The sequence below is a fragment of the Mycena indigotica genome, assembly GCF_014461135.1.
Source record: "Mycena indigotica strain 171206Taipei chromosome Unknown Mind.scaff0002, whole genome shotgun sequence".
In the NCBI taxonomy this organism is placed as follows: Eukaryota; Fungi; Basidiomycota; class Agaricomycetes; order Agaricales; family Mycenaceae; genus Mycena; species Mycena indigotica.
The window spans coordinates 975,898-1,046,169 of NW_023503001.1; the positions used below are offsets into that span (position 1 = coordinate 975,898).

Sequence of the window (70,272 nt, forward strand, 5' to 3'; positions counted from 1 at the left end):
GCTCCATGGGGAAAATTTGCTTTTTTAGAAATTTTGTCATAGTTGTCACACTCTTCTAACAGTGGGACATAAGTGCTAAAACCCGTTCAAGTCTTTGTTGGTGAAATTTTCCTGTGAGGGACGATATGTTACGATATGTTACAGATGTCACACAGTATGACTTTGAGAATCTAAATGGCTTGTGTCATACTATTCACCTTTATTCACCCCCTACATACTGGACTTCTTGGACTTGGGAAATATTCATCCCTCTTTCCAACAATTATTCACCACTGAGGCAGGGCTGAAAAGACTGGCTGTTATCAGTGCCAACCCGGCAAGTTGCCACTGATAATATACAGCTAAACAGGTGGTGACCAAACCCGACCATCATTTGGTATGACCCATCATTTGGTATGACCATCATTTGGTGCGTCGAGAGGGGGGGGGTCGAAGCAAATCACCTATCAGGGATCAAGAGATCACTACCTAAATTGGGAGTGATGGACGTGCCATGTGGTGTAAAGTCGTAGCCAGTGGGTTGGCTAGTGCCATGGCTGTATATTGCCGTCCTGTTGGCTACTGCCATCGCCATTATGATAATGCTTAGCGTGGCGGCTCATCTCTGAGATGCACACCCAGTCACAGCTGTCCCTGCTCGCAAGGAGCGTTTCTAGTCTGTGCTGACGCACAGTTCCACTAAAAATAAAGCGAGAGGGGAAAGAAATAAGAAGGTAAGAAAAATGCGCTCATTCATCTTCGCCGGCAGGTGCTTGAGGATCCTAAGCGGGACGTAGCAGTACTGGGAGGAGAGGGCTTCGCAGAGGTACCAACGGGTGGTGTTGACGCCTGAAGTGTCGGTGCCGAAGTGCCTTAGAGTGGGGTTTAGCGGGAAGGATGGGAAAGAGAAGGACATCAAGGGAGACATATGATGGCCCGAATTTTGCATATACACCAATCCCTTCAAGATGTTTGCATGATGAGATATCCCATTCGCGGTGTTCTGCAGTTCCTCAGTTTCCATAGCATGCCAAGGAAAAGAAAGAAGACCTTTAATCTTGATGAATATCCACGGCTTGATCAATGCCCCTCTTGCAACCATAACCCCATCCACGCCACTCGCCGCGATGGTGTCCCAGTAGGCTGTTCCAGAAAAACAGTTGCCATTGCCGGAGATCCGGATCATAACTGGAAGAGAAAGTAGAAGGAATGTACAATCTTTCTCTGTAGATGAGGTACCTACCAGCAAGTCAGCAAGAGCGAGTGTAAGGGCAACCCTGGAGACTCCGACAAAAGCCTAGCAGGGGAGGATCCAAAGCGTGAATAGAAGCTACGGGAAATACACGGAGGGACCGACCTAGCAGGGGAGGATCCAAAGAGAAGAAACTCTAAGGGTCTGCCTGCTAGGGCGCCAACTATATACTGGTCGTCCGTAACTGCCGACGTAGAGCGCAGAAGGCCTGAGCGGTGTCGCAGGCTCTATCCCAAGGTGATCGTTGGGAGGGTCTTGACGGATCAGTGATTGTGCGGGCGAAGGAGGCCGAGGACGAGGGTCGGGGTAGGTCGGAGCATCCGAGGGAGCGCCCGGTTGGATGCGCCTCGGATGCGCTCGGATGGTCCGAAGGAGGCCGAAGCGGGTGTTCCCCTGACAGCGAGAGCCACAGGGAAGAGGAGGAGGGAGAGAGGGAGGAGGTGTGTACTCGGCTTTTATCGGCGCGGTGCCAGGCTGATGTGTGGGCTTCTCGATTATAGCGATTCAAGCGCGGAGGAAGACAAAATGGAGATGGTGAAAAAAAAACAGGAAGGAAAAGAAGCGAGTGACGTGACAGCATGGTGACGCAGGATGACGCAATATACTTTACATCGATGGGGATCAGATCGTTTTTCGTATCAGGCTTCAATCAGACTCGCGACTCAAGTGTTACTTAGAGGGCCTGAGTGGAGCTTCCGAATCCAATCCGAATCCGTTCGAAGGCCAAGGCTCATGGACTTAACCGATTTTAGATATGAATATGACACAGCGAACAAAAAATACAAACAGGCCAGCGACTTGCGAGAGACTCAGACTCGTGAAAAAATGTGCAAAACAACATCAGGAAAATGACAAGATCTTAGAGGGGTCTTAGAGAAGATCTTATTTCATCTTATTTGTCTTAGGAACTTATATAAGATCTTAGACCATCTTATGCATCTTATACATCTTTTGAAAGATCTTATATAAGTTCCATAAGCTCTTATGTGTCTTTGCTAAGTGTCTTCTAAGATGAATTAGACATTCTCTAATAGACAATATGTCTTATATGTCTTATCCAAGATCTTATAAAAGGTTCCTAAGCTCTTATGAATCTTGTAAGGGCAACCCTGGAGACTCCGACGAAAGCCTAGCAGGGGAGGATCCAAAGGCGTGAATAAAAGCTACGGAAATACACGGAGGGACCGACCTAGCAGGGGAGGATCCAAAGAGAAGAAACTCTAAGGGTCCGCCTGCTAGGGCGCCAACTATATACTGGTTGTCCGTAACTGCCGACGTAGAGCGCAGAAGGCCTGAGCGGCGTCGCAGGCTCTGTCCCAAGGTGATCGTTGGGAGGGTCTTGACGGATCGGTGATTGTGCGGGCGAAGGAGGCCGTGGGACGATGGTCGGGGTGGGTCGGAGCGTCCGAGGGGGCGCCGGTCGGATGCGCCTCGGATGCGTTCGGAGGGTCCGAAGGAGGCCGGCGGGGGTTCCCCTGACATCACCCCCCTTTGAATGCGGCGTCCCGACGCATAATACGGAAGGGCAGCGAGTCGAAGGTTGCTGAGGCGATGTGCCGTGGTTTACCCGGGTATCTCCGATAGAAGTCCGCAATCTTGTCTGGCGCAAAGACACGGTCGAACCGAACCCACGAGTCGTGTGAAGCATCGTAGCCTTTCCACCTGACGAAATAGTTAAGACGCTTATACCTTATCCTGGCATCCAAGATTTCCTCGACTTCCCATTCGGGAACTCCGTCCTCTAGTTCGGGGGGCGGTTCGTCGTAGCCGGGTCGTCCATCGAAGGGGTCGTCCTGAGCGGGCTCGAGCTTAACAACGGGGAAGACGGGGTGGAGCTTGGAGTAACGCGGGGGAGGTCTAGCTTGTAGGCACCTTTGCTAACCTCTGCGAGCACCTTGAACGGTCCAAGGCGCTTGTGGGAGAACTTCTCGGAGGGCCGAGTCGTTCTAATGTCAGAGGCGTCCAACCAAACCTTATCACCAACTTGAATATTCGGAGCGTCCGAACGTTTCCGATCGTAGTACCGTTTATACTCGTCTTTGGCTTTAACGCGCGGCCTTTGCCTCGGAGACGCCGTTTGCTATCCGATCTCGAAACTCGTTCACCGACTCCAGCTCTGAGCGGGCGCCTGGCTCGAAACCCATTCGGGGGAGCCGACCAGTGTCAGTCATAAAGGGTACCTGTTGAGTGGAGGAGTGAACGTGGTTGTTATAGGCGAACTCAGCGGCAGGGATAAGCTCGTCCCAGTCGTCTTGTTGGTAGTTGGTGAAGATCCGGATGTACTGCTCGAGCTCTTGGTTAACGCGCTCGGTTTGTCCGTCGGTTTGCGGGTGGTAAGCCGTGGAGGTAGCCGGTTTGACGCCAATTAAGCGCCAGAGTTTCGCGTGAAGTCAGCGATGAACTGCGAACCACGGTCCGAAATGTACTTCTCGGGGGTTCCGTGGTGCCTCCAGACATTCCGATAGTACAAGCGGGCAGCTCCGACCGCGTCTATTGTCGTATGGCACTCAGTGAAGTGGGCGCGCTTTCCGAGGGCGTCGACCACTACCATAACCGCGTCATACCCATGGGCCTCGGGCAGCTCGACAATGAAGTCTACAGTGACAGTGTGCCAACGTTCGGGCGGGACTTCGGTCGGATGGAGCTCTCCATGCGGAAGCCTTCGGAGGGCCTTCGTGCGGCAGCATAAGTCGCAGGTCGCGACGTAGCGTCCGATATGGCGAGACATCTGCGGCCACCAGTAGTTGCGCGAAACCAACTCTAAGGTCTTGAACCGCCCGGCGTGTCCGGCGACTCGCGTATCGTGGCAGAGCTCGATGATGCGCCTCCTTAGGTCCTTGTCTTTAGGGACTACAACCTTGCCGCGGAAGTACAGGAGGTCGCCGGAGACGGCCCACTCGTCCGAACGTGATGAGCGGGGGCCCCGAACTTGACCTCGGACCTTCAAGAGTTGCCGGGCCGCAAGCGCGACGGGCTCCTCTAGGTCAGGCTCACCGGATAGCGCTTCCTTGATGTCGCGGACAAGTTCGGAGCCAGGCCCAGAGACGGTGACGGCCTCAAGCGCGCGAACGTGGAACAGTTCGGGGCGTAAGAGGGTGACATCCGAGTTGTCGTCGGAGATACCGTGGTCGGGCCGGCGAGAGAGAGCATCGGGACGGCCCATTTGGCGACCTGGGACGTGGTGCAGCGTAAAGTCAAACCTGGAAAGGTACAACGACCATCGGGCTTGCCGACGGTTAAGGTGCTGTGCCTTTCGGAAATACTCCAAATTCTTATGGTCAGTCCAGATCTCGACCGGATGCGCGGCGCCCTCGAGGAAATGCCGATACTCCTCGAGTGCGCGGATGATCGCGAGCATCTCCTTGTCGTGAATCTCGTAGTTGCGCTGGACATCATTTAAGCTTTTGGAATAGAACGCTACAGGGTGCCACTTCCCGTCCGGGGCGGATTGTTGTGAAAGAACCGCCCCGTCGCATAATCTGAGCTGTCTGCTTCAAGTCGGAAAGGCCGGGAGTCGTCCGGGATCGCTAAGACGGGCTCTGAGACGACCGCGTCTTTGATAGCTTGAAAGGCGGCGGCTTCGGCGTCTCCCCAGGCCCATTTCTGGTCTTTCTTGGTGAGCGCGAAGAGGGGTTGCGCTAGGGCCGAGAAATCCCGAATGAACCTGCGGTAGAAATTAGCAAACCCCAGGAACTGCTGGACGTCCTTCTTGTTCTCGGGCGGAGGCCATGCGGAGACTCCGGCAACCTTAACGGGATCCATTTCGACGTGGTTGTGAGAGATGATAACCCCCAGGTACTCGATTGACGATTTCTCGAAGTCGCACTTCTCCTTGCGAAGGTACAGCTTGTGCATTCGGAGTCGCCGAAGGACTTCGCGGACGATCTCGCGGTGCTTACGGAGGTCCGAATGCGCGATAAGGATATCGTCGAGGTAGATCATGACGTCTCCTGAGAGAATGAGATCCTGGAAAATGTCATTCATCATCGTTTGGAAAGTCGCGGGGAGTTCGTCAGGCCAAAATACATCACCAAAGGTTCGAACAACCCTCGGTTGGTCCGAAAGGCCGCCTTCCACTCGTCTCCTTCTTTAATCCGGACGTTATTAAAGCCCCAGCGAACGTCGAGTTTGGTGAAGTAACGGGCGCCCTTAAGCCTGTTGATAAGGTCATTAATCAACGGGAGGGGGTACCGGTTCTTAATCGTCATTGCGTTGAGGGCGCGGTAGTCCTGGACAAACCGAAGTCCTCCGTCCTTTTTCTTAACGAAGAAGACGGGGGAAGCCATCGGAGATTTCGAAGGGCGGATACGGCCTGTGGCAAGTCCCTCCTCGATGAACTCGTCAAGTTCGCGCTGTTCAAGGGGGAGATCGGATACACCTTGCAATTAGCGGGCTTCGCGTCGGGAACGAGTTCGATAGCGTGGTCCCAAGCCCTCCGCTCTGGTAACGTGTCGAAGGACTCCTTGTCAAAGACGTCTTGGAACTCCTTGGCCCAGTCCGGAATCTCCGAAGGCGGGGGGGCCGAGTTACGGGCGAAGGCCTCTGCGAGGCGTTGGGACACGGTGCTCCCAGCACGAATCTCCTCGATTGGGCGGAAGGAGGTGTAGAAGATGCGGTCGCCGTCTTCAAGATGCTCGTCGTCGGCAAGGTCTGGTGAGCCCTCCGGAGGGTCCGAAGGAGCTCCGAGTTCGTCGTCGGCATCGTCTGGGCCAGCGATATCGATAGCGCAAACGGTGGGGAAGGCGCCCGCAAGCAAGCGCGATTTAAGGAGTCGGAGGCGGCGAACCTCAGCGCTCGGTCCGTTCCTCGTCGCGGCAGGTGGAGCAGCTTCGGGGGCAGCGGCTCATTTTCACCTCCTTTGTTTCCCAGTTGATCTCGGGGTTATGCTTTTTGAGCCAGGAGTACCCGAGTATCAAGTCCTGTTTCCCAAGGTGGGTTACAGCCAGCTGAACGCGCGTCGGAGTGTCCGTTGTATCGTAGGACCAGGTCCGCGATTTGGCGAATAGACCCAGCATCATTGGGGGTGCCGTCGACATTGTAGACCGGTATGGGTACTGAGAGATTTCGGACTGGCACGTTGTTTCGGTTGACGTATTCTGTGTCGATAAAGTCCGAAGTGGCTCCGCAGTCGACCAGACCTGAGAGGGAGAGCTTGAGCGCGTTCGCAGTGGACTCAAGCTCAAGAGGAAGGTGGAGCGAGTTAACCCCGGGAGCGGCAGAGATGGTATAGCTGCCAGGTAGCTTTTTCTCCCAGGCAAGTCGGCGAATCCGAACGGGGGCTTCGGAGGGGGCAGGGGGTGCGTCTTTCGTTTCAGGCTCGTTGTAAGGCAAGGGAGTTGATTCATCATACAAACAAGTGAAACGATTTATGGACGCGAACGAGGGCACACCAGTCACTCGTCGGGGGGACAAAATCCTCTGCCGGAGCCTCCGAATGCGCCTCTGCTAAGGCCGCGGTGTCGGACAACCGCGCAAGTAGCTCTCCCAGCATCTCATCGCCAAGTTGCTGGACCACCTCGTCGAGGATGTCCATATGGCGAACATCGGCGGGGAGCGGACAGTCCCGAGCCAAGTGATTGGGGTCGCCGCATCTGAAGCAGGCTCGACGAGGGGCGCCCGAGCCCTAGTACGATCCAACTCCATAGGGACGGGAGCCGGAGGTACCGGGACGGGGCGCGGGCCGCGGGTGGCGCAGGTGCGGCCACCGGGCGGATGGGGAAAGGAGTTGCCGAACGAGTGATGGGGAAGGCGCCGCGGAGCTCCCGGCGGTCCGCGGGGTAGCCGTTCCCTTAATGAGCTTCGCTCGCACCAGGGCCTCATATTGTCGGAAAGCCCGAGTGCGCCAGCCCAGATAGTCACGGAGGTCTGGGGGTCGTTCAAGACGTGATGCCGTTGTTGATCAGGGGGTCAAGTCCGTGGCGGTACTTGGTTACCTTAACCAACGCGTCTTCGAAGCCAGCGAGGTCCATCAAGTCCTCGAAGTCGTCGGTATATCCGTAGACATCCCGCGTTCCCATGTGATAACCCGCGCTTTCCAACTTAGCGAGCGCGAGGTCCTGTTCGTTCTCCTCGACGAACCGAAGGCGAAACTCGGAGAGGAACTGGCTCCACCGAGGGAAGGGGAAGGGGTTTTTGCTCCCATGACGCTCTGCCCATTGCTGAGCAGGTCCCTCCGCCATATAGGACATGGCGTAGCGGACGGCCTTTTCTTCGCTCGGCTCTCCGTTAACTACGAAGGCCTCCGGGGCAAGCCGAGCGTAGGTTTTGACCGCGTATAGGAAGGCGCGGCCGCGTTTGCGATCTCCGTTAAACGCAAACGGGGGGTTTGGTCGTAAGACCAGTTTTGAGGCGACAGTAATGTCACCAAATAACGCATCCGCGTCGGGGGCATTCGGAGATGCCGAAGGCGGTTCGGGAGCTGCCGGAGGTGGTGCGGCAGCGGAAGCCTGGGAAGCAAGGTGGGTGAGGAGATTGGTGAGGTTGTCTAGTTTTGCCTCAAGTGCGTCCATGCGCGCGTCAGCGTCCGGAGCAGCTCCGGTAGACATAGCGGGCGTAAAGACGACAAGAGCAGAGGAGGAGGGGTCAAGTGGCAGGGGCGGTGACGAGGGGGGTACGGACTCGTACTCCGAGCCTGAGTCAGCACCAAACCTGGCAATCTTGACCGGTTAATCCCGTAGAGAGTTTCTTCTGCTGTAAGGGCAACCCTGGAGACTCCGACGAAAGCCTAGCAGGGGAGGATCCAAAGGCGTGAATAAAAGCTACGGAAATACACGGAGGGACCGACCTAGCAGGGGAGGATCCAAAGAGAAGAAACTCTAAGGGTCCGCCTGCTAGGGCGCCAACTATATACTGGTTGTCCGTAACTGCCGACGTAGAGCGCAGAAGGCCTGAGCGGCGTCGCAGGCTCTGTCCCAAGGTGATCGTTGGGAGGGTCTTGACGGATCGGTGATTGTGCGGGCGAAGGAGGCCGTGGACGATGGTCGGGGTGGGTCGGAGCGTCCGAGGGGGCGCCGGTCGGATGCGCCTCGGATGCGTTCGGAGGGTCCGAAGGAGGCCGAAGCGGGGGTTCCCCTGACAAATCTTTGTTAAGTTCTTTTCTAAGATGAACCAGAGTCAGCCTTGATCATTTTTGCTGACATTTCCAAAGTTCATAAGTACAAATATTTCAGTAGTCAAAAGGCTGTTTCATGAGCATGATAGTCTGCATATTTACTAATATAGAATGATTGAAAGGCATCTAATGAGTCAGATGCATCAAAGTTGTCCTCTGGCACAAAGCCTTGCCCAAAGACTGGTATCAAATGTGCTGCCCTGTAAATTGCATCAATGTGAATGACAGCAAGGTCTGCTTCCCGCCTTCGGTGACGATCAGGAGTCACGATCCACATGCCAGTGTCTTCATCAGGTTCATCCCCATATAGTGAAAACCAATGCACTAGAGCACATGGATACAATGTGTCATGGTGTTTGAATTGGAAAAAAAGAAGAACCTGACCAATGTGGAATCCGAGCATCCCAGGAGCATCCCGGTCATGGACCACAAATGCGCAATCATAGCGTGGTGGACCTTTGAACCATGATCGTGCAGAGCGAATCCGCTCCCGTCGCATTCCACCGATTCCGCATATATCACTTGGAGCATAGAAGATGGATTGGGCGGAGTTGTAGGTGTAAATCTTGCCATCAATTGATGGTAGATCACTGGCATCAACCTCCCCATCATAGTCAGGATAGAGCTGGCCAAACAGGAAGTGCTGAACTAGTTCAGGAAAACGTGGTTGGCCAAGGTAGCTGGCCAACCCTGCCAAATCCCGAGGAACACGTCGAACTGACATAATTATAAAAACCGCTAAACTCTAAAGAGAGAGCTTACTGTAGCGCTTTGCCAACTTGACCTCCCCATCAAATCGAGGACCCTCCACTACTTCATCATCATCTAGGTCAGGCAGAGCTTCCCTGACAGGATTATTGGCCGCCAGGTCAAGAGGAGGTAGAAGGGGGATCAACGCGCCAGCAAGTCACATACTCCCATCGAAAGGTATGCTTCATTTCTGTGTCGTAGCATCTGCTGATCATTAACGAGGGACTTATGCTAAATCCCCTCATCTTGCAGACGCTTGCAGCGTATTGTAAGCTTAGCAAGTATGACGATGGCGGAATAGGGCCCCGGGAAGATATTCCTGGTATCGAAGGGGAAGGATTGTTTCCAGGTGGGGCATTGGCGATGTCTCTGCAGGCGGTGAGCTCCTCAGTGGTGGCTTGCATCTGCTAACTGTGTCTCAGATACAACGTGCGCTCTCACTTTATGTGACGGGCAAGCGAATTCCTCCCCTTGGCTCTCGCCAAAATAACGGCCTACCGAAATTCGACAAGGAGACATGGGGCGACCGGGTGGTGAGGGGGGTCATGCAGGGCATTAGTCGGATTCATGCCGTGGTGGATCTGCTTACACCAGCGCATTGGGCGGACATCTTGGAGGGGGCACAGAGCGCAGCGGTGACTTCTCGCTCCCGCAAAGTCGCCGAGGCAGAACCTGAAGGAACGCAGGATGTGGAGATGAGTCTCGCCCCGATTGGCCTGGTCGAGGATGATGACTCTGATGATGAGGGTGAAGTCGCACAAGCCAGGTCGTCATCGTAAATCTAGTCTACTATGAATACAATTATGCTTTCTGTCAATTTCAATGGGTCTCTTTGAGTGCTTATGGGGTCTTTTGTCTGTCTTATTTGCATCTTAGAACAACTTATCTTTGGTCTTAGAACAACTTATTCTCCGTCTTAGAACAACTTATTCATCTTATTTGACTTACATTAGAATTGGACCTAGCTAACATAAGACCCATAAGATCTTATGAGTCTTATGCATCTTATGATGTCTTATTGAAACTTATTTGTCTTTTATAAGTGGAATAAGTTGCATTAGACCTTTTGACATTTTCCTGATGAACTTCAATTCAACATAATTTGTGAGACATTTGTACAAACACGGATCACGATTCACAGTAACATTTGGCACGATATTCTATCAATCTGGGGAGTCTAAGGTTTCACGCCAGTCCGAAGTCGGCCTTGTATCCGTTGTCATCGTAGTCTTTGCAGCGCCATGAAATGTTGTGGCGTCGACCGGTGGCAGCCTGATCAACTTCATCTGGAAACTGAAAATTGATTTCCATCTCATAAAGGGCTGCCTGATAATGGGGTCAGCCGAGTAGCACGATAATAAGTAATGCCTACAATTCCAAGCATTTCAACCTGTTCATCGGGGCTGACTTCGGGGTCGTAGAGCATAGATTTGTACTGAATACTCCCAATGTCGTATATCTCTTGGAGGGTGTCATCCAAAGAGCTGTTGCTCGCGTCGCGGGAGAGAGTTGATACAGTTATGACACTCTCCTCCTTATCTCCCAACGCGACTTTGATTTTTGGGAGGGTCGGTGCTCTTCTGGTCTTCCGGATGAGCCAGTACTTAGATGCCGGGTCATAATGAGCATCTATACCAAATTTCTCATAGTAGTCTTTGACAACAGGGTCGTCGAGACAGACATAGAAGGTCCCTTGAAACAATTGGTTCAAGTGGAGATATTGCCCCAGACTGAGACGCACCACTATCGATACATATGTTGCTGCCGGGAGTGTCGATACGACGGCCATCGATCAATTTGAAAGGGCTCTGAACTACCCAATGCGCATCCCCTTGAACTGGAATGTTGCTATGCCAGCGATGATTATTACGGCTTGTGTTAAGCCCTTGCGGCATTTCGCCGAACACCAGCGATCTAGTCCAAGTTATCAGTCGATCAACGATGGTATGCATACATACCCTTCGTCCGGTGTCAGATAAAGGGTCATTTCGGGTTTATTCTGTGCACTGTGAGTACAAGTTTGTATGCGGTCACCTGTGGACTCGCCAGATAGGGCCGGACATGAAACAAAAAAGTCTGTGGATCTGTAAGATAGGGGCAGTGCAGTTTTCGGAGGCCTACATTGCCCTTTTCCCTGTGATGTTTCATCCTAGAGCCAGATTTGCTGGTCAAGTTTAAATTCATGGTGTCATGGTCATACGCACCGTCTTCCCAGGCCTATGATACCGGCGTATGGGGAATCATCGAAAAAATGTGGGTCAACCTCGTTGGCTACACCTATCGTGACGGGAATATACAGCATAGAAGATGCATTCGGAGACTGGTTCCGTCCAAGCGGAACCATAAGACGGTCCGCGTATTCATGGAACTCTAATGCACATGTCAGATCGCGTAAGGAATGCAGAAGAGCAAATGGCCAAGGTAATACCTGCTGAAGATTTGTCGAAATAGACCACCGAATAAGGTTTAGTGCCGCGGGTGACCTTTACATGACGCGGTCCAAGGAGGAACCCGAAAGCAGTGAGACCCCGGTGCATGGCGCCGAGTGTTGTAGTCTTCCGCATACACGCGTCGGAGGCGGACCAGCTGCGCATATCAGAATTTATCTCTCCTTGGATAAGAAGCCTCGTACAATGCATTGGAACCTACACGCAATAAGCCTCAATTGAGAATGAAATCGATCGCGCTCACCCAGATCAGCTTCGAACCTGACGGTATTGTCCTGGCTTCCGCCATCCGGGCCGAACTGCTGCATTGTGGGTCAGCTCAGGCCAATTTGACGAGCGATGGCTACGTACAAGCATCGTATATGGATGGCCCGCTAGTTGGCACATATCCGAGTCAGCAGGATGTTCGTTCACTGTTCTGCAAAGGCCTACTCACCGTCAACATGGATGCCGAGCGTCTCCTTCATCACCTCTCTGTTCTGGGGGGTACGATCATGGGGAGGCACAGGAAATTCTCTACTAGATCGCGAGCGGAACCCGGTCTTCCATTCGGGTATCGTAGGGGCAGAATGCTTCGGGTCCTTGAACGATGGACCGGCAGCCTGAACGTCAACCTTCACGTCGAGCGTGCCTTGAGACTGGACAGATTCTGTCGAAGCCTGGGTAAGATGCATGGCGCCCAAGGCATCGACTGCGTCAGCTTGCTGGACATCATCGTAGGCCTCAAGGAAGTCTTTGGCTTTGACACGCATCCGGGACACCTAGGGCAGTCAGTCGGCCAGGCGCACATATGTTCCAGCACAAACCACGCACCTCGGCAACAAGATCGACATATCGTTCCGAATCGGTCTTCAGCTCCAGCGAAAACCAGTGTTTCTTCAGCTGGGCGTCGTTGGGTTTCAGGTTGCTAGTTGCTGGTACGCTTTCGGCGGTAGCTTACATCTTGCTGGAGTTTGGTGAGTGGTAAGAACGATAGAGAAGGCTGAAAATGCCCCTCAGTATTTATACCGCGCGGAATCCGATCATCAGCAAAAAACGGAGAACCAGTCAAGGGCTTACCTGGTCTTGAAAACGGCAAAATCGACAAAATCGACCGCAAGATCCCGCCGGGCTGTCGGAGCGTCAACGGGCCTTAAAAACGACCTTCAAATTGTAGGCGCGGGAAATGATCAGTTCGACTCACACGGCCAACATTAGTTGCGCGCAATCACGAACGCTTCAATTGTCCAGCCTGCAGGCAGATCCACACGTCGTGTGCAGAACAACAAACACGTTTCCCAAGGGGCACAAGGGTAATGAATTGAAATTTTGACACCGCATCGAAACAACTGCTACCTTATTGTCAGTTTGAATAAGACCACAATAAGCACAGCCCGTGAATTGGAAATATCCGAGGTGACGAGAGGTGACGCGTACCAGGGCCCAGTGGTCAATCAAGGTGGGGGCGCAAGAGTGTACGCGTGGCAGTCACACAAATGACAGCACTTCTAATTGATGGAAGTCACATTAGTCAGCGTCCACACTCTTCTCAGCAACCGCCATCTTCCAGAATCCAAACACGATGGTCCCTCGAAGAACTCCCCGGCTTTCGCTCGCGGATCTCCCCGACGAGCTCATTCACTCCATACTCGATCAATTGCTTGCGGAAGTCTACCCATTTGCGCCCCATAGCGGCCTTGAAGACTGCCGTCGCGAATGCGGTCTGTCGCTGGCAAGCACCTCTCGCACCCTTCGTGCATGCTGCCTTCCTTGGCTCTTCAAGCGAGCTTACAACTGGCGTCGACAGGGACGTGGAGTATGGCCCACTGGTCTCTGGTGCTACTTCGTGTATGTACTAAAGCTCCCTTACAAAACAGCGCGAGCTGAGCGTCCTGATAGCGAGCTTCATCTTCGCAGCTACTCGATTCGAAATCCCATGCTTATCCCAACATCCTTGGAAGACTTGGGGTTTGCTCTGTGCCATATGTCGAAGCTTACCCACCTTATCATATCGTTGGAGTCAGCCATCACTTCGGAATTTCTCCAGCGAATTGCCACCGTGTCAACGCTCTCTATCCTCGAGTTTCATGGGACTCCTTGGCATGAAATCACGGCACGGGCAAGCTCCTTCGCGAATATCTCAACTCTGGTAGTTCGCATAGCAGGGCCGCACGGGGCGTATCGGCTAGCACAAGAGCCAGGCGTGGCCGCCGAACAAGTCATCATTCATGAGGTGCTTTTAGCACCGCTTGCTCCCCTTCTTGCGGAATCTGACTATCTCTGGTGACTTTCTGACACCGCAGTTTGCCGAATTAATCTGGAAGAGATTGACGCATCTTACCATTACCGATCATCGCCCCTCATTCTCCTTATCTGCTTTCCTTCTCTGTGTGCCTCTGGTGACGACTCTGGGGCTGTGTTTTACCTTGAACCATAGCCTCGATAATCCCCCCGACTCCACCACATTAGGAGAGCTGTCGGAGCCGGCCTTGCGATTTCTCGGAGGCTTATCGTCGCTCACCTTATCCAATTTGAACCCCAATCAAGCGGGCCGCATTCTTGCATCTCTGCATTCATTACGGTCGCTGTCCCTTCTCACTCTACGCGACGGCTATACAAGTCAGAACGAACGGGTCTCGTGGTTTTCCCCCGTCCACCATCCCGACATCTTTTGCCTTGTTGGCCCTGAGGCAATTCAACTGCTCAGCCAGCTGCCCAACCTCACTAAGCTTCATCACCTCGGAATCACGCTCTATGAGACCGGCTTGACGCCCGACTTGCAACAGTTTTTGAATCAGAATACTCCGGGACTGAGTTCGTTGCAACTTCGAGTCAAACCAAGACTCGGGTCTGGACATCTATTTATTGATTTCGAGAGGGTGAGTGGCCCAAGTTTGTGTGTACCGAAAGCGTTTATCTTACGATGTCCATTTCAGACGCGCCTTCTGCAAAACCTTGCTCATCTGCGTAACTTAACTGTTCTGACGATCATTTTGGAGTACAATCTCATTGAAGCCAATCCGGGTCCTCCTGCACACTCCGCCTTCCAAATTTTCCGCGAAGTACCTTCCCTGCAGACCGTAATCTACAAATTTGCTGGATGTTTTGACCCCAGTACATTGGATCCTATTGTCCATACGTGGCATAGGGAGATGCTCAAACACCCGCGCCCGCCAAGGGTAATCAAGGAGTTTCGGTACCCTCCAACTCGGAGACGTTAGGCAGCCGGTCTACTAGAGATTGGAAACTGTACCGTGACCTCATGTCAGCTATAGCTACCAGTACGAATCCATTGATTATGGTCCCATCATATCATGGAATCCAGCACTTACCAACTTCCGTCCGGTCTGAAGCTCATCTTCTCATGGGGAGAAGAGACGCCTGGGCCCTGTCTGGCTTGCACACGTTGAGGGTCCAGATCCTCAATCTCGGTGATCATTTGGACAACAGTCGATAGCATGTGGCCCATGGCGTTCTTGTCAGCGAAGAAATGGAAGGTGTCGAGCGTTAGTCCACCGAGACAACAAGCGCTTCCCCGCCGCCATGCGAAGTTGTGGCAAGAGCTGTGGGTCCCGATCCTTCTCCCCGATCTATTGTTGTCCATCGTTGTCTAAATAAACGGACGGAGATCGCTCGAGAAGCCGATGAGGGGCGTGGCCAGACAGACCCAGGGATTCGGATCGATTTGTGGGTGCGTGCCAAGCGGTGCTTGTACTTGCCATTTTCGTCCATCTGTTGTTGTTTTCGGACGGCGATAATTACGAATAACTGACCTCAAGGACAAGGCCGCGCCTCGTGTCTGCAGGGTCAGCTTCACAGCTTCATTCAAACGTCAAACTCAACCGTTGTTGCTTGTGGGAGTCAACAGTCAATTAGCACCCTCGAATCAGACTCCGTGGGCTTCCTGAGCGTTATTTGTTCCCTGCCTCTATTCGTAAGCGACTGCGGCGGAAGAGTTATCGACGAACCTGAGCTCCACCCTGACGTTGGCAGCTCATAAACGAGATAAACAACCAAATGAGTGAATCGGATCTTTCCGATTCGATGCCGCGAGTGGACACACAACTCTTGAGAGGATACAAATGATCGTATTGCCCTCGAATTTACAAGAGTCGCTGCTCAAACGTTCACCCACAACTGCGAATTGCCTCTTCCTTTCGAAACTATCAACCCAGACCTGTTCGCGAATGACAAACGAGACTCACACCACTTCAACGCATGCGAGCCCCAATCGGTGCAGTTGGCTGCGTCCCGAGCAGCCCGACGTCCATATCGCCGACGACAAGTCGGCCGTCTCGTGGGTAGTCTCAGCACCGCTCGTCGAGTCGAAAGGCATGCACCTCAACACAAGGAAAGACTCTGGCTCCAGCGCAGGGCCGTCCTCTTCACCTAGTATCGATAGCGGTGAGATGATATTCGTGGCGTCCACACATGGCTAGTCGAGCTGACCAGCGCAATCACAGGGAGCGACATGGCCTACAAAAACGACGATCTGCTGCGCGACCTCTTTGAGTATGACTCGACTGAGACAACGATGGACGAAGAAACGGGAGTAGGTCCAGGCTGTTCCGCGTCAGCACTCAAACAGCATTATGTTGTCACTCACAGGTTCACAGTGACACCGTCCGCCCAATCGTTGTGCGACGGCGCGAGACGGACTCAGGGGGCGGCTGGAACGTCATGTCTGCGACGACTTGCTGCCACGTCATCAGTCAGGGAAGAGGAGAAAAAAAAGAATGGCGCACCTCTACGGCAGAGCTGTTGAACGTCCTACAGTCTGCACAGAGGCCCCGTCAGCGGGGGGTAGATGCCCTTGGTGCTGTTGTTCACCAGGCGGGTACGCGCTCTGGTTTGGATTCGGCCCCATCGGGTGATTCGCGAAACTGAATGTGCCGCCGCCCACGTTAGAGGCAGGAGCGCCAAGAATGCCGCCAGCGTTGTTAAGGCGGCGGGCGCGCCGACGGCGCGTGACGCAGAGGCAGGCAAAGAGGAGGAGGACAACGAGGACGGCTGCTGCATGCATATGTGAGACTTCAAGTTGTTTAGAAAGTGTGAACAAACACGACGCACCCAGGACCGCACCCACGATTCTGGCTGCCCCGCTCCCTGTCCTCCGGCCCGGTGATGGACTACCGCGGCGCCGGCGTATGCAGCTACCAGCGGAAGGCGGAAAGAAAGGCGTTCGCGTTCATGCGGCGTGGTGGTCAAGTCCAAGAAAAACTTCCGGAGGCTGTGTGGGAACCCGCCTCGGCCCCGCATGCCGGATCTTTATCACTGCTTCTTTTTTATCAACCACCACCACTCCGCTGCTTGTTGCAGCCCTCTCTGTCGTGCGTCTCAAGTGCCAGCCGGACATGTACTCAACTCGAAGCGTGCAGCAGAGTTCCGCGGCAGCCACTCCCGGGCTCGAGCTCGCTGTTGGCCGCACTGGGATTCTCTGGGGCCACGCCCGGGCCGGCGTCCGTCTTGCGCGCGTTCCGATAGTGAGGCTCTCGGCGCCGCCCACCTCCTGCATGTCTTGCGCGGAGCAACATAGCCGTCGCCCGGTCCCCTGATGTTGCTCAATGCTTCCACGCGGGCTGATTCCACCCCACGCTTGCAGAAGACGCTCTCGTGGGTCCATTTCGTCTCTCGGTGTGCTCGGCAACGCAAGGTGCGTGTTTTGCCATGTTTCTTTGTGCTTTCTTGCTGACTTACCGAAAGCGCACCCAGCACCCGGTACCCCGACGCGATCCACACTCTCCATTCCCGCCATTTCCAACTGCTCCCCGCCGATTCTGGGCTTATATCCCGCAGAAATTGGCCCTAGTGCGCGATCCGAACGCAGATCGCCGCGAAACTTGACCTCGTCAATAAACTGCCCCTTCGTAGCGATCCACGGGCCGGATGCCCGGAAACCGCCCTCGGCCACGTTGAGGAAGGTGCGGGGACTTGTCCCAGCGTAAGTATTCGGCGCATCCCAGGCCTCCGCTAGCCTGAGGCCCACCCTGGGCCGCGTTCTCCCCGAAACTCGACAGCGCTGGGCGGCCCAGGCACTGAGCCCGTCTGTGAGTTCATTCCCATGAAAGCAATCTCACCGCGCTGATTCAATCGTTTCGCCGTCAGATTTGACGCCGATCGCAATCACGCTGGTGGCCACTTGCATGTGCGTTGCACGAGCTGTCGCCAGTTCGCGCGCCGAACAGCCGTCGCAGCGCCGTTACGACGCAAGGATGTCGGGTTAGGCCTAATTGCACAAGGTCGGTGAGGCTCAATTCCGGTCCGTTCGGGCTAAATTTCTCAGCACAGGCCGAGCGAACGTGGCCGTCTAGCCGCTGACGTTTTCAAGAGAGGCGGGCCAACGGCTGGCCCTGCGCTCGCAGATCTCTGCTGTCACCTCAGGCTACCCCTACCTGGTACCTGTTAGGCTTAATCGGAACCACGGAACCCTGGGCCTAAGAGGTACCAAATGCATGGTATCACCCATGGGGGTGGTACTATCCACAAATTGTGGATGGTACCATGGGTGTCACACAACCCATGACCATGGTGCCATCCATGCGGCCTTGGGTGCATCCATGGCTGTGTGGATGGCACCATGGTGCTTTGCCTGCCATGCTCTTGCCTTGGCTTTTGGGTTGTCAGCTTAGCACTAGAAAAATGAGATATTTTTGCTCTTCAAGACAGGCCAAGTCTCATGAGATTTGCTGGGCAGACTATGGAGTTTTGAATATTTTTTCATTTTTCTGGCTTTTCATTAGTTGGCAGTTCAGGCATGATAGATGGGCAGTAGGCAGCCTAGAGTACATGGAAAGTGATGTACAGTATGTGTGGAGTATGGACTACATGCCCCCCAACCAGTTGGCCATGCTCTCACCCCTTGGACTTTGCAGAGTATTGGGCGCTGGGGAGCCGATCGGCCATCACTGATGGCATCAAGCCGACCGGCATGTTCGATTTGGATGCATCCATGCTGCCAGGCAGATGGGGCCATGGATGCATCCATGGCTGGGCTTGATACCATGCATGGATGCATCCATGGGTGGTATTGTCCCAGCATGGATGCATCCATGGGTGGTATCAATACCACTGTGGTCGCATCCATCTGGTCGCGTGGATCGTACCACGGTCACGGGGTGGACGCAACCACGGTCACGCGTGGGTGCATCCACGCGCCTTGGGAGCATCCATGCATGGGACGCGTGGTATCACCCACGAGTCGGCATGGACGCATCCATGGGCGCATGGATGGATGGTACCACGCGCTCCCTCCCGACGTGCATGGATGCTACCACAGGCGCGTGGTAGCATCCATGCCCGCCTTCCCGCCCTGTGGTACCATCCACTGGCCCCGCCCTCCCGCCATGGTACCATCCATGCCCGCCCTCCCGCCTCCATAGTACCATCCATGCCCGCCCTCCCGCCTCCATGGATGCATCCATGATCCGCTCTGCGGTCACATGCATCGCGTCGCGTCGCGTCCGTGTCTGGCTTGGCCCATCGTAAAGGCCTGCATGCACACGGCCATCAACGCATCGCGCGGGCATGTCTAGCTTTGGTCATCACACATATTCTTCTCAGCACATTGAACTTAAGTCGTTGGCCTCGGCAGACGCGGTCACGTGACCTATCAAACACACGCTAAAAAAAAAAAGCAGGTGCGTCTGGCTTAGTGAATCCCTGTTGAACGCTACAAGAATACATCGTCCATATCATCCACATCATCTTCACCATCATTCTCCTCCTCATGTACCCGATTATCTGCCACTTCTAATGTGCTCAAGATTGGGATCAACATTGGATCGTCATCCTCGCCCTCTTCTCCTTCGCTCCACACGTCTGATAAGTTATCCTCCTCGGTGTCCCTCCATGCCGGGAAGCTCCGTAGAACCCGGGCCTCCGAAATTGATTGCTGAGGTGCCGACAGCCGCGCGGCACCCGGAGGTGGCGATAAACTGGTGAGCGCGTCTCCCCAGACGACATGGAGGTTCAAAACCTTCTCGCGTCGGCGTTCGAGTTGGTATTTGAGGGGTGGATCATCGCAGCTGGCGAGGGCCGTTTTGACAGCGCGCCATTCGACCTCCAGATGGGCCAACAGATGGCCATGCTCCCGCCGTAGGCGATGAAGCTCTTCCACGGAACGCTGCTTTTGCAGCATCGCTCGGATCGAAGCACGGAGCTCCGCATCAAGCAACGCGCGAGGCACATCACCCTCGGCATCATCAAGCCCCACATCGAGCCAGATGATGTCGTCAATATCCAGCTCGAATATTTTTTCCGCGTTGAGTTTAACGGGGGCAATGGCGTTGGGTGGCGCCTTCTTCTCTCGAATCAGTTTGCTGATAATTTTCTGAGCCTCGTTGTATTGTTTGATAAGTTTCTTGATAGTTGGCTCCCGTTTTACGCTCCTGGAGATGTTGTTCCAGCATCTCCCTCCCAACATCATAGTGGGCGCGCTGTATGATATCGCTTGCGCGCTGAAGCGATCATGCATCAAGTTCGACTTCCTCTCCCGGTACAAACATCGGCTAGTTTGGGCCGTGTCCGTGTTCCACGCGTTTGCCCATATCTGGGCGTGCCAATTGATCTATCATCCCCAGAAGTGCATTGGGTTTGGTGGCTCTAACGGCGGAGGGCAGCGAGCGAGTCTGGTTCAAGCTCAGCCGGCTGGTTGCGTATCTCCGTGTGTGTGGTGTATGTATTTATGTCTCGCTTTCCACTCAGCATATTGATTTGGTTTCAGTATCACCAACGGCACGCCGTCATTGACATGCAGGCTGGACGGGACGCTGAAGAGGTGATCAACGGCATCGCGGACTGGCTTCGGCGTCGGTCGTTCTTATACCAGCGCCAGTTCCAAGAAGCAACAGCAGTTCTTTCTGCGAGCACCCTCTCAGAAGATGAACTCCAAAAGGAATGGGACCTTCAAGTCGCCTATCAAACTCGGCCCGTTACAAGTTCGTTTCTCCCATTGATTATAGATAATACTGACTTTGAATCACAGGGCGCTCCAAGACCGCTATCAGAACAGCGATCGACTCAGTCTTTGCTGCCGACCGCGTGATCCTCCAGCTGGAGAAACGCCTGGAAACATCCACGCAGCAGCTGGCTCAGCGCAACCTATCTGCCGAGGAGAAACTGGCGCTTACCAACAAAATTGAGACTCTAACTGCTGCAAAGCAGAAAGAGGTCCTTCTTCGCGACAGACTCAATCGCCAACTGGGCACAACGAACGCAAAAGCCCTCAAGATCATGAAGCATCGAGATTATTACTCGGCTCGCTACCAAGCCCGAACCACGAAGGACCAGTTGGTCCGCAAATTAACCCAGCGCAAGATGGAGTTTGATCCAATCGAGCGGTCTGTGCGCCGCTCCACCAGTGGTACGTCCTTGGTTTTAGTGGCCAGACAGCGCTTACCTTTGTCCAGAAGAAAAGAAGAATGAACACGCGTCTTCAGCCATCAAAAAACGGGAGCCAACTATCAAGAAACTTATCAAACAATACAACGCGATGCGTTGATGGCCGTGTGCATGCAGGCCTTTACGATGGGCCAAGCCAGACACGGACGCGACGCGACGCGATGCATGTGACCGCGGAGCGGATCATGGATGCATCCATGGAGGCGGGAGGGCGGGCATGGATGGTACCATGGAGGCGGGAGGGCGGGCATGGATGGTACCATGGCGGGAGGGCGGGGCCAGTGTGGTAGCATCCATGCACGTCGGGAGGGAGCGCGTGGTACCATCCATGCGCGCCATGGATGCGTCCATGCCGACTCGTGGGTGATACCACGCGTCCCATGCATGGATGCTCCCAAGGCGCGTGGATGCACCCACGCGTGACCGTGGTTGCGTCCACCCCGTGACCGTGGTACGATCCACGCGACCAGATGGATGCGACCACAGTGGTATTGATACCACCCATGGATGCATCCATGCTGGGACAATACCACCCATGGATGCATCCATGCATGGTATCAAGCCCAGCCATGGATGCATCCATGGCCCCATCTGCCTGGCAGCATGGATGCATCCAAATCGAACATGCCGGTCGGCTTGATGCCATCAGTGATGGCCGATCGGCTCCCCAGCGCCCAATACTCTGCAAAGTCCAAGGGGTGAGAGCATGGCCAACTGGTTGGGGGCATGTAGTCCATACTCCACACATACTGTACATCACTTTCCATGTACTCTAGGCTGCCTACTGCCCATCTATCATGCCTGAACTGCCAACTAATGAAAAGCCAGAAAAATGAAAAAATATTCAAAACTCCATAGTCTGCCCAGCAAATCTCATGAGACTTGGCCTGTCTTGAAGAGCAAAAATATCTCATTTTTCTAGTGCTAAGCTGACAACCCAAAAGCCAAGGCAAGAGCATGGCAGGCAAAGCACCATGGTGCCATCCACACAGCCATGGATGCACCCAAGGCCGCATGGATGGCACCATGGTCATGGGTTGTGTGACACCCATGGTACCATCCACAATTTGTGGATAGTACCACCCCCATGGGTGATACCATGCATTTGGTACCTCTTAGGCCCAGGGTTCCGTGGTTCCGATTAAGCCTAACAGGTACCAGGTAGGGGTAGCCTGAGGTGCTGCTGTGCGAAAACTCGGGGCCGATCGGCGGAGTTCTCATGCGCCGCGTTCTCCACGTCTGGGGAGACTGAAGGCAACTGTTTCGGCGCCTCTCCGCGGTCTGCAACAGTCTATGGACACCATCGTCGTTGTTGTCGGTGTTGTCTGCGAGATCGGTGAGCGCCGACCGCATTTGTTCCCCGTTCTGGCTGAAATGTTCAACGCACGTAGCGCCACCCCGACCCTCGCGTTCCTGAAGTTTTCAAAGGGAAACAGGGAAGAGAGTGGGTCTGCTCGCAGCGGACGCTGTTGCGCAAAACCCGGGGATGGCGGGCCCAATTTTCGTTCGTTCCGACTGATACCCACAGGGCGGGGAAGACCAATCTGCCCCTCCAATTTCTCAAAATTCCAGGCGGAATGGGCCAGCGCCTGGCTCTTGCGCGGCCCGACCGGCGTTTTCCGAAGACAGCTTCGTCCCGCCCGCCTCGGGCGCGTTTGACCTGACAAGGAGGCCGCGGGCAGCGACGCTATATGCGCCCATCTCCAGCGAGTCACAAGCGAAACGTTCCAGTCGTCGTCCGGCATCGCGGGTGAGTGAACTCAGTCTTCAGAAAAAACCGCATGAAGCTGTGTGGGAACCCGCCCCGGCCTTCGGCACCGCATGCCGAATTCTTGTCAGTGCTTCTTTTTTATCAACCACCACCTCCGCCTTCCAAATCCCTCAAGACAGCCGCACTCAACGGCAAAGCCATATCCCAGACGGCAACTGGCGCCCCTCCTACCGATGCCGTTCCCCCTCCCGCTGCCCTCAAGCTTTGTGGCCAACGGCCCTGGCTTGCTTCTCGCGCTCTTCAATACACACTCTGGCTAGTAATAAAGCAGCTGAACCTACCTCTGGCGCCAACTGGGGCTGTGCCGGGCGACTTCCCCTTGCTTCCGCTGCTCTCTATACGGCCCCGCCGGTTTACTCAAGGCACTCTAACGCCAACTCTGGTCAGCAACGCGATAAAGAGGAAGACAAACTCACAACTGGCGCACTTGTGGGCGCCACTTCCGCCCCCGCCCACCGTATCGCGACGGTGGATCGGCGGTTGCCCTTCGTGTGGCCTTAACTTGCGCGGCGATCTATCGGTTAGATCTGGGTCGGCACCAGGCGCGACACCGGCCCAATGTTGGCAGTTTCGGCCACGATTGGTCCCGAGGTGTCGCGTACATGTGCCTGGGACACATGTTTCGACGCGTTTCGGCGGTCTGCGCTCGCTGTTGACAGTGTGTGTTCAATTGCACAAGGTCGGTGAGGCTCAATTCACACATTCTAGATGCTCTCGAGCCGTCTTGGCGGGCTGTGTACTACTAGTAGTCCGCGCTCGCTGTTGACCGCGTCGTGCACAAGATCGGTGAGCGCCGAGCTCACTTCTTGCTCGTTCTGGCTCAAATCTTCAGCGCAGGCAGCGTCAACTTGCTTTTCTCCAACTCTCCAAAGTTTAGAAGCGAACGGGTCAACGGCTGGCCCTGCGCTCGCCGATCTCCGTTGCGCAAAACTCGAGCCTGGCGGGCCGAGTCCTCATTCGAGTGGTAATCCCCATGAATTCCAAACGAAACTGCAAAGCAGCGCCTGGGTTTGCGCGTCCCTCCCGCTGTTTAACGAGGCCGGGGGCGTTCCGGCCCGCATCGTGGCCGTTCAGCGTGCAAACCGGCCCCCGGACAGCGATCATACGCCCGCCCATCCCTCGGGAATTGCAAGCGGAACGACGCCCTCGTCTTGCAGCGCCAAAGTGAGTCCATCCAGCCGTTTCACTGAATTCAACTCATGTAAGTATCGCACCAGCTAGCTCTTGCACAACGACACATTCTGCGCGTTCTGCTGCCGCCATACGCGCTTACCTCCGCCGCATCTACAGTGGGAGGCGAGCCGATATGTATCGTTGTCGGGGGCTCCACATCAGCGAGTCTTCTATCGGTGGTGCGCAAGGAGGCAGATACTACCCGTCAATTTTTTGCGCGCAAATGCCACATCGCAAGCTAGACCATGGACTGATACTGGGGTGGCAGACAGTACCGCTCTGGGGAAGCATCCGAGCCCAGTGCCTCTTTTGCACCGACTACGAAAAGATGAGATTACACAATCTGTCAGTGAAACTGAAGGCAAGGCATTACATACATGCACGTAAGCTTATAATATATATATATATATATTTGTAAAATATTGAATTGAACCATTGATCCAATTGTAGTATGCACAGCAAATGAACAATGGATAAATAAATGAGTAGATATCTGATTACGTAAGCACACAATTAGCTTAAATCTCACTCTTGTCCTCTCTCTGGGGAAGCATCCAAGCCCAGTGCTTCTTTGCACTGACCATGAACAGAATATTATTTTCATGTAGTTCCCTTATTCAACTGAATATACTGGAACAGACTGCACAATCTGTCAGTGGAACTGCAGCCAGAATATTACATGCACGTAAGCTTATGATATATATAATTGATAAACATAAGCCAAAATATTGAATTGAACCATTCATCCAATTGTAGATGACAACAAAGAGTATATGCATAGAACATGAACAATGGAAGAAATAAATATATTCCATTATGTAATCACAGAAGGAGCTCAAATCTCACTGTTGTCCATGATCCTTGAACTTAGGCCTATACCACATGGCCTTTGGAATAATTGTGCACAGGACATACAGAGATCCTACTGAGCTGTATAGCATAAGTCAGAAGATCTGATGTATACTGATGCTTACATAATCACTATTAGCCACTATCCAATCTTGATCAAGTGACCTTCATTTTTCTTTCAAAATTTGGGACCAAAAATCTTTTCATAGCCCTTTGAAACTAGATCGAAACAGACTTGAATCTTGATTTCTATGCAGAATTTGTGATATTGAAACACTTGGAAAATGAGCAAAGAGACACTGAGAGAAAAAGATAAAACCACAAAAACCAATTCTAACACAAACACAACAAACAAACAAACAAATAAACACAACACAGGACAAAATCTGATCTGAATTTAGACCATCCTATGCCGAGCTTCGGATCAATCAGATTAGTGATGCACCGAAGGCCTTAATTTCAGCCTCTTTTACAAGCTAAGGCCTTAGCCCTTAGCCTAAGCCTTAGGCCTTACCCAGTCTAAGGGCTAGCAAAGGGCTTCGTGTCCCAAAAAGGAAATTTTCTGGGTGTATTTGTAGAGCTGCATTTAACTACTCTAGCCTTTATTTAGTAAGATATACCTCCTCATTATCAATCTTCACTGCCACATTGTCCAACACATCATCCTCTGCATCCAAATCTGCTATGACCTGCTTGTACTGCTCCTCCTCTGCACATGCCTGACACAAGATGTATGTCTGCAGTAATTCCTTCACAGGCTGGTCCCAGAAGTACTTCCAGAGCTGGTATCATTCCATCCTGCTCATTATTGTGGAATGTTAGAAGCAAAAATTCAATAAGATCTGAATGTGGCTATACATAACATGTGACTGATAAGGCCTTAGAGCCAAAACTTGCCCTCAAACTAAGTCTTAGCCTAAGGCTTAGACTAAGGGCTTAGGCCTTAGAGCAGACCTAAGGCTTAGGGCTTCGGTGCAACACTGAATCAGATCACGTTGGAGTTTGATTTGGAGTAGTTTCATTTTTACATGCACAAGTTTGGAGGCTCTTACGAAAGTATCTGACAGTTGCAATTCAAACAACACTTTTGATTATGTAATTCAGACCAACAAGGGCAATTAGGTAAGCTTGAACAATGGGCACAGGGTTGAACATGATCAAAAGACTTGAGTATAATTGGCAAACCTCAAGAATGGCTTGATGTGCCTCCCAACCTTTTATTCCAGTATATATTTCTATGGCCTAATACACCCCTTAAAGCATCCAGGTTGTCCCAAGGGGGGCTCTCTCTGATATTTCGGGTGAGGCAGATGCACCGCAAGTCCAAGAACTCAGATCCATCACTCGGCCATCTGTCTGCCAACCTGCATCCACATACTGCCCACTTTATGATGAACACTTTTGCCCCAGCCTTGACCTCTACCACGCTACACTGCTCCTTCTTGCTCCAGTCTGCATCACTATTAGTTGTTTTGAAGTTTTGATGGTCATGTTTGAATACTGTAGAAAACACTTAAGCTCAAGTTATTAGAAATCAGCACATAATGTGATTACATAAGCAATATGATTAACACAATCTTTCTGTTTGTTGAATTCAGCTTAGAGCATCAGGTCAGGTGATGTCACAGATAACACCCGGCCCGTCCGCTCTGATGCTGGTGTCGGGCCACTGCGGGCATGTAACACGCAGCACGTGGTGACAGGGAACAGGCACCCCAGTAGAAGGAACGCACACAGGAGAAGCATATGACCAAGAACAGCGTGTTAAGCCGTTGCCGAGCCCAACTCTATACCAGGGGACTGGGGAGGAGTGCTAGGAGGTTAGGAGTAGCACCTGGTCCGCAAGGGATCTACGATCATCTCCTCTGTGGCCAGGAACCAGGGCAAGGAGGAGCAGGAGAGACCAGGGTGTCCGATCACCCTTTGCAGGCCCTCATAAGTGTACTCTGTACTCTATCGTGGGCCTGCATATATATATATATATATATATATATAAGGCGCAATAGTATACTCTGAACTCCCATTGCTTAGATTGTCTTTAGTTCTGCTTCTCTCTAATAGTGCAAAGAGGTACCACCAACTCATTGGGCCCGAAACGACCCGATTCAAACTTCGACAACTGACAATGGCAAGAGACTGTGTTAATAGGCCCTTTTGGTTTCACTCTACCCCGCTCACGCTCAACGATTTCTGTTCCGGGCGCACGTTCTTAGAACAAGCCTTGCATGGCCTGACTCGAAGCCTGACAGGTAAAGGGTTAATAAACAAATATGACAATGATACCACCAGTTTTCTGCAAGTATATAGTAGATTTGACATTGTTAGGGAATGTGCTTATGTAAGCAACATAATTGAGGAATTGAGGATTTTTCATTTCTTCAGAATTCAAGAGTGTTCAAGCTATGTGGAAATGCAGTAGGAAAAATAAGTTTAAGTGACTGTGAAATGATCTGATACATGATTACATAAGGCATATAATTGAGCAACTTCTTTGTTTACAGAACTTAGCTTAGATACATGGTCATATGAGGAGTTTTAGACTTTAATTTCGATCAATTTGGCATATCACAGTTATACCCAACTTTTGAAAATACCTAATTTTTCGAATTTTTAGGTGATAGTGATGGCGGAGTCCAGTTTGGCTTTCCAGTTCAAACCTGAACCGGACCAAACCAAACTCGCACCAAGGTTTCAAAGTTCACCCTGAAGCTGAACTTGAACCGGAAGTTCAGTTCTCTATTCGACTTTCAGCAGCTTTTTGTTCTGTCTTTGAACACTGTTCTGAATGCGAACCGTGTTGAACCTGAATGCCAAGTTTCGTTTAAAGTTCAAGCTGAGGCCAAACCTGAACTGAAGTTCAGGTTTGGTGTTTGTGGACAAATGGCTTGAACTTGAACTGAACCGAACCTTGTTATCTCCATTAGGTGACTTTTCTTTCCATAAGACAAGTGGTGATCCAACCAAAGTGAGCAAAATGCTCTAGTAGTAGAGGGAGTACATTGATTAACATTCACTAATATGTGTAACAATAATATCCAAGTGCAACAGTGATTAGCTTTTTTATTAGAAACAAGGGGTTGGGCCGAAAGTGATTGACTCATATGGAATACATAAGCCTAATGTAAATGATGTAAGACATCAAGCAAGGTGTTTAAGCTGGCCACTTGGCTAGCAGCAAGTTTCAAGCATAAGTATCAGCTAGGCAGTACTGTCTTAAAAGTATCTCTATTAAAATAAACCCAAATTCACGCTTGTTTTAGTCAATATAGTCAACAACAACTGGACAAAAGTCCATAGGAGACCTTTCTAGTCATACCAGAACAATTATGGCAGCTCTAATACTGTTTTGACACACTTCATGAACAAATGTCAATCAATTTGCAGTTGAGTGAATATGAGTTGAATATTCAGAGAGCACTGGAATCATATCAGAACCACTGAGGAAGTTGAAGTTCCAGAAATAACTGAGATACAGCCCTAATACTGTTTTAAAGTCAGTAGCTGCCATAATGTCCATTAATAAAAGTCAATAGATTTGTGGTCAAGTGAAAGTGAGTTGAATGCAAAGTTGAAACCTCTTTAATCATATATAATAGATAGTCATATTGAGAAAAGCTAATTGAGCCTCAACAGAAACCAATCATCTGAAATTTTACCTAGAACACAGTCATTAACTGTTATAAGGTGAGATGGAGTTTGTGAAGCCTTTGAATACCTCTCACCATATAAGAACCATTCCCAATAAATCAAAACCCTTTGAGTTATAAGCCTGTTGCTGTGTGACTTGTAACTATTGTATTATGAAGCAAAAGTCTGGGTTACATGCAAGTTTATAGCCCAATTTAACTTCTTTCAAACCATACCCAATCAACTAGTTCAATACCTTGAAATGTAGGGGAAACATTTCAATGCTAATCATTTGACTTTACTGAGAACAAGACTACATTGAAGAGATTTAAAGTTGTGGTGTCACTGAAACAGCTTGGATGTTATTGTTTGACCATGAAATGACTGAATATCACATTGAAGAGATTTTCAGTAGCTTTCTAATGATATATAAATCATCCCAAATGGATAAAAGTTGACTGGTAACAGGGCAAAAGTTCAAATCTGGACTGGCAGTTGCCTGATTGACCCTTATGCTTCAGTCCCATGTGATAGAGAATTTAAATAGCTTTCTAATGGTATATGAATCATCTTGAACGGATAGGAATTGGCTGAGTTATGATCCTAACACTGTTTATAACTGGCTCAAAAATGGAATTCCGCGGGTTTCCACCTAAATAAGTTAAGTAAGGTTCAACTTGGGGGTTGAACAGGCCCTAAAGTCGGATTTCCGCGGACTTCCACTCTGAAAGACAGTCATGATTATTCACTTTTCTGTATTTTCTGGGCTGGCTGTTAACAATTAGGCCTAAGTCAAAACTGAACCTAGTGTTCAATTTGTGATATCTACAACTTTCATCAATTGAGGCCGGCCCTAAAGTGGATTTCCGCGGATTTCCACCTGGCAGTTAAGTTAGACTTATTAAATGGCTCACGCTCAACTTGAACCGGCCTTCAAGTGGAGTCTGCGGACTTCCACTCAAAAAGAGAAGAGTAGCAGTTAAGTTAGCATCCAACACTTTTGGGTTGAACCGGCCCTAAAGTGGAATCCACACACTCATGATTTTTCACATTTCTGTGATTTGTGGGCGAACCATTAACAATGAGACTTAGGTCTAAACTGAACCTAGTCATCAATTTTAAATGTCTGCAACTTTCATCATTTCAGCCGGCCCTAAAGTGGAGTCCGCGGACTTCCACCTCAAAAGACACTTGTAATTTTTCACTCTCTTGCAATTTGTGAGCCAACTACTAACAATTAGGCTTAGGTCAAAACTGAACCTAGTATTCAATTTGTAACGTGTATCACCTCACAAAGCGGGCCTTCCCACAATGAATAGTCTTTTAATTCTTATTGCCAGCATACGAAAACACTCGAATCACTTTTGTTCCAAGATGATCCCAGATACTCGCCAGCCCGACGATCTCGTCGTGCTCGATCGGCCCGCTTGCCGTGGGATTTTCGACATCGAAGCACGTGAGCGCCGGCTGCTGCTCTCCGCGGCGCAGGCGCAGCACGCCGACCAGCAGCCGTGTGCCCGGCGGGGCCTTCGGCTGCACGAGGCCGCACGCGAAGACGCTGCCTGTAGACCCCACGCCAAAGACCGGTGTGAGGAACGGCGGGAACTGGTACGGCACGCTCTCCAGTACGTGCCCGGTGAGTGTGGGGGAAAGCCCGCGGAAGAAGTGCAGGAAGCGCCGGTCGTCCGGCTCGGGCGTGCCGAGGCGCCGGAACGTGCCGTAGGTCACCGCGAAGACGCCGAATTTGGCGTAGCTGGCGACCATGAATGGTGGGATTGTGGCAAGGGGGGTTCAAGATCCTTATCAGGCACATGGGGTAGGGGGGAGGGGGGTCCCCGGGGGGGTAAAAAAAAACTTTTTATATATAAAAGATTTGGGCCTTATATGGGTGTAAAGACACTGAAAATATAGTGTATACACTCTCATTTCCATAGTTCACAACCCCCATACTTATATCTATATACTTTCAGGCCCCTGAGCCTGGATAGTACACCCTATCACAGGCCCATCATCAGGTAATGGATGAGAGGTGAACATATTGAACAGTGATATGGCCTGCCATATGTATTTAAGGGTTCCAGGTGTATAGATACCTACACACATATATATACAAATACATAATTTTTTTTGAAAAAAAAAAGTTTCACAAAGATTAAATTTTTTATGCCAATTTTTGATCGCATCAGTGGTCACATGATGCTAATCGTGGGAACATATTACCCTATATGGCAGGAGGGGGGGGAGGGGGGGTCCCCAGAGGGTCGGAAAAAAACTTTCCGACCCTATATCCGTGATTCGGATCTTGAACCCCCCCTTGGATTGTGGAGTTGGGGTAGAGCCGCGCGATGGCCTTCAGTTGGGCGAGGCTATCCGCAGTGGGGAAGCGCACAGGGATCGGTTGCGACTCAGGTTGAGCATGGTGACCGCGGCTCGACCCAAGTTGTGCGGAGTGCAGACTCGCCTCGTTCTCGAAATCGTTACGGCGTGAATCCATAGAATCTGGTTCATTGGGAACATATATTGTTGGCAGTGCACTTCGTCCGCAACAGAGTCCCACCACACGATCTCGTCGTCCTCTGTGGAGAACCCCATCAGCTCGGCGGAGAGGAAGTGCTCCGGCCAGTGCGACCGGCGGATCCTCTGCACAGGCGACGATGTGATGGGAGATCAGCGCATCAGAGTACCGCATCATGTTATGTAGTCACATCATCGTATTGTATCATCGGACCAGCAGCAGCAGCGTGCCATACCACAACGTGGTGACGAGAGCGGTCTTCGAGCAGCACGAAACAGAGGAATAGCAGTGAGCAGTGGAAGCTGGCAAGCCGCGAACGTGACACGAGAGGACGCTATACCAAGTCGAAAGCCAAGCCGGACCCTGACTCAGACCAGGAGACAAATAGCTCTACCGCACCGACATCTTCAGCATCCTATCAGTCGACACAATCTAGACAAACCACTGTTACGCCACCGACATCACCGGCCCCAGTACCAACACCAATTAGAATCCTTGCACCCATCACATCTGTCGCCGCAACTCAAACTAGACTGATTAAGCCCGCGGCCATGAACGAAACAAATACGGTACCGACATTCTATGGAGACGAGAAAGACGAGAAGAATGGGGTGAATTCGGAGGAGTTTGTGAGGAAGTTCAAGATTCGCATGCGAGATCTCGGTCGCGACTCGGACGCAGAGAGAATAAATGCAGTAGGGGATTACTTCCCGGCGAGATCGCCCGGCGACGAAGTGGTGGACCGGCCGACAAAAGACGAACCCCATCGCCAAATTCGAAGATTTCACCAAGGAGTTCTTAGCCGAATTCCCGACCGACGAGGAAGCCGAGCCAACGAAGCAAGAATACCAAGAGCGACTGGTGAAGATCAAACTCATGCTGGCGGAGTTGGGGAACACGGTAGAGGTTGCGGGGCAAGAGGTGGCGGCCCACATCAAATTCGCACAAAAGCTACAAGAAGCTGCGAAGAAAGCGGGAGTGCACACCACGTCGAGCTACATCTACCAAGTGAGGGACTCAATTCCAGAGCCGCTAAGGAAACACTTGCCAAGAGAACCAGCAACGTGGAAAGAGTTCACCGATGCCATCAAAAAGGTCGACAGAGCCAAACTCAGGGAGGATGTAAAGGAGGCCAAGGAGAAGCAGGAAAAGGACGCGGAGCGGGACAAGAAGATAGCGGAGCTGCAACGCCGCACGATTCCAACCACGCCGGTGTCAAAGATGGCCGCCAGATTCAACACAACAAGTTTGAACTCCCCGAAGAACGCAGCAACAGCAAGTCAAAACGCGAGAGATGTATTCGGAGCAGAAGGGGGGAGGGGAAACCTCTTCGTGCAAAGTGCGGAGCAGTTGACAGAAGAAGGGAAGCGCAAGCTACAAGAGCTGGCAAAAAGGAAGCCGCCAGTGGACGATGAAGCAGGACGAAAATTCTACGAAGCGCAAATCATCATGTGGAACAAGCAGTACGGCGGAGACCAGAAACGACCCCCGCTCGAAGAAATCGGGTTTCCGCTGACACCGGGAACCTCGCCGGTCTGCTCCGGAGAGTGCTTTCAATGCGGCCGGTTGACAGTCCCATACCACCGATCCGACAACTGCGACGGGGAGCGAATTCCGCGACAGGAGAAGCAGTTCAGATCAATTTGCAGCCGACTCCTTGGAATCACAAACAGCCGCCAAGCGCCGAAACCAGTCATTGCAAAAATCAACTACCTGGCCTTGAAAGAAGAAGACTTCCGAAGCAGTGGAGATAACGAGGGTTTTGGGGAAGGACTGTCCGAGTAGAGGGCCAACGAACAGTCCGGGACACGCGGCCAAAGAATTGCCACGATCCCGCCATACAACGACAATCATGTAGTCACGCGAAAGAAAAAATCGACATCATTGACCTGTATGGAGTGGGAAACGAAGGAGAAACTAAGTGCAAAGCGTTCGAGCACGAGGTAACACTGAGAGGATTGAAAGGAAACGCGAAAGTAACGGGCGCTGTTCGATGGAGGAGCACTCGTCGGCGCGATGGACAGGAAGGTGTGGGAAGAGAATAAGGCAGTGATAGGAACAGGGAGACCCTCGAGAACGATACTCAGAATGGCGGACGGGAAGTTGGTTCCAGCAATATGCAGGTGGTCAGGCAAGGCAAACATCAAAGGAGTCGAGGCATCGATAACACTCGAGGTTTTCGACAGTGGAGGCGGATGGCAAATTCTATTCGGGAAGCCGTTGCAAGCTCTGTTCGGGGTTACTCACGATTACAGGAAGGACATAATCGAACTACGTATTGAGAACAAGAGAGCGACACTCCACAATCAAGCATTAGCCGAAGGAGAAAAAACCGTGGAAGAAGAGGCAAAAGCGAGGGAGACGAAAGGGGGCAACGAAGCCCCCGCAAGGGAAGTGGAAACAAATACTGTTTACGCAGTTGGAGAAAGCACTGACAAAAGCAAAGAGGAACATACCAAGCAAATCTTCACGAGGAAAACGGACCCTTACAACCCAGCTAGAGTCAGCCGAATACTGCAGGCGGTCGAAATAGGAACGGACATCACGCAAGAGCAACGAGTCGAGGTGGAGAACCTATTAGCGGAATTCGCGGACGTCTTCGCGTTGGCGGTCAGCGAAGTGAGCGCAGTAGAGGGCGCAGAATACGCACCAAAAATACCCAAGAACCACCAATTCAACACCAAGGTCCACCAGAAACCGCTATCGCAACCACAAGCCGAGTATCTGCGACAGCAAGTGAAGATACTCGAAGACGCAGGCATAGTGAGACCGATCCACCCAAGAGACGTCAAGTGCGTTTCGCCAATCAAGTTGGCGCAAAAGGAACATGAAGGGGGGGGCATGACGCTGGAAGAGCTGCAACATACGCTAAATGAGGAGTGTATAAGAGAAGGACTGCCACCGATATACGACTTACCGCAAAGCACAAACCACCAAGAGAATAAGAGTGAAGAACCGAAGCAACCAAAGTGGCGAATTTGCCAGAACTTTCACGAGCTCAACGAGTTGCTCAAGGTCGTGTCGATGCCGCAAGGGGACATTCGGGAGAAGCAAAGAAGATTGTCAGGGCATCGATACATATCGGTATTCGACTTCGCCTCGGGATTTTTCGCAGTGCAAATCGCGGAAGATGTCCAACCATACATCGTCATGTTCGTACCCGGACAAGGCTATTATGCGTACATGAGAATGCCGTTCGGTTTAACGGATGCACCAACCGAGTTCGCGCACATGGCGGCATCGCGCCTATCGGATTTACTGGTTGAAAGAGTGATAGAACTCTTTGTCGACGACAGCGGGTCCGCGGCAGATACCTTTCAGGAGGGCATGGAGAAGCTAAGAAGGATATTCACGAGAATTCGAGAAGAAGGGCTGTCGCTATCTGCCGCAAAAACCAAGTTATTCATGACGGAGGCGGTGTTCGCCGGAGCAAAGATCGGGCCGAACGGGGTATCACCTGACCCGGCGAAGCTGACGGCGATAGTCCGGTGGAAGAAGCCTGAAGATGCTGCAAACCTCAACGCGTTCCTCGGTCTAACGGGGTACTTCAGAGACCTCATCAAGAACTACGCCAAACTGGAAATGCCGTTGCGAGATTTGTTAAGGATGGTCGACATCCCGAAAGGAGCGAAAAAACCGGTGTACCAAGCAGCAATGAAAGGCTTCAAGCTCGCGCCGGTCTGGACGGAGCAACACACGAAGGCGCTCATCAAACTAAAGGATACATTGCTAGCGGAACCAGTGCTGAGAGCACCGGACTACGAGGCGGTCGACAAACACCCTTTTATTGTAACAACCGACGGAAGCAAGGACACGTTCGCGGGGATGTTATCGCAAAACATGACAACAACGCTTACGGGAGGAAAACAAGTCACAAGAAGGCACCCAATAGCGTTCGCGTCAAAGCGAACGTCCTCAGCGGAAGAACGGTATCAGCCACATCTGCTTGAATTTGAGAAACTAAACATCACACACACGCGATGGAGGGACGGAGTCATGGGCTACAAGATCGTGGGGGCGGAGCATATCAAAGGAAAGAACAACTTGGTTGCGGACGCGTTATCCAGAGCAGACGAGGGCAAGCAGAAGGAGGATGGAGACGGCAGCGAGTGGACAGTAACGCCGGACTGGGAGGCGAGATCGGGCATCACCAACGACATCTTCACAATAAGCATCGACAACGCAAGCTACCTGGTGATGCCGGTACCAGAAGGCACAAACGCGCTGCGCGACAGGTTTAGCAAGGAGCCGATATACATCGAGGTCATCAACGCGCTAACGGAGTTGGACTTGGGAACGAGCGAGAGGGAGAGGAAAAGGGCAAGACACCGAGCCTCGCAATACTTCATCGAGGGAGGTAAGTTGTGGAGGTTAGGAAGTGCACGGGGAGGCAGAGCAAGAGCGAGCAGGGAGTGCATAACAAAGGCAGAGGCGAAGCAAAAGGCAGCGCAACTGCATGCAGAAGGGGGCCACTTTCATAGAGACCACATTAAAATCGCACTGATGGACAAATTTCACAGCCCTAAACTTGACGACTCAATCATTGCGGCAATAAGCGAATGCAGCCAGTGCAAGAACTTTGGGCCGAGCAACATACACGCGCTACTCAAACCAATCATACGACGACATCCATTCGAACTAATAGCGGCGGACTACATGACGCTGCCGCTCAGCCACGACGGATACAAGACGACAGGACTGTACATCGACGTCGCATCGCAGCACGTATGGGGCGAAATCTATAAAGGAGCGGGAACGGGAGGAGCAACCGTGGAGGTCCTGGACAATATGTTCAGAGACTACCTGCCAGCAGAAGCGCTAATGGTCGACAACGGAAGCCACTTCGTCAACAAGGCGGTCAAGGCCACCTGCGACAAATGGGGAACAGAGTTCATCCCAGTCCCTAAGTATTCGCCGTGGGTAAATGGACTAGTGGAAGGAACCAACAAGCTGCTGGTGTACGTGCTTGCCAGGCTGTGTGCGCCGAAACTCGGAGAAGACGGATGGAGGAATATGAGGGTCGAAGAGCTGCCCGCCACCTGGTCAAACCATTTCAGGCAAGCACTATACATCCTGAATACAAGATTACTGCCGTCGGTTAGGTTCTCACCAAAAGAGATTGTATTCGCGCAAGCCGTCAACACAACGCCAACACCAATCTTGCTTGCAGAAACAGAAATGACGGAAAGCGAGGTGAAGACACACATGCAGTACGCGGAACAACAGCGACTCGATGCCTACGAAAACCGACTGATATATGCCAACGCGCGCAAGGCCGCGTTCGACAAGAAGGTCAAGGCGTCGAGGGCGGGTGAAGTGGTGTTCGAAGCAGGAGAACTAGTCCAAGTATTCGATTCTGCGAGAATGAAAACGCTAAGTGCAGACAGGAAAATCCAAGGCCCATGGAGCGAGCCGTACAGAATCAGAACCCGAAGACTAAACTCGTACGAGTTAGACACACTGGACGGAATACCAGTGTCGGGGTTCTACAGCGCGCGAAGACTCAGGCGATTTGCGACCAAGCAGGGAACGCAACTGGAGAAAGAACAGAGTGCATTCATGAAACTGCTACGAGAACAGACCGCGGTACAAGGCGAAGAAGAGATACGACGAGTGGAGAAGGAGAGAGAAGGCGAGAAGGCCGAGCGCAAGAGAGTCGCAGACTTGGAGAAAGAAGTGGAGGCCATGGAGGACGCACAGGCGACGAGGACGTCGCCATTTTAAAAAGGGGGCACCTGTGATGGGAGATCAGCGCATCAGAGTACCGCATCATGTTATGTAGTCACATCATCGTATTGTATCATCGGACCAGCAGCAGCAGCGTGCCATACCACAACGAGTAGAGAATGTCCACCTGGATATTCTCCCGGTCTTCAACATCGACGTAAATGGCAGCAAGTTTATCGACCAGGAGCTCCTCTTCGGCATTTCTGAGAGAGGCAACTTATCAGCGAATAAGTAATCTGCGACTCGATCTTCTCGTACCGTCGCGTCAAGCCGCCAGAGAACAACGCCACGTGTGCAACTTTGGCTTGTGCTATAGAGATGTAGGGCAGCTATACTTACAGCTATAGAGGTAGCATACTAATCAACTATTGTAATCCCTGGAGGTCTTTTAAAGACTCAAAGTCACAAAGTGTTACCATTACATCAGTGATAGGGTCACAACATATCCAGACAACACTGAATATAGCTTGGGATAGCCAGGGGCACCCTGAAAGCTTGAGGAATGGTGTAAAAAGACAAGTGAATATACATGCTAGCCCAAAAAATAATTCAAAAGGTCAAAAATTCCCATTTTAGGCAATTTTATCAATCCCTGTTTTCAAACTTTTCTAAATCGGCTGGGAGCTCAAACCGGTTTTAATAACCTCCCAGAATTTGGCGGATAGGTTCTATGGGGACGAACATGTTGAGAGAAGACGAGCCTGGGTGGATGGGGGAGTGAGGATGACTTGACGATGGCAGACTCGGAAGACCGAGAAGAGTACACGCCTTTTATCCACAATGGCCTGTGTGTGCGCCAGGGCTGTGCATCATCTACCCAGCGCGAGTTATCCACCAAGGCCAATGGACGGCACACCTAGTCAGAGCAGCGACGAATTTGGCAAGTGCAAGCCGGACCAGAGCGGAGTGATGGGGCGAGGAGAGCTGGGATGTGTGAAGCTGGGAGAAAGGAAGGAAGCGAGCACTGTTATATGAAGCGAGCACTGTTATATAGCGGCTCGGTCGTTTTGTGGGGGCGAAAGCTGTGCGTCCACAAGTCTGTGTTTCGTTGACAATTAGAACAACAAGCATTGAACAAGAATAAGGAGCCAGAGCGGCATCCGGATGTTGAAGACGCTACAAGCCATTATGAGTGTTGTCTATGGGGTGCTGTTCGTTTCCATGTAGCATACCGGGCGAGTGATGATGACGGTTGATGACAAGCTTGTTGATTTGGCGTGACCGCAGGAATCACATTTGTCAGCTATCCTGAGCGCAGTTATATTTTCGATATGCTGTGATGATTGATCTATCCCCCCTGGACACTGTGGGAAGTAGGAACACCTAGGAACACCTCACAGAGGTGTTCCTACTTCCCACAGTCTGGATAGCGTACTAAGCTCAGACGTGAAGTATGAGAGGTAGCAAGGGGGGTTCAAAGTTCGAATCACGGATATAGGGTCGGAAAGTTTTTTTCCGACCCCCCAGGGACGGGACCCCCCTCCTGCCATATAGGGTAATATGTTCCCACGATTTGCGTCATGTGACCACTGATGCGATCAAAAGGTGGCATAAAAAATCCAATCTTTGTGAAACTTTTTTTTCAAAAAAATTATGTATGTATATGTGTATATAAGTAGGTCTGTATATACCTGGAACCTTCAAACATACATGGGAGGCCATATCACCTCTTAATAAGTATGATGGTTGTGAACTATAGAAATTAGAGTGTATACACTATATTTTCAGTGTCTCTACACCTATATAAGACTCAAATCTTTCATACACAAAAAGTTTTTTTTACCCCCCGGGGTCCCCCCCCCTCCCCCCTACCCCATGTGCCTGATAAGCATCTTGAACCCCCCTTGAGAGGTAGGGCGCTGTTACATGATAACCCACCTACATTAGTCGTGTTGTCGGTGCGAAAGCGAGAAGCACCTCCTGTAGCCTGCGGAGGGAGGTGCGTGTTCTTGTGTCAAGTGAGAGGCGGTAGTGCAGTCACTCTGTGACCCGCTTGACTGCCGCCTCCATCTCCTTCCATTCCCTAGCTCCCCCGCTTGCTTAAACAACATCTACCTTCTAGTGTTGTCTAGGGCCGGGCTGCCCTGCCAAGCCCCAATTAGGGCCGGGCTTTCCAGGGCTCGGGCTTGGGGGGAAAGCCGAGCCCCAATGCGGGAGGGCTTTTGCGACCCTAAGCAAGCCCTCCCCCCGGGGCCGGGCCTGGGCCAGGCTTCCGAGGGCTTGGCCGGGCCGAAGGCAAGAGGTGGCAATCAATTTAGCCGATGATGTAACGGAGATTTGTCAATTGATTGCTTACGTGGCTTGTCCTCTCCCGCAGGCATATACAGCTCATCATCCCAAGGTCGATTTCCCACCCGAAGAAGTTTGTAGGGCGGTATTTTCCATCGACAGCCACCTGGCAACGCTTCAACGTCGTTCCAGGGCTCCATTTCTCAGTGCCAGCATGTGCAAGAAGTCGATGTAGGGCAGGAACCGGCGTCGTCTGAAGGAAATGAAGGAGAGCGGTGAAATGCCATGGCCCACTCGTGTTCGTGCAACTTCGAGTGAGTCTTTGCGATTCTGGTACTAGACACAAGCTGAATACGCGCACTGCAGGCCTCAGAGAGCCCGCGGCCTGGATGTACCCCTCTTTCCATTGCGTCTGTGGAACCACGAGCGCAGTGCGGGAGCCCGGTTCGCGCCTGGGCAGGGCGTCCCAAGGATCGCCACCCGGTTTTTTTCCTTCGATGCACCGTCGGGTTCAGTGAGGTCAGCGATGGGCTGCGGCACGGCGAAGTTAACTCGCAGCACTTGCCGTGCCGCGACAGCCATGTGGCGGATCCGATCCCGGCCTTCCCGGCGGCGCATCGCGCCACACAATCAGCACATGCTGATGCGCGGCGCGGGCGACCGGCGCGCCGGTCCGGGGTGGTGACCTTTGGTGAATCGCATTCGCGGTATCACCAGTGTCGCACTGGCATTCCCCGCCTGCATGGTTGTTCGCCGGAGCCCCCGACTCAGAGACCAGCGAGCGCACGCGCAGGAGCAAGCGAAAGAGCCTGCAGCGAGGCGGTCGTCCGATGCGCCGCCGGTTTGGGTGCGATCGCGCGAAGATGTCGATGAGTCAGAAAGGTAAAAACGAGCGAAAAAGGTCGTCCTCTTCTGACAAGTTATAACACGTGCAGGTCTAGAACACGCCCCGGTGGCGCGCCCCTTTACCGCCGTACCTCGACTGCCAGCGTGCCCAACGCCGCATACCGCAGCACAACCAGCTCGCTACTTAGAACACGACACCACGAAACGCCCTCGCGATCGGTGCAGCTGGGACGTGATCGCGCGGCATCGCCCGAAACGGATGCGGTAAGGCGCAATTTATCAGATCAGCCGCGGCAGCTGCAGCCTCGTGGCCTTCGCGACGCGCCAACGCCACGCAACGGCGCTAACGTCATTACGCGTTTCGGCGTAATTGCTCGCGTTTGCTCTTAACGCCCTCGTGCGTCCGCTTCGGGCCTTCCCTCCCTCCCTCCCCCTTGCCTCCCCGCCCTGACTATGCTGCGCAAGTCCAAGACGCCGAAGAGCACTAGTGCGAGCCAGAGCAATAGCAGGCCGAAGCCGCGGTCCGCGCCGTCCGCGTGGTCGACGGCGTCGAGCGCGAGTGTGGGCACGCCGCGGAACTCGTTCACGGAGACGGACTACTACCGCACGACGAAGGACGAGATCCACTCGCCCGTCTCGTGGGCGGCCTGCCAGGTGTGCTTTGTCGTGCGAATGTCGTGGGTGGCGCTGACGGGGCGCAGACACTGGCGCTCGGCGCGGACACCGACGGCGACACGGACGGCGACACGGACGGCGAGGACATCGTGGAGATCCGGCTTGCCCGCCCGCCGGCGCGGGGGCCGTATATCGTCGGCGACGACGGTGGGCGGCAGAAGAGCAGGGCGCCGGTGCTCCTCCCGGACAACGAGCTCGCGGGGGAGCGCGATGAGGACAAGGACAAGCGGCAGGCGTCGCCGTTCTGGGTGCGTATTCTCGTCTTACCAGGGAAACAGAGTTGATCTGTTGCTGCAGCTCGCTCTGAACGCCTTTTTCCGCCCGCGCAAGTGGCGTCGGCGGGAGACGCGCCCTACTCGGCGCTGACCTGGCCTACTCTTCAACGCTACACTACACGCCGCGCAACAGCGCCTAGGTATCTTCCTCGCACCTCCCCGCTCCTGAAGCCCCCACGCTCCTTCGCCTTCTTGTCCTTGTCTCTCTCATTCTTGCATCTTCCCCGCATATCCGCCTTCTTGTGCCATCCCTTCTTCCTCCCGCACTGTACATGTACCCCCGCCATATACTCTCCTACGCATACTTAAACCAACTAACAACCTGTACCACCCCCGCATACACGCATTGTCTACCTGCTACCCGCTGTACTAACCGACCGCCACGTATACACTACTGTTCTGCTACTTCCTCTCCCTCGGAAAAACGGGCGTGGATGAGCAATATGCGCTGACTCCGACTCAATTGTCACGATCGACGCTGCACCACGATCGACACTACTGTGACTGACTCGTCCTGGGAAAAGGGAAAAGTGTGGCGTCGCGATCGAGATTCGAGACGTTTGACAGCAAGTACAATGTCTTGCAGTCGACACGCATACTAGCATGGCCACCCGCTGCACTCGTACTCCGCCGCGCAGAGCACGAGCAGATGCACACTACTTACGTGTCGTCCGTTGGAAGGAGCAACGCATCGTCGAGCGCGATTCACCGGCGCCACCAGCGGCTCCGCGCCGCAAACACGCCGCACGGCACTGCCTATTTTACCCGGGTACACGATGAGACGCCGGGGATCGACGCGCAGAATGCTGCGGGACTTGGCTAGTGGCAAGTCCAGACAAAGACAACAGACGCAGATTCACGCCCCGACGCTCGACGCAGTGGCCGGCCGGGGTCACAGCGGTTGCGGCGTGCCTACCTCAGTGAGCAGTGAGCACCGAGCGCGCCCGTCCCGGAATTGCGCTGCTGCTGAAGAGTGCCCGGGCCTTGGGTGCATCGCGCTGCGCGTATCGGCCGGGCGAGCCGCGAGTGCCCGTGCTTGACGTCATGTCATGGACGTACGGGTGATGGTTCAGCCCTTCCCTTCCAAGTTCCAATCCTTATCTGCAGGTGGGTCGTGGAACAGTTTCGTCCCTCAAACCTGTTTACAATTGTCTTAAAAATTGCTCTTCAGGCTCTTCTGCTCCACCTTTGGCGCCGTTTCGAATCTGTCACGAGAAGATGCAATTCCAAAGTGCTCAACACATGTCCACAACTGTGAGGGATGTACCCACTCCATGACCCATCTACATATACTGAACGGGCTCTATGCGACGCTTTTGTAATGTTATGCGACTCTTTTGTGTCCTTTTTTTTTTTTTGATGGAGGTCAGACCAAAATCCATTCAAGCCCAAACCAGACATCTTTGGTCTAAAATCCTGTAAGGGCAACCCCAGAGGCCCGAAATCAGGGTCCTGGCAGGGGAGGATTCAAAGTGTGACTGGCAGGGGAGGATCCACAGAGAAGAAACTCTGAGGGTCCACCTGCCAAGCAGCCAACTATATACTGCTCTCTTGATGCGCCAAGAATCATTGTTGCTCCATGCAATATGCTGCGCCATGTTGCATGCCAGGTCCCAGAAGGATCTTTCTGCAGATCCTGATGAATTACGTACATGGATATCAATCTGTGGACAGAACAACGGTCGCTTGGGCATCACGTAGGTAATTGATGGAAAGGTGTCTGATGCCGAGATGTGATGGACAGATGCCGAGACAGGGGTTCCCCTGACAAATCCAGCCAAAACCATAGACACTGTCTGAGGCCTGAGCACAAATCTGGACAAGTAACTCCATTGTGAATGACACATATAAAACAAGATTTGGACATTTAAGGTTATTCACTACTAGTATACCCAAAGGCAACATCTTTTGTGAATAAGACCTGGCCCATTCTCTCCGGCGCTGGTGTCTGGGCCACTGAGGGCTTGCAACACAGAAAGATTTTGAAGGTTATCAAATAGTTTGACAAAAATGGCAACTGAGCTGATATGACAGGAGAGACCAATTTGTGTAGTCAAAACCAGATATCAGATAATTCTGTAACAACATATACTTCTGCACTTGTTAACAACTAGATGACACAGTTGATTGAGCTACTATAGGGGTACCAACTGTGGCACTATCTGTCAGGGGAACCTCCCTTTCGGCCCGGAGACGCGTCCGATTCCAGTTCCGACTCCGGTCCGGCCCTCCATCTCGCCCGCACAATCACCGATCCGTCAACGCCCTTCCGACGGTCGTCCTGGGACCTCGCCTGCAACGCCGCCCAAGCTTTCTGTGCCTGACAGCGGCAGCTATGGACAAGCAGTATATAGTCAGCTACCTAGCAGGCGGACCCTCAGAGTTTCTTCTCTTTGGATCCTCCCCTGCTAGCCTCTAGGTCAGCTTCATTTGTATTCGCTTACCAATGTTCACGCTTTGGATCCTCCCCTGCTAGGACCTTGATCTCAGGCCTCCGGGGTTGCCCTTACACTATCATCCTGAGTGGACAGGTGTTCGACAGCCCTTTAAAAGTTTATCATTTAGAAATGTGTGTCAAAACCAGATATCAGATATTTCTCTGATAACATATGCTTCTGGACCCTTTAAAAACTAGGACTGAGCTATCATGGGATCACTGGCTGTGGTACTATCATCCTGAGTAGACAGGTGTTGAACAGCCCTCATCTAGATATTTTATCCTTAAGACTTCTCATTAGATAGACAAGACCATACTCTGATTGAGGACATTGGTAGAGACACCTCATGAGGCTGATCTTGTTCCAAAGTCTTGCGTATCGTCTTGCGAAAATTCAGACTATAATCTCAAAGTAAGAAATCATAACATAATTAATAAATCAATGATTGAAGAAACCTGGCAAGTAAGGAGTTGGCAAATACTAAGAAAGGGTTAAAGCAACTTATTGCTCTGTCAACATAGACTGACAACTGCCTCTGACAGCAAATATTGCTAGCCAAATCCCTGTGTAGTTGATATGAAGATGGTAGAAAGGGAAAATATAATAGAGATACAAACAGGTATTCTTGCTAGTAAAGAACTGTGCTTGAATCTAGTTCTTATCATCTGAATAGATAGAAACTCTCACAGTGATGATACAAAGGAGACCAACAGAGCTTGGGCACTTGAGAGAGATATAATATAGATAACTTTATACCTGCCTTGTAATCACTCCAGTTTCTGAATCAAGGTGATCAGAAGATCAAAAAATTATTATATAAGAGCATGTAACTCACCAATTGTCCACTTGATTAATCTGTCAAGGACATTTCTAGAGCTACAACTGATATGAGTCCCCAAATGGCTATATGACTAAATTATACCTATATATTGTTTGTGTTTTGGCCTTGTAAAGCACCAGTACCAAGGTGATAGTAATGATCACATCATTGCTGACATTGATAACCCATATGCTGTCCAGCAGGATCCACCACTTGTGGTAGAATGAAGTAAATGAAATCTTTGGAGATCCAACTATGAACACAAGGGGGGGTTCAAAGTTCGAATCACGGATATAGGGTCGGAAAGTTTTTTTCTGACCCCCCCGGGACCCCCCCCTCCCCCCCTCCTGCCATATATAGTAATACATTCTCACGATCAGCGTCATGTGACCACTGATGCGATCAAAAAGTGGGATAAAAAATTCAATCTTTGTGAAACTTTTTTTGTAAAAAATTTATACATGTGTATGTGTATATGTGTAGGTATGTATGTACCTAGAGCCTTCCAACACACACATGGCAGGCCATATCAACACTCCAACATGTTCACCTCTCATCAATTACCTGATGCATGGGCCTCTGACAGAGTGGGCTATCCAAGTGCATGGGCCTGAAGGTATATAGATATAAGTAATGAGAGTGCTGAAGTATAGAAATTAGAAGGTATACACTATATTTTCAGTGTCTTTATACCCATATAAGGCCCAAATCTTTTATATACAAAAAGTTTTTTTTACCCCCCAGGGACCCCCCTCCCCCCCCTACCCCATGTGCCTGATAAGGATCTTGAACCCCCCTTGTATGAACATTGTGGTGCTGAGACATATCTGTCCCAATGCTAGAAACCAGATTGTGCAGGCAATTAACACTGCATGAGGCGCCAAAATCATGATTCTGTACGCAAAAAATGATTGGACTTTGAAAGGTGTAAGCATGGATGCATGTAATTTGCAGCACAGACCTGTTGGTGCAATGAGACCTGCTAGAAGTGCGGCTTCACCCAGGCTCAAAGGAATGCCTTTCAGGAATGGGTCAATGTTCTGTCCATATATTGAGATAGTGTAGGAGTATAAGCTGGCTGCAAGACTGGCTGCTTGTCCCAGCTCAGTGAGGCTAAGTTGAGGCTCAGCTGAGAAAGGGCCTGTTGCATGCGACTAACCAAATAAAGGCAACCTTGAAAATCCTCAGAGTTAAATAATAGATATATAGAAGGCTTTATGCATACCAGAAGCTTGAGCCACACTGAGTCATCCTGATAATGGGTATAATAGAAGTGTGCTTGAGTGCAGGCAATGCCCAGCAGAAGAAAGGAGCACAGAACTCCAACTTGGTATATTCCTAAGAAAAATGGTTAGTCCCATATTAATACAATGACATTTTATTGCCTAGGGTCAAGTTAGGATTGAATGGTTCAAGACTCATTATAGCCTGGATCGTAGTTGAGGGAGGAGAGAAAGGTGAGCACTTCTGCATAGAGCAGTTATATGAAACGGATTTCTGCACTGCCTTGACCAATCCATGCCGTCGTTCCATTTGATCAGTCTATCTTTGATCAATCTATCACCCATGATAGATAGGCATGTTGACTGTTGACTGAATTGGCACATCTCTTCTCATTACTCCCATCTGATGCTCTAAAGCCAGAAGATGGACTTCCACCATAATATTAGAATAGGTTCCATCATCATCATCAATATTAATTTTAGGTATTTGGACCTGCTTCTGCGAACACAAGTAATTATAGTCCTACAACATCCGCATATGGCAGTCCTGAGTGCGGTCTACATGCGCACGACGACCTTCCCGACATGCTGCTGCTTCCCAACATACTGCAGCGCCGCACGCGCGTCCGCGAAGTCGAACACACGGTCTATCACGGGCCGCGTCATCTCCGGGCGAGCCGCGAGCACGCGGAGGAGGCACCGGAAGCTGTGGGGCGTTACTTGGTCGCGGAATGCCAGGAGATGAAGCGGAACGACGCACTGCGCAACGCTGCCGATCGAGTTCCCGCGGATGTGCAGCTCCTTCCAGATCGCGGGCACGACGACGCTCACGGCGGGGACATCGTCCTGCGTCAATTTTTGAATCAGCAGTCATACAGAGAGACTAGGCTACGACGTACGATGCCGCCAAGTTGTCCGATGAGATGGATGTGCCCACCCGTCTTGACCGCCGAGAGCGAGCGCTCGAGCGTCGTATTTCCGCCCATCTAAAAAAAGAGGAAATATTCAAGTTCGTAATACTAGCATTGTGAGAGCAAGCGCACCTCAACTACGCGATCCACACCTTGCCCGCCCGTCAGCTTCTTCAATTCCTCGTCCCACGCAGGCGTGTGGCTATAGTTTATTCCGTGAGCCGCCCCGAGCCTTTTCGCGACCGCGAGCTTCTCGTCCGACGACGAAATCACGATCGCCTGGGCGCCGGCAGCGATCACAAGCTGCAGCGCGAAACTGTACGCCAATGTCAAGCATAGCTTGGAGATATGACGAAGAAAGCCACGCACATTGACACCCCACCAGTGCCCTGGATCAACACCGTCTCACCCGCCGTCAGCGGCCGCGGCCCGCCAAACAGCGCGTTATACGCAGTGACGCCGGCACAGGGCAGGGTCGCTGCCTCCTCAAACGAGAGGTGCTCCGGGACCGCAACCAGTGAATGGGCAGGGAACGCGCAGTACTCGCGGAGGACACCGCTGACGGGTGCGCCGAGGGCGCTGTTCATGATGTCGGTGTTGTAGTTGTCGCCGGTGCGATGGAGAAAGAAGCTTGCCGTGACGCGGTCCCCGAGGGCCCATCCCTTCGCGTCTGGGCCGAGCGCGACGACTTCACCGGCCATATCGGAGCCGGGCGTCAGGTTTTCTGCGATTCTACGGTGGTGGTTGAATCAGAGGGAGAAAGGGGAGAGGGAGGCAGGCGTACGGGGGGCGGAAACTCGCCACGGATGACCATTAGGTCGCGGTACTTCGAAACATAAACATTTGCATGCAAAACAAGTTGGTGACACACCTGAAGAGAAACGGCCTTGATCTTCACTAACACCTCCGTCCCCTGGGGCGGCAGCACAGGCACCTCCCGCAATTCCAACCCGTCGAGCGAGCCCGTCTACGTATACGCGGCCATACTTATTAGCACCAGCCGCCCTTGCGCAGAAATGGAAAGCAAGCGCACCTGCGCGAGGACATATGCACGTGCACTCTCCGGATACGCCATCTGCCTCTGAATTTACTCCTCCACCCTGCCCCAGCAATGGGGTATAAGTACACGCCCGGCTAAACTTTCGACGCTGACCCATTCCCCTGCTTCGTCAGCGCACTCCAACGAGCACGTCGCGATGAGCGCTTGAGATGGCTTGGTCAGCGCCAGGTCGCCGCGGCCACCGGGGACGCGCGGATGGGGTGAGAAACTGGACGAGGGTGAGGGTCCGAAAACAAGCCGGTCACGACTGACGTGGTGTGACCGGCTTAAGTAATAGTCGTCACAAAGTTTTTTCCTGAGCGCCGCTCCGTGACAGCGTGGCACCGCCTTCCGTCCTGACGACGATGTCCTCCGTGGAGGATCTCCCACCCGACATTCTACTGGTCCTCATGGGCTACTTGGATGCACAGGACCTGCTCCGGCTGCTCTCCGTGCCCACTTTGCCCTTCCTCGCTTCCGTGCCTGACCCTTTGACAGACATGCCGTCGAATCCACGCGCTTGCAGACGAGCGCAGCATATGGCTGGCCGCCATAGCGCACCTTGAACTCGTTCAGCACCAACCGGTAACATCGTTCCAAGACGACCTGACCGTCTTGTCCACCCAAGACCTCCAATTCCTCGTCCGCCGCGCCGCAGGCATCTTGTGTAACCTGGACTCGCCCCACCCGCAACTGGCGGAGATAGCCGCGTTCAATCTGGAGGACTTTTCGGAGGCGGTGTTCATCCCGGGCACGGGGCTGCTTCTGATGAGCGGCTTTCAGCAGCTGGCGGTATGGGACGTGTTTGCGCGCCGTTGCGTGGCAACGGTAGATGTTGAGAAGGGCGAGCCGCAGGGCGCCCAGCTGACGGTATTCGTCGCACCGTGCGTGTGGGTCGGCGCACGTGCGTTGTTCTCTGGTGGCTTGACGCGCCGGTACGTTCTTTCAGCGTCTAGTCCCAGAATCCTGACGAATAGACTCTCAGAGCAGCCCAAGGGGAGCTCCTGGTCGATAAACTCGCCGCCATCTACGTTGATGTTGAGGACCGGGAGAATATCCAGGTGGATATTCTTTACTCATCGCCCGTGCAGAGGATCCGCCGGTCGCACTGGCCGGAGCACTTCATCTCCGCCGCGCTGATGGGGTTCTCCACCGAGGACGGCGAGATCGTGTGGTGGGACTTTGCCGCGGACGAGGTGCACCGCCAACGGTATATGTTCCCGATGAACCAGATGGTGCGCGAAGTCTTCCCCAGATATCCGTCGGGCATTCATCACAACGGCAGGGACGCGGGGCGACTTCAGGGCTGTTTTACGATTCTCTCACCAAGCGGCTCCATGGATTCGCACCCTACGATTTCGAGAACGAGGCAGGCCTGCATTCGGCGCAACTCGGGTCGATCCGCGGCCACCATGCCCCGCTTGAGTCGCAAGCGATCCCCGTGCGCTTCCCCACCGCGGAGAGCCTCGCCCAGCTCACGGCCATCGCGCGGCTCTACCTCAGCTCTTCAATCCCACCATCCATGGTCGGCAGCTACGCCAAATTCGGCGTCTTCGCGGTGACCTACGGGACGTTCCGGCGCATCGGCCAGCCCGAGCCGGACGACCGGCGCTTCCTGCACTTCTTTCGCGGGCCTTCCTCTGGACTGCCAATGGTTGGGCAGGCAATCGAAAGCCTGCCGTACCAGTTCCCGCCGTTCCTCACGCCGGTCTTCGGCGTGGGGTCCACCGGCAGCGTCTTCATACGCGGCTTCGTGCAGCCCAAGGCCCCGCCGGGCACGCGGCCACTCGTCGGCGTGCTGCGCCTGCGCCGCGGAGCGCAACAGCCGGCGCTCACCTGCTTTCATGGCGAAAATCTTACGGCGAGCGGGCCGATCGCGCACGATGAGATCGTCGGGCTGGCGAGCATCTGGGATCATAGAACCAGAGTGATTCGAGTGTTTTCGTATGCCGGCAATAAGCATTAAATCGCTGCTAGAAAGGCCAGCAGTTGAGGTTGACGATAGTGATTGATACCTATACTATGATAAAACCTTGCTGGACAAGGAATTAAAAAATTGGAGCCAAGCCAGAAACTAACTTATGTAACCTTATTGAGCTTGGGCTCCACTAGGCCCTTTACTGTACATGGCAGAGTACTAGTCTTATTTTATGCAACCTTGTAGTTTCCTCTTGTCACTGGGGACAAATGGAAGGGTTTAACGCACATCTACACACATGAGTGCTGGCTTGACTCCCCGAGCAATTTATTTGCTCCCCATTTTTATTTTTGATGTCGCTGCTATTAGTGTTTCGGGTTATTTTTTTTTTAAAAAAAAAACTTTTTCAAAAAAATATCTCCCAAAGTTATTAGATTTAGATTTTGTGTCATTTAGGGCAACATGTGAAAAAATTAAATCAAATTTTACAACCAGTGTGATATGTGACATCTGAACTAAGTAAAATGCCACAAACAAGGGATAACTTATTCCACAGTCAGGCCCTACCCACTGCAGGTATATGTTAAGGGCCATGTCAACCAAAGGACCGGAGTCAAAGTTGGAGTCGGAAATAGAATCAAAGTTGGAGAGCACTTGGGGGCGGAACACCACAGAAGGATGTTTGGGTGACCGGGGCTTCCAGTTGACCAAGACAAGACAAGAAGAGAAGAGCGGAGTTGAGATGATGCTGGGAGATAGAGACCAGCAACATTAATTTACAAACTGAAGTACGTAGTAATATATCAAAGTATTTATAGTACGAGAAGTAATGGAAGTGGAATAAGGGATAACAAAGTAAGTAATGATATTACAACAAAGTCAAGTAAAGTAGAAGACACTATGGACATTAATGTATTTTCTGCCCCAGAAAATGCACAGAAAATTTGAAATTTTCTGAAGATCTTCTGAAGATTTTCCGAGAATTTTTCTGTCACGGAAAATTTGGAATTTTCCATCAATCTTCTGAGAATCTTCTGGAAATTTTCCGGGTCAGAAGATTTCTGATTTTCTGCCACGGAAAATTTTCAGAAAATGTAGCACTCAGATCTGTGATCCGGCCGATAACATTTGTTCTGGCATACAAATTAGCTATTAAGGCAATCAGTCAGCATACTGAATCAACTCCAATCCCCATTTGCTACAATTACATTACATTGACCTACAACCAGTATAATAGTATACAAGGCTTGTCTTGTATCTTGTGCATGTCCTGCTCTCGCCAGCTCCCGCATCCTTTTCAGAAGACCCACCATTGGATAGTCAACCGTGTCTCTCCACCACCTATGTGCCGGCCATCTCTTCCACCGTGACGACCAATGGTGAGCAGCTTCTGCAGCTTCACAAAATCCACTTACAGTTCGACAACCACGTTCCTCGTTGCGCTAACAGCAGCTTGTGTGGCGCTACTATACTGAGACAGGTCGTGGCCGTAATGTTGGCAGTACTGGTGCAGCAACGACTCGGAGGCTGCAGGTTGCGGGCCAGGTGGGGTCTCTTTGTGCAGCATGTTGGTTGGAGTTAAGGCGGGGCGGGGAAAGCATGGGTTACACTGGCAGCGCGTGAGGGTGGCGGGGCTAGAACGCAGCATTGGCTAAGCCGCGGCTGCTTCGAACACGAGAAGGTTACCAGCCATGCATTCGTTGCTGGGGCGCTGTCTTGTCGCTGTTGCCATCCATGTAGCTTGCTGTCCCGCCCGCAGTTGTTGTGAATGGGCACACATTCCAGGGCGGCAGGTGTTGGCGTCGAGATGCTGGAGGGAATTTGAGCAGCTGCAGGTCCTGGGCTGTCTGGCGATGCAGTTGAATGCCTGGCGCGACCCGGCTCTGTAGCAGTAGTCCGTTCCGGCTGTGAGATGGCTGTCGAAGGAGAAGGTTGTCGGCGATCACGTGGAGGCCGGATTCTTGCTACCAAAAAGGGATAAGCCACTTGAAGGTGCCGCGGTGGAGTCGACTTGTTCTGCTTGTGTCCACTGGCTGTGGCTGGCGGCGCCGCGTAGAGACACGACTTCGAAGGTGAATACACATGCATTAAGACTGTGCAGAGATGCAGCACACCTGCGACAGTGCATTCGATCTGACAAGACGGCGCTGGTCAGTTCCTCCAAGTCGTACCACTGCCGCCTGTCCGGGTATGACGAGACTGCTGATGACGTGTCGTAGAAGGTTGGTTGGTGGCTTTCAGGGCCAGCGACAACTTTGGAGGCAATTCTGGACAATGTAGAATGAGCCTTTTGAGGACAGGAGACCGTAGTTAGCGTATCCACCCACATGAAACAGATTTTGAGGCTTGCTGGGTGGCCGTGCAAATGGCCCAAGTCAGGCGAGGTGTGACCAGCGAGGCCGGGGCGAGTGGGTTGCCTGGTACTACTATATAGCGAGTGGGAGTCGAAGAGAAGGAGGTCGCGTGTCCGAGCCACGTGTCTTCGGTCACAGTATCACGGTCTGGGTTTCTCTTTCCTCTGCTCGCAGTAATGATAATGAGCAGCCTGGTGCGGTCATGCATTGGGGACAGTTGTAGTTCCCCGGCATGCGACGACGAGCAGGCTGCAAGCGCCACTGGCGGAGGCCAAGTCTGCTTGCAACAGAAACATGTATGTGACAGTGTTACGACAGTGTTACACTGTTTCAAAACACTGATTATATAATCATGGTCGGCCGTCCCACTCCGAATGGTCTTTTATGGTGGTCACTTTGGGAAAATATCCCCCCCTGCCATATATGTGTACATTTTTTCGCGTTTAGCACAATTTTTCCTGTATTTCTCGGTGGATTTGACTGTAACTGACCATGATAATATAAAATTATATGTGTTACTTCTATAAGGCATTTGCAATTTAAAAAAAGTTACATGCTTGGACTTATGTGGCATTTATTAATGATTGCCTTTTTTGGTTAAACTTTAAAAGCTATTAGAAAAGAAACAATAGTCACTGTATTCTATATTTTTGTTTAGCTGTGACAGATTATGACAGTACATAACAATTTGCACAGGCCACTGTCCACAGACTACAGTTCCAGGGTTTAATAACTACTATTAACCCCAAAACTTGTCTAGTAATCTTGAAATTAGAGGCATTTCTGTATCAATTCAAGAGATATCCAGGCTACTTACTGTCAATTGAACCTAATTAAGCTGGCAGTAAGCCAAGGCTCAGTATCTGCCTTAGACAGACTGAAATTTGGGTCAATCCATTGTCAATAGTCTTGGTGATGTGTAAATGAGGTTTGGCTGGGGATGCTATAATAGCCTATTGGGCCCTGGGGTGATGAACCAGTTCAGCCACTGGGGTTATGCAGAAAAGTCATGCCATGTTGCGGAAAAGTCGCACTGTCAAAATAAATATGTTGCTGAGTCTGTAAGGGCAACCCCGGAGGCCTGAGATCAAGGTCCTAGCAGGGGAGGATCCAAACCGTGAACATTGGTAAGCGAATACAAATGAAGCTGGCCTAGCAGGGGAGGATCCAAAGAGAAGAAACTCTAAGGGTCCGCCTGCTAGGGAGCTGACTATATACTGCTTGTCCGTAGCTGCCGCTGTCGGGCACAGAAGGCTTGGGCGGCATTGCAGGCGAGGTCCCAGGGCGACTGTCGGGAGGGCGTTGACGGATCGGTGATTGTGCAGGCGAGATAGAGGGCCGGACCGGAGTCAGAACCGGAGTCGGACCGGAATCGAACACGTCTCCGAGGGGCCAAAGGAGGGGGTTCCCCTGACAAACTTGTTATAGTGTGGTATTGATAATAATAGGCTGAACAATCTCTATACTCAGGGTGATGTTATTCTGACACAGCTTTATAAACTCAAGGAAGTATATTTTGGGAGGGTCTTGACGGATCGGTGATTGTGCAGGCGAAGGAGGCCGTGGACGATGGTCGGGGTGGGTCAGAGCGTCCAAGGGGGTGGGTCGGACACTGGGGGCACAAGCTACGGCGTGCCGGAACACGCGGACCGACCGCGTGGCTGGCCGCGTGCTTGACTCGTACCTACCGCGGACCTACCGCGTCTCCACCTATTGTTCACCGCATGACGAGGATATGACGTCATGCCTCGTGGCATGGATTGAAAGTTTCGAAAAAAAAAACTCTTCAGTAATCACCAACCATGAGTGGCACAGCACACGGACCTGCCATTGGCAGACGCGTTGATCAAGGCTCCGACTTCATGCAACGCGAAACCACCCAAAACATCCGCCCCTCGCTTTGCATGTGCTCCGTGTCGAGTCCGTCGATGACAAGCACGAGCTCATCAATGTCATTCTCGCGATCGAACCGGCCAGCACCATTCGTCAAGACAAGGGCGAGGAAGCTGGCTGCTCAGGCCAAGGAGGGAGCTCAGTTCCTTTTTACTCCATGTTGATCCCATCAACTGAGTTTCAAATGTTATTTTTCACCGAAGAACAAGTCATTAATATTTATTCAGGCTGTCCGTACTACTTAAAAGGACTTCTAGACAATCCCAGCCATTCCTCACATCCACACTAACCTCCGGCCGCGCACGTCTCTGCCAAGCCGTGCTGTTGTCCCCCCACCCCTCTGTGATGCGGCCGTAGCGCGCTACGGCCAGTTACAAACCTGCCCCGATCTGCCAGTGCATTAGTGCGCAACTTTTGCAGTGGGGCGCTCATGCTTCCGCTTGACTCCATCGTGCTGCCCAGTGCCGGCGCGTCGTCGGCCCATACTTGTGGCCTGGGCTTGAGCCGACGTGGATGCGGGCTGAGTTCAATGCTGTAAGCGGGTGCCCAAACAACTAAGAACGACTCACCTTGGACCCTGCCCACGCGCGACCGCTTGTAGCTCCTCCATCCCCTGGTCTAAGCTTCCCTCGGCGCAGGCCTTTGGCCCGCAGCCAATTTCATTGCGCCCACCTTCAGCTCCGAGAGCGCCGAATCCATCAGTTAGTGTTGGGTAATACAGAAAGGCGCACCAGACGTGCTTAACGAACAACCCCGGTACACGCAGGCGCTGCCGCATTTTCCCCTTTGTCCAGCGCTTCCGTGTCGGAGGGCGACGTCCAGGCGCGTGTTGGGTGCACCAGCAAGAGGCAGGTGGCGGAGGTTCTAGGGTCTTGTGTCGGGGAAGATGCCGTTCTTTGCACTAACGGGGATGATTTCCAGTGCTTCCGTTATTGCCGAACTCACGATGAAGACGCGGCAGGTCCAACAACGGCGCCGGCGAATGTTTGTGTTTGTCAGCAGTAGTGCAACGGCGGTTTCGTGGCTGGGAGTGTTGGAGGTGCCTTGTTGGCCAGGTGAAGTACACCCCAGTGTGCGCGGCTTGTTGTAGCTAGGAAATGAAGCAGTGCTCGCGGCGCTTATCAAGTTTGGAGCCCCCACCGCCGCTCGCGCGCGGCCGGCGCCGGGCGGCCTGCCGTCAATGACGAAGGACACGTTTGTGCGGCTGCCTGCGAAGATGGGGGCATAATATGAGATGCACTGGCCGGATATGTAGATAGGAGCGGCACGGGAAAGGGCGATGGTGACGCACCGCAGAAGGTGTATGTCGGTTTCGCGCCGCACAGGACTGAGCGGCGTCCATACATGCTAGACATAGGACAAATCTCCTTCATCTACACCATCCAGCGGACTCAGAGTTCGGCCTGATCGGCGCTGATGGCCAAATTTTCAGGGGACGCGAGACGGCTGAGCCGTGGGGGATGGAGGTGATAAACACACCGTGCGAAAAGGTCAGCCCACGGTAAGTCTTTTCACTGAATTTACGCACTCAGGCAACAAGGGACACCAACGGCCTTATCCTGCTTGATAACGCATGGGAGGTGGTGCCCAGATATTCACATCTGCATTCCCAGGTAGAACGAGTGGGAGACGCACGCCTTGCAAAACAGAGATCGGCCTGCGCAGAAACAACCACTGCCCCGCTCTGCTCGGGATTTCAGACACTCAGCGCGCTTGGTTTGTGCAGCCCACGCAGACCCGTTCTCGGCCCGCCGGGCGCAATTCTTGGGCAGACCGCCAACTTGGCCGTCGGTGGCCGTTCCAGCCTGCCACAGGGCGCCGAGAGGCGTCGGCCACGTTGGTAACACTCCCCCGTATTCTCCCGAATGTCGTCAAGAGCTTGCGAGGCCCGTTTGGGCCGCAACGGGCAAGTTTGGGCCTTGCCCGTTGCGGGCCAAACCTGGGCCGCGTCGTCGTCGGGATCCAGTCGTCAGATCGATGCCAAACTTAGGCGAATCAAGGAAGGAGTCCTAGAGACACCGTGGTCTGCGTTTTGCGCCAATCGACGGTCGCAATGGCGCGCTATGGCGTTTTTTTTTACCCAGACTAACCTAGAAACTGCGGAGAATGGCGAATAGGAGATGACAGTGGGAGAGGGCAGGAATGGCGGCAGAGGGCGAATAGACATCGAGTAATGGTTGTATTCGGGTTGGCCGGTCTGGGGACTGCTTGAGTCAAAACCATGTAGAAAATGAGGAAAATGGCGCACCCTTTGCAGAAGGGTAACCAGCCTCCCTTTCTCTCACCGTCATTCGGCGCGGCCCTCGCTTGGTGGTCCAGTCTTGGAGGGCAAAATCCAGTCGCGTGTCGGGAGAAACGCCGAGAGGTGGTGGTTTTGTCAAGAGAAGCACGTCGTCACGGCGATCGATCGGGTCACGCTGATCTCGTGTCCGGCTAATGGGAATGGGGGCCATAACCGCGTGGCATCAGTTTCTTTCATGAGTAAAAGTAGTTGACTGTACCTTACATATCAGTAGCAACACCATTTGAAAGATGCAAGAACGCGGTTGGAACGCGGTAGGTCAGAGGTCAGCACGGAATCAGTCACGGGGCCAGGCCGCGTGTTCCGGCACGCCATAGGCTGTGCCCCCAGTGGGAGCGTCTGAGGGGGTGCCAGTCAGATGCGCCTTGGATGCGTTCGGAGGGTCCGAAGGAGGCCGAAGCGGGGGTTCCCACTGCGGGCAATGGAGCATATTCTGCCCTGGAATATGTTGAGAATATTATGAATATTACAGGGTGTATTCATTCCATTTTCTAGGCTGGAATATAACAGGAATATCCGTGGAATATTCTTAATTTTCTCACCATCTGCCATGTATATGACAGCCCGGAAAATGTTGGGCAGATCCGTGGAACATTCTCAATATGCCTCATGTTTTCATTCCATATTCCGGCCTGGAATATATCACATGTTCCAGCCTGGAATATTATGACCAGATTCTGTGACTATCATTGATTGGGATTTTGATTAGGATTCTATATACTATTTAAATTCATCTCTCCGTGCTTGGACAAGTACAAACATTCTGTCAGGGGAACCTCCCTTTCGGCCCCTCGGAGACGCCTCCGATTCCGGTCCGACTCCGGTTCCGTCTCCGGTCCGGCCCTCCATCTCGCCCGCACAATCACCGATCCGTCAACGCCCTCCCGACGGTCGCCCTGGGACCTCGCCTGCGACGCCGCCCAAGCCTTCTGTGCCCGACAGCGGCAGCTACGGACAAGCAGTATATAGTCAGCTACCTAGCAGGCGGACCCTTAGAGTTTCTTCTCTTTGGATCCTCCCCTGCTAGGTCAGCTTCATTTGTATTCGCTTACCAATGTTCACGCTTTGGATCCTCCCCTGCTAGGACCTTGATCTCAGGCCTCCGGGATTGCCCTTACAGCAGAAGAAACTCTCTACGGGATCAACCGGACAAGATTGCCAGGTTCGGGCGCTGACTCAGGCTCGGAGTACGAGTCCGTTCCGCCCTCGTCACCGCCCCTGCCACTTGTCCCCTCCTCCTCTACTCCTGTGGTCCCCGCACCCGTCATGCCGTCCGGAGTCACTCCTACCGCAGACGCCCAGCTGGACTCACTCGAGGCGAAAATCGATAGCCTAACTGAGGCCCTTGCTTTACTCACCAACCAGGCTTCCGCTGCCGCTGCCGCCGCTAATAATGCTGGCGGACCCCAAACACCATCGCCGGAGACGTCGATTCCGACTCCGACTCCGGTCCAGGGCGACTCCGAAGCCCTTTTTGGCGACATCAACCTCGCCTCAAAATGGGTCTTGCGACCAAACCCCCGTTCACCTTCAACGGCGACCGGAAACGCGGCCGCGCGTTCCTCTACGCGGTCCGCACCTACGCCCGCCTTGCCCCTGAGGCCTTCGTGGTCAACGGAGAGGCGAGTGAGGAAAAGGCCGTCCGCTATGCCATGTCGTTTATGGCAGAAGGACCCGCTCAGCAATGGGCGGAGCGCCACGGAAGCAAAGCCCCGTTTCCGTTTCCGTCCTGGGGCTCGTTCGTTTCCGAGTTTCGACTCCGGTTCGTCGAGGAGAACGAGCAAGATCATGCTCTCTCCAAACTGGAGACTTCCGCCTATCACATGGGCACAAAGGATGTCTACCAGTACACCGACGACTTCGAGGACCTGATGGACCTCGCCGGATTGAAGACGCGTTGGTCAAGGTGACCAAGTTCCGCCACGGACTTGACCCCCTGATCAACAACGGAATCACGTCCTCGAACGACCCCCGGACCTCCGGGATTACCTTAGCTGGCGCACCCGGGCCTTCCGTCAATACGAGGCCCTGGTCCGGGCCAAGCTGATCAAGTCAGCCGCCCCCAAGACGCCTGGCGGTTTGATTCGGACTCCGTTTCCGGTCAACCGCATCCCGGCTCCGGCCCCTTTCCGCCCGGTGGCTCCGGTCGTGCCACCCGCGGCCCGCGCCCCCGCTCCGGCGCCTCCAGCTCCCGTCCCTATGGAGTTGGATCGCACCAGGGCTCGGGGTGCCCCTCGTCGCGCCTGCTTCAGGTGCGGCGACCCAAACCATCTCGCCCGGGATTGCCCCCTCCCCGCCGATGTCCGCTCAATGGACATCCTCGACGAGGTGATCCAACAACTCGGTGACGAGATGTTAGCGGAGTTGATCGCCCGCTACACGGACACAGCTGCCCTGCCGGAGACGGCAGCGGAGTCGATGGCCGGAGAGGATTTTGTCCCCCGCGACGAGTGACTGGTGTGCCCTCGTTCGCGTCTATAAATCGTTTTGCCTCTTTGTATGATGAATGCAGTTCCTTGCCCTACAATGAGCCCGAAACGAAAGACACACCCTCTCCTGCCCCCGCCTCGACTCCGTCTCCGACTCCGCCCGCGACTCCGGTCATCGTCCTCCGCCGCCTCACTGCCTGGGAAAAGAAACTGCCCAAGCAGTACACCGTTGCCGCTGCCCCTGGGGCGAACTCCCTCCACCTCCCGTTGGAGCTTGAGTCCACCACCAGCGCGCTGAAGCTCTCACTCTCTGGGCTTGTTGACTGTGGCGCCACCTCCGACTTCATTGACACGAACTATGTTGCTCGGAATGGCATTCCGGTCCGCACCCTCGATCAGCCGATTCCGGTTTTCAATGTCGATGGCACCCCCAATGACGCTGGCTCCATCAAACAGATCGCGGACTTGGTCCTGCGCTACAAGGGCCATGCCGAACGAGTTCAGCTGGCCGTCACCCATCTTGGCAAGCAAGACCTCATCCTGGGGTATTCCTGGTTGCGGAAACATAACCCAGAGATCAATTGGGAAACCAAGGAGGTCAAGATGACACGGTGCCCCCGCAATTGCTCGACCTGCCGTGAGGAAGAGCGGGTCGAACGGACCGAGTTGCGGCGACTCCGGTCGCTTCAGAAGCGTCTCCGCTCCGGCCCGTTCCCCTCGGTCTGCGCCATGGACCTTTCTGGGTCTGATGACGGAGACGACTCCGTCTCCGGTGACGACTCCGGCCTGCCTGATCTGACGCCGGACTCCGACGACGACGATGACGATGGTCAGCTTGAAGATGGTGACCGCATCTTCTACACCTCGTTCCGCCCCTCGGAGGAGATACGCGCTGGCAGTACTGTCTCGCAACGCCTGGCCGAAGCCTTCGCCAGGAACTCCGCCCCTCCGCCCTCCGAGATCCCGGACTGGGCTAAGGAGTTCCAGGACGTCTTCAACAAGGAGTCCTTCGACACGCTACCGGAGCGGAGAGCCTGGGACCACGCCATTGAACTCGTCCCCGACGCTAAGCCCACCAACTGCAAGGTGTACCCCATCTCGCCCCTCGAGCAACGCGAGCTCGACGCGTTCATCGAGGAAGGGCTTTCGACGGGCCGGATTCGCCCCTCCAAGTCTCCGATGGCGTCTCCGGTCTTCTTCGTCAAGAAGAAGGACAGCGGACTCCGCGCCGTCCAGGACTACCGTGCTCTCAACGCGATGACTGTCAAAAACCGGTACCCCCTTCCGCTGATCAACGACCTCATCAACCGGCTCAAAGGCGCTCGTTACTTCACCAAACTCGACGTCCGTTGGGGCTTCAACAACGTCCGGATCAAGGAAGGTGACGAGTGGAAAGCGGCTTTCCGGACTAACCGAGGCCTGTTCGAGCCCTTGGTGATGTATTTCGGCCTGACAAACTCTCCCGCGACGTTCCAAACGATGATGAATGACATTTTTCAGGACCTCATCCTCTCCGGAGACGTCATGATCTACCTTGACGACATCTTGATCGCCCATTCCGACCTCCGGAAACACCGGCAGATTGTTCAGGAGGTCTTGCGGCGACTCCGAGAGCACAAGTTGTACCTCCGAGCGGAGAAGTGCGACTTGAAAAATCGTCAATCGAGTACCTCGGAGTCATCATCTCCCACAACCACGTCGAAATGGACCCCGTCAAAGTCGCAGGCGTCTCCGCTTGGCCGACTCCGGAAAACAAGAAGGACATTCAGCAGTTCCTCGGGTTCGCTAACTTCTACCGCAGGTTCATTCGGGACTTCTCGACCCTTTGCGCCCTCTTTTCGTGCTCACCAAGAAGGACCAGCAATGGACTTGGGGGCGACGCGGAGGCCTCCGCGTTCCAAGCGATCAAGGACGCGGTCACCTCGGAACCGGTCCTGGCGATTCCGGACGACACACGGCCTTTCCGACTCGAGGCGGACAGCTCTGATTATGCGACGGGGGCGGTTCTTTCACAATCCGCCCCGGACGGGAAGTGGCACCCTGTAGCATTCTATTCCAAAAGCTTAAATGATGTCCAGCGCAACTACGAAATCCACGACAAGGAGATGCTCGCGATCATCCCGCACTCGAGGAATATAGACACTTCCTCGAGGGCGCCGCACCCTGTCGAGATTTGGACTGACCATAAGAATTTGGAGTACTTCAGGAAGACGCAACACCTCAACCGGAGACAGGCCCGGTGGTCTCTGTACCTCTCCCGGTTCGACTTCACGCTGCACCACAAACCTGGCCGCGATATGGGTCGACCTGACGCCCTCTCCCGGAGACCCGACCACGGAGTCGATTCCGACAACTCCGACGTCGTCCTTCTGCGGCCTGAACTCTTCCACGTCCGCGCACTCGAGGGCGTTTCCGTTTCGGTCCCGGCTCTGAACTCCTCCGTGACATCCGTGATGCCCTCTCCGGTGAGCCTGACCTGGAGGAGCCCGTCGCACTAGCGGCCCGGCAACTTCTTAAGGTTCAAGGTCAAGCTCGAGGCCCCCGCTCCTCACGTTCTGATGAGTGGGCTGTCTCCGGCGGTCTTCTCCATTTCCGAGGAAAGATCGTCGTACCAAAAGACAAGGACCTCCGGAGACGCATCATCGAGCTCTGCCATGACACCCGAGTCGCCGGACACGCAGGTCGTTTCAAGACCCTGGAGTTGGTCTCCCGGAACTACTGGTGGCCTCAGATGTCTCGCCATATCGGCCGGTATGTTGCGACCTGTGACTTGTGCTGTCGCACCAAGGCACTCCGGAGACTGCCCCACGGAGAACTGCACCCCACGGAAACGCCTCCGGAACGCTGGCATACCGTCTCCGTCGACTTCATCGTAGAGCTTCCCGAAGCCCATGGGTACGACAGATCATGGTCGTCGTTGACACCCCTCGGAAAGCGCGCCCACTTCTCAGAGTGTCATACGACGGTCGATGCAGTAGGGGCAGCCCGCCTCTACTACCGGAATGTCTGGCGGCACCATGGGACTCCGGAGAAGTACGTCTCCGACCGCGGCTCGCAGTTCATCGGACTTCACCCGAGAACTTTGGCGTCTAATCGGCATCAAGCCCGCCACGTCCACCGCGTACCACCCGCAGACAGACGGTCAGACAGAGCGCGTCAACCAGGAGCTGGAGCAGTACTTGCGGATCTTCACCAACTACCAGCAGGACGACTGGGATGAGCTGATTCCGGCCGCGGAGTTCGCCTACAACAACCACGTTCACTCCTCCACGCAGCAGGTCCCCTTCATGACGGACACGGGACGGCTCCCCGCATGGGCTTCGAACCCGGAGTCCGTTCCGCCATGGAGTCAGTGAACGAGTTCCGCGACCGGATCGCCACTGGTGTTGCTGAAGCCAAGGCCCGCTCACTAAGGCCAAAGAGGAGTACAAGCGCTACTACGACCGGAGACGGACTCCGTCTCCGGAGTTTAAGGTTGGCGACCGTGTTTGGCTGGATGCCTCTGACATCAGGACGACTCGACCCTCGGAAAAGTTCTCCCATCGCCGCCTTGGGCCGTTCAAGATAGTCGCGGAGATCAGCAAAGGTGCCTACAAGCTCGACCTCCCTCCGCGCTACTCGAAGCTCCACCCGGTCTTCCCCGTCGTCAAGCTCGAGCTCGCTCAGGACGACCCCTTCGACGGACGCCCCGGCTCGACCAGCCCCTCCGGACCTCGAGGACGGAGTCCCGGAGTGGGAAGTAGAGGAAATCCTGGACGCAAGGGTGAGGTATAAGCGGCTGAACTACTTCGTCAGATGGAAAGGCTACGACGCATCGCACGACCAATGGGTCCGCTTCGACCGCGTCTTCGCCCCGGAGAAAATTGCGGAGTTCTATCGTAAGTACCCTGGCAAGCCCACGACACATCGCCTCCGCGACCTTCGACTCGATTCCGTTCCGGTCTATGCGTCGGGACGCCGCATTCAAAGGGGGGTGATGTCAGGGGAACCTCCCTTTCGGCCCCTCGGAGACGCCTCCGATTCCGGTCCGACTCCGGTTCCGTCTCCGGTCCGGCCCTCCATCTCGCCCGCACAATCACCGATCCGTCAACGCCCTCCCGACGGTCGCCCTGGGACCTCGCCTGCGACGCCGCCCAAGCCTTCTGTGCCCAACAGCGGCAGCTACGGACAAGCAGTATATAGTCAGCTACCTAGCAGGCGGACCCTTAGAGTTTCTTCTCTTTGGATCCTCCCCTGCTAGGTCAGCTTCATTTGTATTCGCTTACCAATGTTCACGCTTTGGATCCTCCCCTGCTAGGACCTTGATCTCAGGCCTCCGGGATTGCCCTTACACATTCTTTCATATTAACCTAACTAATTTACAGTCCAAGTCTACATAAGCCACAGCTGTTTGCGACTGCCCCCCAGAAAATATGGTGTTGTTGACAACGAGCAGCTGAGCGTGCCTTCCGTCGTTGTCAGGGTGGACTTGCGCTTTGTTGCGGCCAACCCCCATTTTTCGATAAACTCGACTCGCTGGCTTGTTTTCCTATCGCGTTTTCCGGATACAGTGGCCATGGCACCGTTGCTGGAAGATCCAGCGCCGTTCCGTGTCTCTCCTCCTCCTCCAGCAGCTGGGCCGTTCCCAGCCGCACCTGTGCCTGAAACGCCCGCCTCAGAGCCCAAGACCAAGGTTTCCGCTGCCGAGCTCTCGGGTATTGTGTCGGATGAGACAGGGAGGTTCGTTGTCTCGGTCAGCACGCCGCGGCTCGACGTTTCGCAGATCACTTGGCCAGCAGTCAGGGTCGTAGAGGAGGGAGGAAGGGGTACGAGGAGAGTAGGGCCCGGTACAGCCAAGTTTCCATTGCCATGTGCAACATGACGGAGAATGGGTTTGTAGTCCTAATCGGTGATCCCGTTCGCCCGCCGTGGCTTGGCAACGCCAAGGCCGCATGGCCAATAGTTGTTGTCGAGGGGAACAAATTGAGGGGAAGGGGGGAAGACGGTGTTGGCGGGCTGTCAGTGTATGGTGTGAGTCGTGGCAGCAGGTTGCGGAAGCAGTCAGCGGCTGTCTCAGGCTCCGAGAAGGTGCTGTTGGGCCAACTAGGGAGTGCGGGCATGGGTAGCAGGCCACTTGCACCCGGAAACTCCAGTCCCAGTCCCATATCTAGCCGTCCCGCATCTGCAGAAGCACTCAAACCGGCGTGCTCGCCGGGAAAGCCACTTGCGCCTGGAAACGCCGGTCCCAGTCCCATATCCAAGTGTCCCGCATTCACAGAGGCGCCCAAACCAGCCTGCTCGCTGGGAAATTCGAGGTCCCCAGCAGAGAAGGGAGCTGTCGACGGATCCACGATGCTGCCGCTTGGCGGAGGAGGTCCGTAATCCAGCACGAAATCGGGGTCGAGGGCAAATGGCACTGTTAACGGGCCTATCGATAAAGCAGCTATTGCCGGCTGACTTGCGGGTGGTAATGGACGAGGAGGAGGACATGGCTCCCCGACGTGTGTCGAGGCAGGAGAGAAAACATGTGCTGGTGGTGGTACATGGGCGGGGGTTGGCAGAATGACGGAAGGGAGAGTGGGTAGGTCCTTGGCTTTGCGACGGATTCGACGTGGCTTGGGCAAGACAACGTGCTCGTCGTCGCTGTCGTCCTGTTCCTCCCGATCGGTTGTCGTAACAAGGTCTGCGAAAGGAGGTGGGTTAAGGGCAATTTGACAAGTTATGATTTGCTCACGTTCCGCCCCAGTTCACACCAAGGGACATCGCCCTGTCGGTGTCTCCCTTTTCCATCCCCGCCCGTCAACAGCAAACACAAGTCAAGTCGCATCGTCGAAAGACCAAGCTGCCCGACATCCGTTCCGTTCTCAATGACGAGCCCCCCAAGGTTGCTGCTGCTCCCCGCCAAAGCCGTCAAGTCGCAGCAACGGCAGCGTGTTGTCTCCAGAGAGGTTCGGCGGCACCTGCGGGGTTGTTTGGGGCTGACGCGGGACTATAATGGTGAGATATACCCAAATTATCAGATTCAAGTCAGCGGCGCAAGCGCGTTTTCTGCATTCAGCAACACTTGTCGGGCTGGTTTCGGCGCAATCGGGGGGGCTACAACTGTCAGGTTTGCCCATATTCGTCTGAGTTTGGTGCAGAAACTCACCACTCGTCAATTACTGGAGTTGGCGCGCAAACTTGCTGCCCAGGCTCTTCAAGCGCTACAAAAATGGGTATGCGGAAATTTGACTGAGTTTTCGTGTCAACTCACCTGAAAACCAGCTGCAAGCGACGCGATTGGCTGCCCTAAATTACGTCGCCCTTGAAATCGCAGCAGTTTCTGCTGGCCGGAAGTAAAGCGCGCATCCCCGCTCATTATCTTTTCAGAGCCAAATCGGGGAGTGCGCGGAGAGAAAGCTAAACCGACCAGGTAAGTGTCTGTTCCAACCAATCCACTTACATAAATGCATAGTCTGAAAGCCATGTATCGCGGGCAGCGGACGCAAATCGGGGGAGTGCTGGGCCCATGCTAAAACAACCGGGTAAGCTCTTCTCCCCTTTGTTTTAACCAGCCGACTCACCTGAAGCGAAGACAACTTGCAAACAGCGATGCCCACGATCGCAACCTGGTACTTGGGTAAGTCTGTTTGTCCAAACGCAGAATACGAAAGTCTTTATGATATCGAGACTTACTGCTTTGATAGATTGTATTTGTGCTCGCCCTGGCAAGGTAAGTTAGATTAATCAAAGTCAACACGTTGTAGCTAACTTACCTTTCGCCAGTTTGAGACGCACGCCAGCAAGGCTGCCTGCACTGTATTAGGTAGAAGGAATGAAATATTTGCGCACCTTTCCGCGTGCCGTCACATACTCGTGACTCGCATCGCTTGTTCTTGTCCCTCATCCCGATCGTCTGCGCTGACGGCCTCTTCGACCACGACAACCTTTCAAAAGCAGCATGCGAACGGTGGTGGAGATGGAGGAGAAATGGCGGCAGGGCGGGGTATCCCAGCGGTGAGTTCGGCTTAGCCAGCACGCTCATCCCGTGATTCAGCCGCCGTTCCAGAGCAGCATTCAGCGTTTAACGGCGATTTGGCCACACCAACCGCCCATCTCCGGCCCAAACGGCAGCGTCAACCCACCCCCTCAAAACTTATGCCAGCGGCAACTCGCGGCGAACTACTGACTACGGGCTGGGACGGCAGGCTGCTCGACCCCTCGCGAATCGCGGGACTGCGCCGGCTCAACTCAGGCCAGCGAAACCTCGCGGCGTAACCTGGCAGCCGGGGCCCGGCGCCATGGTGCAGTGTCCCCGCCAAACCGTCAAGTTGCAGCAACGACAACGAAAGCCGTCTTCCCAAGGCATTGTCGAAAACAGTGCTGCGCTAACCTCAAGTTCGCGCTCACTCAAAAGCCAGTACATTTCCTTTGACTGCTTGCTTACCTCGTCGTCAAACTGAAACAAATCAGTAAGTATCCCTGCTTGTTGTCCGCGTTAGCACTCACCGTTGCAGCTCGCGAATACAAGCCGCTACTTTCGGTCCCAACAACGACAACCGACTTGTCTTGGCGCAAAAAAGTCGATATCATCTGACTGTGAATACGGCCGCCCGCCGGCGTCTCTGTTAGCAAACTCGAATCAGCACCCAGAAAAACTTGCCTAGATCGCTAACGCTATAACGCGCAACGATTTTCAAGAAACGCAGAATACGAAAGTCTTTATGATATGAGACTTACTGCTTGGATAGAGATATGGGCTTGTATTAAAACTTGCCTAGATCGCCAACGCTATAACGCGCAACGATTTTCAAGCGACAAATGGCGCCAGCAACAACGACAAAAGCAATGGTGTTTTCACGCCCACTGTTGTTGCGCTGGTAACAGCACGGTAAGCTCATTATCCAACGCTATTGAGGGCAACGCTGACCTTGTATCAGTGCCGTTTGAGCCGGTCTCGAAGCCTAGAAAAATGGTGTCGGGCCCAATCAAGGTCCCGCGACCAGTCCACATAACTCAAAGGTAGAGCTGACTCAAGCTCAGCAATACCCACACAAAACCCGACGCAATAGATACTTTCTCAGTGGAAGCATGTCAACAAACAAGTAAGCAGCAACAATAACCACTCACCTGGGACGACGACGACGACGACGACAACCACAACCATTCCGCCTCCCGCCGAAGTCGCCGACTGCCTAGGTCAGAAAATCAAGAAGCAGCAAGACAACGACTCACCTGGCACGATGAAGGCCGAGAGTCGGCATCAAGCAGCAGCAACATCAAGAAAACTGCAAGATGAAGACTTGCCTAGAATGACTAAGGTGGAGAAACTTGTCGGTGGCGGCGGGCGGGGAGCGCCATGAGCTGTCGGATGAAGGTCAGCAAGAGAACGACTGACCGGAGATGTCGCGGTTGTCGATGAAGGTGCATTTCGGCAAAGACAGGCTTCAAGAACAAAGGTCCGCCCAGGCACCAAACGGGAACGGCAAGGGCACGAGTACAACGAGTGCTCGCGCTGGGTCAAAGGCGGTAAGTAATGTGGATAACAAGAGCAATCATAAACTGACTTTCGTCATTATACAGGCCAACGACAACAAATTAAAGTCAGTTTGGTCACTCTTATTAACTGCAAAACACACACACCTTTGTTTTTTGAATCCGTTTAACAAAAGCCTTGGTTACTGTTGAGGCTACTCTGCCACTTGCTCCTGTACTCGCGGTTGCGCCGCCGCGGACACCGGTACGTGTTACGCCACGTTTTTTCTTGCTTTCGCGGAGATACCAGCTCAATATAATAGATTACTCATCATATTTATGGACCTGTGTTGAATGCATTGCTTAGAGAGTCAAACTCGCTGCTTGCACTTTGCAAGTTAGAGTCATGTGATTATTGATTTGTCAGAGTCTAACTGGAAGACTCTGACTAAGCATGACAGGCCATTTTCACGGTGTAGTCATCTTCTTTCTTATTAAAGCTGGCTGTTGCAGTTGGTGCATGAGCTCCATATTCAAATAGATTCCTGTATTTTGTCCACACACTTGATTTGCCTTCTTGTGTCCTGGATTTGTCTGCTGTGTGACGCAAGGAACATGTGACACAAAGACATGTGTCTTTGTGTCACTTCTCTCACCTTTTCTACACCTGCAGTCCTCAGCCGACCCTCGACCTTGAGACAAGCTAGACAACAAGCCAGGCTCTGGTTTGGCTGCTCTTGCCATTAGCATCTATCTTGGCAAATAGATGGGATGGAGTGCTGCTTGGTGCATTCTTAGGCTCCTGGCTAATCTTGGGTATCATCACCAACCTTTGCACCAGTGTCAGTGGCTCTTGAGCTCAAATAGTCTGCAGTCAGCTTGTGCCATTGCTGGCCTGGTAGCCTTTACTCCTCCTTCTGGCTACATGGGTATCTGATCATTTCCCATCAATGCTTGTCGCTAATAAGCATTTCAGTACTCATAACATGCCCCATTCCCTGCCCAGTATTACCCCCACTACCCGCCCGATCTTATGATGTTCTCATGCTTTCAGCCGCCTCCAGGTAGGTGCACGCGCAAGGCAAAGGAGAAGCATTCTGATGATGACGACAGCAGCCGCACATCCTCCTGCTGATTGTCACGTGTTTTGCTGCCCTGTCACGTGACCCACTGCCTCCGGCTCTGGAATCGGTGCCACAAGTCTCTGTCTTCACCTGCCAGACCATTGTAAGGGCAACCCCGGAGGCCTGAGATCAAGGTCCTAGCAGGGGAGGATCCAAAGAGTGAATAGAAGTAAGCAAATACAAGTGAGGCTGACCTAGCAGGGGAGGATCCAAAGAGAAGAAACTCTAAGGGTCCGCCTGCTAGGTAGCGGAACTATATACTGCGCTCTTGACGCGCCAAGGTTGATCGTTGCTCCGTGCAGTATGCCTGCGCCATGTCGCAGGCCAGGTCCCAGGGGGATCGCCAGGCGGGGCGGCGATGCGCCTGACGGAGGCGGTGATGCGATCACCGGAGTCGGAACCGGAGTCGGACCGGAATCGGGATCGTCTCCGAGGGGCCGAAAGGGAGGTTCCCCTGACATCACCCCCCCTTTGAATGCGGCGCGTCCCGACGCATAGACCGGAACGGAATCGAGTCGAAGGTTGCGGAGGCGATGTGCCGTGGTTTGCCAGGGTACTTACGGTAGAACTCCGCGATTTTGTCCGGGGCGAAGACGCGGTCGAAGCGGACCCACTGGTCGTGTGCGACGCGTCGTAGCCTTTCCATCTGACGAAGGAATTCAGCCGTTTATACCTCACCCTTGCGTCCAAGATCTCCTCTACTTCCCACTCCGGGACTCCGTCCTCGAGGTCCGGAGGGGGCTGGTCGTAGCCGGGGCGTCCGTCGAAGGGGTCGTCTTGGGCGAGCTCAAGCTTGACGACGGGGAAGACCGGGTGGAGCTTCGAGTAGCGCGGAGGGAGGTCGAGCTTGTAGGCACCTTTGCTGATCTCCGCGACTATCTTGAACGGACCGAGGCGGCGGTGGGAGAACTTCTCCGAGGGGCGAGTCGTCCTGATGTCAGAGGCATCCAGCCAAACACGGTCGCCAACCTTGAACTCCGGAGACGGAGTGCGTCTCCGGTCGTAGTAGCGCTTATACTCTTCCTTGGCCTTAGTGAGCGGCCTTGGCTCCGGCAACCCCAGTGGCAATTCGGTCGCGGAACTCGTTCACAGACTCCATAGCGGAACGGGCTCCGGGTTCAAAGCCCATCGCGGAAGCCGTCCCGTGTCCGTCATGAAGGGGACTTGCTGCGTGGATGAGTGGACGTGGTTGTTGTAAGCGAACTCCGCGGCCGGAATCAGCTCATCCCAGTCGTCCTGCTGATAGTTGGTGAAGATCCGCAGGTACTGCTCCAACTCCTGGTTGACGCGCTCTGTCTGACCGTCCGTTTGCGGATGATACGCGGTGGACGTGGCTGGCTTGATGCCGATTAGACGCCAGAGTTCTCGGGTGAAGTCCGCGATGAACTGTGAGCCACGGTCGGAGACGTACTTCTCCGGAGTCCCGTGATGGCGCCAGACATTCCGGTAGTAGAGGCGGGCTGCTCCTACTGCGTCGACCGTGGTATGGCACTCGGAGAAGTGGGCTCGCTTCCCAAGGGTGTCCACGACGACCATGATCCGTCGTACCCATGGGCCTCGGGAGCTCGACAATGAAGTCGACGGAGACGGTATGCCAGCGCTCCGGGGGTGTTTCCGTCGGGTGTAGCTCTCCGTGGGGCAGTCTCCGGAGCGCCTTGGTGCGACAGCACAAGTCGCAGGTCGCGACGCACCGGCCGATATGGCGAGACATCTGAGGCCACCAGTAGTTCCGGGAGACCAACTCCAAGGTCTTGAAGCGACCGGCATGTCCGGCGACTCGAGTGTCATGGCAGAGCTCGATGATGCGCCTCCGGAGGTCCTTGTCCTTGGGCACGACAATCTTCCCACGAAAGTGGAGAAGACCACCGGAGACGGCCCACTCGTCGGAGCGTGAGGAGCGGGGGCCTCGAGCTTGACCTTGGACCTTTAGGAGTTGCCGGGCCGCTAGTGCGACGGGCTCCTCCAGGTCAGGCTCACCGGAGAGGGCATCGCGAATGTCGCGAAGAAGTTCGGAACCGGGACCGGAAACGGAAACACCCTCGAGTGCGCGGACGTGGAAGAGTTCGGGCCGCAGAAGGACGACGTCGGAGTTGTCGGAATCGATTCCGTGGTCGGGTCTCCGAGAGAGGGCGTCAGGTCGGCCCATGTCGCGACCGGGCTTGTGGTGCAGCGTGAAGTCGAACCGGGAGAGGTAGAGGGACCAGCGGGCCTGTCTCCGGTTGAGGTGCTGCGTCTTCCTGAAGTACTCCAAATTCTTATGGTCAGTCCAAATCTCGACGGGATGCGCGGCACCCTCGAGGAAGTGTCTATACTCCTCGAGTGCGCGGATGATCGCGAGCATCTCCTTGTCGTGGATTTCGTAGTTGCGCTGGACATCATTTAAGCTTTTGGAATAGAATGCTACAGGGTGCCACTTCCCGTCCGGGGCGGATTGTGAAAGAACCGCCCCGTCGCATAATCAGAGCTGTCCGCCTCGAGTCGGAAAGGCCGTGCGTCGTCCGGAATCGCCAGGACCGGTTCCGAGGTGACCGCGTCCTTGATCGCTTGGAACGCGGAGGCCCTCGCGTCGCCCCAAGTCCATTGCTGGTCCTTCTTGGTGAGCGCAAAAGAGAGGACGCGAGGGCCGAGAAGTCGCGAATGAACCTGCGGTAGAAATTAGCGAACCCAAGGAACTGCTGAACATCCTTCTTGTTTTCCGGAGTCGGCCAGGCGGAGACGCCTGCGACCTTGACGGGGTCCATTTCGACGTGGTTGTGGGAGATGATGACTCCGAGGTATTCGATT

General features: G+C 53.4%; 7 protein-coding genes across 7 annotated transcripts; 3 read left to right on the forward strand and 4 right to left on the reverse strand.

Moving 5' to 3' along the window:
• Positions 1-10,277: 10,277 nt before the first annotated feature.
• MIND_00187300 (uncharacterized protein) lies at positions 10,278-12,733 on the reverse strand (the record flags this gene model as incomplete). Its single annotated transcript, XM_037358781.1, has 16 exons — positions 10,278-10,418; positions 10,465-10,784; positions 10,834-11,006; positions 11,051-11,091; positions 11,139-11,168; positions 11,214-11,241; positions 11,297-11,462; positions 11,521-11,678; positions 11,725-11,737; positions 11,784-11,841; positions 11,891-11,913; positions 11,976-12,300; positions 12,353-12,446; positions 12,480-12,521; positions 12,599-12,670; positions 12,723-12,733. The coding sequence occupies 16 exons, from the start codon at positions 12,731-12,733 to the stop codon at positions 10,278-10,280; spliced, it is 1,695 nt and encodes a 564-aa protein (XP_037223876.1).
• Positions 12,734-13,061: 328 nt separating this feature from the next.
• On the forward strand, positions 13,062-14,739 carry MIND_00187400 (uncharacterized protein; the record flags this gene model as incomplete). The annotated part of the gene is made up of 4 exons (XM_037358782.1): positions 13,062-13,366; positions 13,418-13,801; positions 13,956-14,397; positions 14,455-14,739. Exons 1-4 carry the CDS (start codon positions 13,101-13,103, stop codon positions 14,737-14,739), a joined length of 1,377 nt encoding a protein of 458 aa, XP_037223877.1. The 5' UTR covers positions 13,062-13,100.
• Positions 14,740-40,107: 25,368 nt separating this feature from the next.
• On the forward strand, positions 40,108-40,695 carry MIND_00187500 (uncharacterized protein; the record flags this gene model as incomplete). The annotated part of the gene is made up of 3 exons (XM_037358783.1): positions 40,108-40,308; positions 40,356-40,577; positions 40,627-40,695. 3 exons carry the CDS (start codon positions 40,108-40,110, stop codon positions 40,693-40,695), a joined length of 492 nt encoding a protein of 163 aa, XP_037223878.1.
• A 3,928-nt stretch (positions 40,696-44,623) lies between these two features.
• MIND_00187600 (uncharacterized protein) lies at positions 44,624-45,299 on the reverse strand (the record flags this gene model as incomplete). The annotated part of the gene is made up of 5 exons (XM_037358784.1): positions 45,248-45,299; positions 45,088-45,200; positions 45,022-45,035; positions 44,824-44,975; positions 44,624-44,778 (listed from the first exon to the last, which is right to left on the reverse strand). The coding sequence occupies exons 1-5, from the start codon at positions 45,282-45,284 to the stop codon at positions 44,624-44,626; spliced, it is 471 nt and encodes a 156-aa protein (XP_037223879.1). The 5' UTR covers positions 45,285-45,299.
• Positions 45,300-45,643: 344 nt separating this feature from the next.
• Positions 45,644-47,071, reverse strand: MIND_00187700 (Alcohol dehydrogenase superfamily protein; the record flags this gene model as incomplete). Its single annotated transcript, XM_037358785.1, has 8 exons — positions 45,644-45,791; positions 45,846-45,931; positions 45,985-46,071; positions 46,129-46,312; positions 46,366-46,720; positions 46,781-46,822; positions 46,868-46,982; positions 47,030-47,071. The coding sequence occupies 8 exons, from the start codon at positions 47,069-47,071 to the stop codon at positions 45,644-45,646; spliced, it is 1,059 nt and encodes a 352-aa protein (XP_037223880.1).
• A 329-nt stretch (positions 47,072-47,400) lies between these two features.
• MIND_00187800 (F-box domain-containing protein) lies at positions 47,401-49,001 on the forward strand (the record flags this gene model as incomplete). Its single annotated transcript, XM_037358786.1, has 4 exons — positions 47,401-47,487; positions 47,534-47,970; positions 48,021-48,270; positions 48,321-49,001. The coding sequence occupies 4 exons, from the start codon at positions 47,401-47,403 to the stop codon at positions 48,999-49,001; spliced, it is 1,455 nt and encodes a 484-aa protein (XP_037223881.1).
• Positions 49,002-50,531: 1,530 nt separating this feature from the next.
• On the reverse strand, positions 50,532-51,515 carry MIND_00187900 (uncharacterized protein; the record flags this gene model as incomplete). The annotated part of the gene is made up of 6 exons (XM_037358787.1): positions 50,532-50,587; positions 50,644-50,858; positions 50,922-51,017; positions 51,068-51,220; positions 51,281-51,370; positions 51,430-51,515. The coding sequence occupies 6 exons, from the start codon at positions 51,513-51,515 to the stop codon at positions 50,532-50,534; spliced, it is 696 nt and encodes a 231-aa protein (XP_037223882.1).
• Between the last annotated feature and the right edge of the window lie 18,757 nt (positions 51,516-70,272).